At 34.6% G+C, this 60,500-nt stretch overlaps 3 protein-coding genes across 3 annotated transcripts; 2 read left to right on the top strand and 1 right to left on the bottom strand.

The window, feature by feature from the left end:
- Nucleotides 1–36,812: 36,812 nt before the first annotated feature.
- Nucleotides 36,813–38,074, top strand: LOC132719574 (zinc finger protein 862-like). The gene is made up of 2 exons (XM_060703355.1): nt 36,813–37,946; nt 38,054–38,074. Exons 1-2 carry the CDS (start codon nt 36,813–36,815, stop codon nt 38,072–38,074), a joined length of 1,155 nt encoding a protein of 384 aa, XP_060559338.1.
- LOC132719575 (uncharacterized) lies at nt 37,912–40,096 on the top strand. Its single transcript, XM_060703356.1, has 5 exons — nt 37,912–38,210; nt 38,418–38,626; nt 38,918–39,044; nt 39,278–39,537; nt 39,920–40,096. Exons 1-5 carry the CDS (start codon nt 38,097–38,099, stop codon nt 40,044–40,046), a joined length of 837 nt encoding a protein of 278 aa, XP_060559339.1. The 5' UTR covers nt 37,912–38,096; the 3' UTR covers nt 40,047–40,096.
- Nucleotides 40,097–57,745: 17,649 nt separating this feature from the next.
- On the bottom strand, nt 57,746–58,580 carry LOC132719573 (membrane protein BRI3-like; the record flags this gene model as incomplete). The annotated part of the gene is given in 2 exon segments (XM_060703353.1): nt 57,746–58,237; nt 58,419–58,580. Coding segments are annotated over 2 exon segments (291 nt in total), but the record flags the coding sequence as incomplete, so codon positions are not given.
- Between the last annotated feature and the right edge of the window lie 1,920 nt (nt 58,581–60,500).

Here is a 60,500-nt window from a genome sequence, read left to right as displayed (position 1 = left end):
AAAGGCAGAAACGTTCCCCCGGGAAACCCCCGGGCCCCGGGACACACCCAAAGCGGGAAACACCCAAAAAAGACACCAAACAATTTACCTAAAGATTTTTGTTTTTGTTGAAAAAGGGGAATTTGGTGAAAAATCGGTTTTTGTAGTAACAATAGGTTAAAGTATGTTTTTTTCTGGAATAAATCGGGTTGAATAGTATTAGAAGAAAAAATCCCGGGAAATTATAAAAAAAAAGGGGAAAATTTGGTTTAAAAATTTTTAAAATTTTTAAATGGGGTAAATACGAACCAAACCTGACACTCCCCTTAGAAAAATCTCAAATTGACCATTTTAAACCCGCATTTTTTTTTTAAACCCCGGGGTTTAATAAACCTCTACTGATGACTTTATTACCCCGGAAACCCACGGGGAAAACCAGGGGTTTCCCCCCATGATTCATTTTCCCCTTGAGGGGGGGCCCCTTTGACCAACTCAAAATAAAACACAGGGGGAAAGGGTGGGGGGGAAAACCGGCAGTGTAGGTGGGTTTCGTTTTTTAACTCAAAAAATTTTTAATTTGAAACCCAAAATTTTTCCATTTTTTTTTTCGTAAAATACTTCCCCCTACCTGACCTGCCTTAGATAATATAAGTTTTCCCAACAGAAAGTACAAATGGGTGGGGGGGATCTTTTTAAATTTTCTTAAGGGGAAAATTTAATTATTTTTTTTTCCCACTCACCTAAAAATGTGTTCCAAAATTAAATTGGGACTGAAACTTAAATAAAAATGGGGTTTTCCCCAAAAAATTCACTTCAAAATTTTTATGTCCCCGACCCAACCTGTACCACAGTGGTAACATTTTGTTTTAAAACCAATTTAAAATTGCCCCCTTTTAATTTTAAAATTGTTTAAAATAAACTCCTATTTTGAAAACCCCGCTAAAAGGAGAAAACTTTTATCTGTGTTTTCTTCCCACATAAAAGTACCCCAAAGTACCCATAGTCTTAAAAAAATAATTTTTTTAAAAATTTGGGGGTCCCCCTTTCCCCAATCGGCTGCCCCCATAATGCCCTTTGGGAAGATGTTCCTTTAAAATCTTTGCAAAAGAAGGTCCATAAAAATTGGGGTTTGAGGGACCATGCACCCTCCCAAAGGGTTCTTCTTACCAATTTTGTAAAAAAATTTAAACCCAGTATTAGTTAACCACTAAAATGGTCTGACAGGGAAAAACGGGTTTTAAATGAGGTTTTATTGACCCCCCCCAAAAAATATTTTTTGAAAAACCCTTTTTCCAGCCCCCAAATTTTTTTAAAATTTTTTTCTGTTTTTCCTAATTAATAGGGTCAATCCCTCTCTTCGGGCCCCAAACAACTTATTTTTTTGGAAAAAAAAGGCACAAAAATTTTTACTACTATGTGACCAGGCCCTTGTTTTTTAGCTAATCCAGTTCAAAATGAAAGAAATCCCCTTTTTTCCCTGTTCCCATTAAAAAGATTCATCCCCAAAAAGTTTGAATTTGTTTTGTATGCCCATGCCCCTACAAATTTTGAAAGTTATGGCAATCAAAAAAAAAGTTTTTCCAATTTTAGGTTTTTTAAAGCAGCACCCTTAAAGGGGCTAAAAGGGGAAAACCCATCTTCAAAGAACCTAAAAACGTTTCAAACATCCCATTCGGGAAAACAAGTTTTTTTAAATGGGGGGTTTTTCCCATTAAAAACAGCCCCTTAAAATTTCCCTTTACCCATGCATGGATGTGCCCCAATTCCCCATAATAACCCCCCTTAGGTAAAATTAAAAGAAACCCTTTAACCTATACCCATTAATTGTTTTTGTAAGACAAACCCTTTTTCAAAAAAAAAGGTTATAAAATAAAATGAAAATTTTTTAAAAAATGGTTCATATGGTTTTAATTTTGTTGTAAAAGCACACCAAAAAAGGGAAATTTTGGTTTTAAATTTTTGGAAAAACTATAGTTTTTTCTTGTTCCCCAAATACGCCAATTTTAAAATTTTGGGGAACTTTCTAGTTTTTTTTAAAAAATCCCTTTGTCAAACCACTTTTCGGTCGACAACACCCATGCACCCAATTTTAAAGTTTTTTTCGGGTTTTGGGGTGGAAAAATTTTTTCCCCTTGACATTGAGAAAACCCAGATCTGGCCCCTCCCAGGGAAAAGTTGTAGGGGGAATTTCAAAAACCCTAAAAATCCCCTGAGGGGTGGGGGGAAACCCATTTTTTAAAACCGAGGCCAAAAGGGTCCCCTATCAGAATAAACTTTTGCCCCTTGTACTTTTTTTCATTGAAAAAAAGTACTTTGGGGAAATAAGTTGTTTTTGGGGGAAAGCATACGCAAACATGTTTTCCCAAAGCAACCGACGGGGCCCTTTCCGTCGCAAAATGCATACTGGGGAGGGAATCCAAGTGCAAAACAACATTTTTCTTTTTGTTTTTTTTCCTTTGCGAAAAAAGATCCATTAATGGATGCCCCCACAAAATTAAAATTTTTTGAAAAAAAAAAAATTTTTCAGAAAACCATTCTGAATCCCTTATCTCCTTCCGAAAAAAAAAAAAGGTTTCCGCAAGCCCAATTTTGTTTCCCCTTTTGAATGTGCTGCTCGAAGAAAATATTTTTGTTCCCCAAAAACCCCCAGTTCCCCCAAAACCCCCAAAAAAATCTTCCCAAAAAATTTTGGGGACTTGGTCCCCCCCTGTTTTTTTTATTTTTATTGAAAATTCCCCTGTCGAAATTGTGGGTTTCGAATCAGAACTTTCTGAGTTTTCCAAAAAAAAAAAAAAAAAATTGGTAGGAAATGAGACACAGTTTAAAATTTATTTGTTTTTCCATTTCCAGAAAATTTTTATGTGCATAATTTTTCCCGACTCGCAGCCCAACGGCCTGCACTGTAAAACCCCTTTATATGTGCTCCCCAGCCGTATAAATCGCATCGGTGGTAATTATATAGGGGTTTATGACCTTGTTTGAAAATAAAAAACCCCTTCCCAAATGTTCTGACCCCTGAAAACCACCATTTAAAAATTTTAAAAAAGGGCTTGGGTAATGGAATTTTTTTTTTGAAAAATTCATGCTAAACGGGAAACCCCCCAATTTGCTTAGAAAAAAAATAACTAAATGGGGCGCATGAACAGTCGGCATTTTGGTATGAGAAACCCAGACAAGAAGCAATTTTGGCCCAAAAAAGAACAAAAAAAAATGTTTTCCCTGTTGGTTGAACCGATAGCAAATGGGTTTCACGGGACGTTTTTAAAAATTTTTTTCCCCTTTGGGGTTTCCGTCGGAAACACAGGGGAACCTTTTTTTTTAAATGAAACAAAACCGCCTATGTAATTTTAAATTTTTGACTTGGGAAAAAAATTTAAACCTTTTTTTGTTTACTAAAATCCAAAGCCCCCAAAAAAAGGAGATTTAAGATTAAAATTTTTTTTTAAAGAAGAAAATTTGTTTCGGGTTTTTGATTTTAAAACTAGCCAATCGTTAAATTTTAAGATGCTAGACGTATATTTTTAAACGAGTAAATTTTGGCTGTTACTTTTAGCTTTTTGTAAAAACCCTTGGACCCCACTTTTGGGGGCCGAAAAAAGAGCTCAAAAAATTTGTTTAAATTTAAATTTTGGAAAAAAAAAACGAAAAAAATTTTTGCGATTCCCTTGTAAATTTTTTATTTTGAAAATAAGCGTCTTTTAAGTCTAATTTTTAGACCCCAGTCCCCTTTTTTTGAACTAGGTTCAGGATTTTTTGCTTAACGTGCCCTTTTTAAATTTTTGAAGTTTCCTTAAAAAAAACTTGTTTAAAAGGCTTTTAGATTTATACCGGTTTTTTCCCTTTTCCCCATTTTTTTTTTTGGTACTAGGAATAAAGTTTTCCCGTAAAAAAAAAGGCCCTTTTGCAAAAAGTTTTTTCTACTTTTTCGATAGTTTCTTTTTTAAAAAAAATTTTCCCATTTCTAAAAACTATAAGATTTGTTTGGGAAAAAATGGAAACTCGAGTTTCCTTTATTCCCTTGAAAATGGAATCTTCAAAAAATTTTAAAACTTGTAAACCGTGTTTAATTATTTCTAGTACCCCCTTTTTTCTGTTTTTTATATTTTTCCATTCTTTGGGAAAAAAAAGAGGAAAAAAACGGCCCCCGACAGGTATTTTTTGGAAACTTCGCAATAACACTTACCTTGTTTAATTTTTTTAAATGTGTCCTCCCAGTCGTTTTTTCCCTTTACCCCCTTTTAACGTGGTAAAATCTGGTTTTCCTCCAGTAGAAAAAAAAGTCTTTTTCCCCCCCCCTTTTATACTGAGATTTTTTTTCCCCCCCTTTTAAAAGCGTGGAATGGGGAAAATCCCCCCCAGAGAAGTTTTTTAACCCGGGGTTCTAAACCCGTAGTCAAAGCTAGAAAACCCGTAGCAAAGGCTTAGAAACTCTTCAAGTTTTTGGGAAGACTCCCCTTGACTGCCTTACGGTTTTTTTTATTTTTAAAACCCAACTCCCGGGGAAAAAATTCCTTTTTTAGCTTTTCCCCTTTTTTCTTTTTTTTATTTTCCCCAAAATTTGAATTAAGTTGTTTAAAAAAAAACACCCCCCTCACTTCCCAAGTGGCAATTTAAAAAAAATAGTGGGCCCTATCCCTTTAAATTTAAAACAATTTTGTGTCTTTCCCCTTGCTAATTGCCTTTTTTGGGCCTATTTTTGGTGGAAAAACACCTGTTCTGCCCCCAAATTTTTTTTAAAACCCTTTTTTTTGATATACAAAAAAAGTCCCCGAAAATTTTGGGGTTGTTTCAAATTTTTCTTTTTTTTTTTAAAGGGGGTCCCTCTTTAAAAACCACCCTTTTAAAATTTTCCAAGACACTGGGGCGTGTATAACTGCATAGTTAAAACGCCCTATTTTGGCCCGCTTGTTGACCTTTTTTTTAAAAAAAATATGTTCCCCCCCATTTTAAAATGGGTGGGTTGAAATTTAAAAAAGTCTTTTTTTTGATGGGGAACGCGGCCTTTTTTAGCCATAATTTTCCAAAAAAGGAGATTTCCCCAACCATATCAAACAAGAGATGGGACTTTTTAAAATTTTTTTTAGTTTTTTTTGCGTCTACAGGAAATAACTCCTCATTAAATTTTCCCCCCTAGCTGGTTAAAAATGAAAGGGGGGTCACAATGCCAAATATTTTTTAAGAAATTTCTTTTTTGGGAATTTTTCAATAGAAAAAGCCCCTTTTAAAAAAAACATCCTTTTTTAAAAATTTTGGCCCTCAAACACCAAAAAAATTTTGAAAAAAGTTTTTAAACAATTTTTTTTATTGAGAATCTTGTAAAACTTTTTGTTTTTACTTAAAAACTTTTTAGTCTCTAAATTTCTCACAGAACTTTGGAAATAGGGCTATGTTAAAAAGGGGTCCTAGATGGGGGAACGTATTTAAAAAAATGAGTTTTAAATTTCCTTCATCCCATTTTAAAAACCCGGGAGATCTGTCATAAAAAAGGGCAAAATTTGGGTTTTATTTACTAGGGGCTACTATTTTTGAAAAAAAAATGTGGGAAACGAAAAAAACCTTTACTTTTAAGGTGAACCCGGCCCCAGAAAAGGGGTACCCTTTCTCCTTTTTTTGGGGGAAACACCTTTTTCAAGGGCTTTTCCTTTTTTTGGGGAACATTCAGAGGGTGCCTTTCTCTTTTTTTTGAAGTAAAAAACCCAAAAAGACATTCAAACCCACTGCTTAAAATTTCCAAAAACAAATTTTTGAGCTAAGTCCATTGAATTTTTGATTTACCCCTTTTTCTTCCATTTGGGGCATAACGCGATTTCTCTTCCTTTTAACCCCCACTTTGGGTCCCCGGGACTTTTTTCGGAAACCCTTTTTAGTGTTTGTGTTCCCCAAAAAAAGGGTAAAAAATATCTTTATCCGGAAAAAGGGAAAATTTTTCCCCTTTCCCCCTAAACGCTACTAACCCCCTTTCCTTACCCCCGGGAAATTTCCCCCATTAAAACAAAAAAAATTAAAAAATCCAACAAAAAATAAAAATTTTTACGCGAAATGGCACACTTTTCCCTGTGCTCAATGGCCGTCAAGAGAAAAAATGAATCATGGGGGAGCGTGTTCCCCGTGGTTCCGGATAATACGTTTATCAGTAGAGGTTTTAAATTTTCCCCGGGCCCTTTAAAAAAAATATGCCGGGGGTTTTTATGGGTTTAGATAGAGGGTTTTCTTTAAGGGGTGTTTAGGAGGGGGAAAAAAAAGTTTTTCCCCAAAAAAAAATAAAATGTTTTTAAAAAAATTATTAAAAATTTAAATGTGAAACCCCGGTTTGGGGTTGTTTCCCCTCCATTAAAATGGGTTTTAAATTTGGTCATGGTTGACTACCTTTGCAGGTGGGCCGAGGGTTGTCCCTTTTTATTTTTTAAAAAGGGGAGTCACCAAACACTTGACACCTTTTAAAACAATTCCATCCCAAAAAACATCATCGGATTATTTGAAAGAGGGTAAAATCAAGGGGGCCGTTTTGGCGCCCTAAAAAGTTACCCCGTACTTCAAATTTTTTAAATGTTATATTTTTTTGGTCCTTCCCGGGTCCCCTTTTATGCCAAAAAACCCATAAAAAATGTTGAGAATTTTAAATAACCCCTAAGGGCCCGGTTTCCCAGGGGGGGTGAGGGATGTTGCACCCTTATTCATTTTCCCTCATTTTACAGACTCAATTTAAAACCCAAATCTGCCAAATTTTTAAAGTTATTTTGTTGTGATTAATGCTTCCGAGGGATCACTTTGTTTCCAGAATTTTGTATTCAAAGATTTAATTGGCTCCTTTTTTTTTTCTTTTTATTTACAACGTTTTACATAATAGTTTAAAAAATAGATAAATACAGAACGTTACATTTAATAAATTTCATAAAAAACTAAATAGCGACATTTCATTAATTAATTGATTAATATTTTATATGACTCCGGGTCTTTTTGGTGTCCAAAAAACCCAAAAATGTTTTTTTATTAGCAAAAAAAAGGTACCCTTCATTGTACGAAATGGGAAATAAAAAATTTTTTTTTCCCATGAAAAAAACCCCCCTTTGGGAAATCATCCTTTAATAAAATATTAAATCAAAAAAATAAACTATAAGGGGCAGTCCAAAATATAAGGGTTTATTTTTTTCCCGAATGAAAACGGATTTTTTTCATACTAAAAAAACTTTTTACAAAGATTATTACTTTTACTAAACCCCAATTTTTTATTTGGCCCCGGGTGAAGTTTTAAAGGGGTTAAAGTGGGGTTTGCACAAAAAAAAATATCACATTTGCTGGGGTTTTGGTAGCAATTTATAAAACTGTGACGAAAGGGGCAACACGAGTTTCATTATAGTTTTAAATTTGCATTTTTAAAAAAATTCGTATACAATTTTAAGGGGTTTCCCCCCCCGGGGTTTTCCGTTTAAAACCTAATTTATAAACAATTTTTTGATAGTTTTACAAAAATTTAATTAAACAGGTTAATGAAACTGTAGAATGTTTGATTTTTAGGCCGACGGCAAAATATTTTTACATATTTATTTAATGTAACTTAACATAGATAAATACAGAATCCCTAAAGAAAGCCCAACACGGCAAAATTGAAAATGTTGCAGGCTCGGTTTGATTGACCTTAAACCTATTTTAGCATTCGGCACGATATGGCCATTTATGTGTTGACGTGCCGTAAAATCCAAACAAACAAACAATTGCCTCTGTAATTTTGGACTTTTACCTTTTGTACGTCTGGGATCATGGTACCAGACTATATCACCTTTTTCATATGGGGTGATAATAAGTAATTCTGTTTCATATGTTTTTCTTTGAAAAATTGAGATATCAAGCCTTGACCGTGCATAATTGTGTATTTCGGATAACTTGTTTTTCTAATTCATAAAACATAGTCTATAGTTTGTTCTCTTTTATTCTCTACAGGTTGCCCATTACAAGGTCTAAATGGGGAGATTAACTTGTTGGCCAAACATCATGGCACAAGGGGAAACACCTGTACTTTCATGAACACTTGATCTGTATGCTAACATCAGAAAGGTAAGTGTGAACACCAGTGAATTTGATCTCACTAACATAAGCGGCTAGCATATTTTTTATGGGGTGCGGTGCGATTTGCGCGTTCTATCATGCCATCTGATATAGGTCGAGCGGCAGTTTTCGTGTCTTGTGTAACCTAAGATTTTACATGTTTCTTGAAAAATCTTGGATTCAAATGTGGTCCTTGTCACTAATGTAACTCTAAGGTACGCCCAATATTGAAATAAAAATTTGTTTACTAAACTTTGAAGCTATGTATTCTGATTTAATATTTTTGAGGGGTATGGATCTTCCCATTTGGTAAAATAGTCTCCTACTATAAGGATATATTTGAATCCACGTTTAGATTTTGGGTAAAGGTCCTTGAATATCAATTGCGATTTTTCCATAGGCATTCCTACATTATATTTTTTCATTGGGGCATGTCTAGGCGGATGTTTAGTCTTTGCACGCTGGTCACAAATCTTACACCACAGTATTCTATGTTTTGTTTTTAATTTAAAAACCAGTAAAATCTTTGGAGTATTTTCTGGGTAGTTTTTCTAACACCTAAATGACCAGCAGTGCATGCTGTGTAACTGATGAAATAATGAGCTTTTTAAGTTTGGGGGTATTCTAAAAGTATCGTTAGCTTTTAGGTTTTTCTGTGATGCACAGTTCACTGTCAACAAAGTTTAGTCTGTCAAATATTTGCCAATAATACTTTATCTCCTGGTCATAATGAATATATTTCTTGCCCAAGTGGGATTTTGTGGATTTTTATCCATTGTTTTACCACTGATAATTTAGGGTCACTGTCTTGCAATTGCTGAAATGTTTTGTAGGCTATTTTAGTAATTTCATCAGTACTGCAACTGGTAAACGGTTTTTTTCACTGGCAGACATTCCAGTTTTAAACTAGTGGTTGTTTTTACATTGCTTTTATAGTTTGTTTCTAAACTAGTGGTCATAACATTTCACAACTATCTAAGTAAATTTCTTCTGCACGTGTACAATATTTACATGGGTCGTCAGTACATGGTCTACGGCTTAGAGCATCACTATTTAGTAAAAACTCTGCCTGGTCTGTAATGAAATCGTGAAGTCATATTGCCCCTAAGATCTCAAACCATCTGGCAAGTTGACCTTCACAGTTTTTGTGAAATTCATATGCCATTTAAGAGGCTTCCATGGTCTGTTATAACATCAAAATGTGTACCAAAAACAAAATGGTGGGAATGTTTAATAGAAAAACAACACTAAGTAATTCTCTTCTAGTGACACAATATTTCTCTCTGTTTTGGTAAGACACCTATAAAAATAAGACTATAACTTTTAATTTTCCATCTTGTATTTGGTTCAAAACCGAGCCTATTGAAAATTTACTCGCGTCACACTCTATATTATATGGTTGTCCCTGTATTCGGATAAGCTTAAAACTGGAGCACTACTCAGGAGTTCTTTTTCATTTTTGAAAAGAATTTTGGTATTCATTTTCCAATAAAATTGTCTACTTTTCTCTGTAAGTCTATGAAGTGGTTTAGCTTCTTCAGCAAAAACCATGGATCATTTTTTCTATAAAATGAAGCTAAACCTACAATAGAACGAACTTGTTTTGTGTTAAATGGCACAGGCCACTCAGTCACTGCTTTTACTTTCTCAGGGCATAGTTCAATACCTTCTTCAGTCAATCCGGTGACCTAAAAAAATGATACAGATTTCTGGAAGAAATTGCATTTACGAATGGACTAAGCTTTAGGTTAGCACTTCTTATTCGCTGAAACATCTCGTCTAGGTGTTTTAAATGATCATCAAGGTCTTGCTGTAACTAAGTAAATCATCAGATAAATAAGACATATATTGTATGCTAGGCCAGCTAATACTTTTTCCATGAGTCTCTCAAATACAGCTGGACAAGTACTTAAACCAAAAGGCATTCTTTTATACATATATGTATTTAAACCAAACGAAAGGGCGGTTTTTGTTGGTTTGTTTGGATTTTACGGCACGTCAACACATAAATGGCCATATCGTGCCGAATGCTAAAATAGGCTTAAACTGTTATGTAAAACGTTTGTAAATAAAAAATAAAAAAGAGCCAATCAGATCTTTGAATACAAGTTTATCTCTTTCAAATAATCGATGATGTTTTTTTGATGGGAACTGTATTAAAGAAATTCTTTGAGTGAGTTTACATTATAAAATCTGTTACGGGCCTGTGAAAAATCATGACATTCCAGAAGAAAAATGCTTGACAGTAAAATTTTCATTACAGCCTACACAGAAAGGGCATTGTCATTCGTGAGGAGATAAGAATGGGTAACTTTAGTGTGTCCAATTCGGCATCGAAGAAGAACTGTTTGATCATGGCGGTTTGACAAAGACAGAGATGGTGACACATCAAGAGATGGGTTTATATCATGAAGTTTATTAAAAACGGCATTGTCCCAATTTGCTTTTCTTTGCGATTTCATGATATACTTAAAATAAAATCTGTTAAATTATATTGTTTGTTTGTTTGTTTGGATTTTTTACGGCACGTCAACACATAACTGGCCATATCGTGCCGAATGCTATAATAGGCTTCAAATATCATGTAAAACATTGTAAATGACAATAAAAAATGAGCCAATTAGATCCTAGAATACAAGTTTATCTCTTTTAAATAATCAATTATGTTTTTTGATGGAATTGTATTAAAAAGTTCTTTGAGTGAATTTACAGAATTAAAATCTATTACGGGCCTGTGAAAAATCATGACATTCAAGAAAAAGTGCTTGACAGTAAAATTTTCATTACAACCTACACAGAAAGGGGGCATTGTTCATTTGTGAGGAGATAAGAGTGGGTAACTTTAGTGTGTCTAATTCGGCATCGAAGAAGAACTGTTTGATCACGGCGGTTTGACAGAGATAGAGATGGTGACATATCAAGAGATGGGTTTATATCGTGAAGTTTTATTAAAACGGCATTGTCCCAATTTGCTTTCCATTCAGATGATACGAGTTTATTTATAGCCGGTCCAAAATCACAAGCAGGTAACAATAAGTCAGTTTTTTGAAAATTTAAATAATTGTTTAGCTAAAGCATCTACTTTTTCATTTCCTCGTATTCCTACATGGCTTGGAATCCAATATAATTTAACATATTTTGTTTTTAGTATATCATGAAATCGTAAAAGAAGTTTCTTTACCATGATATTGTCAGATTTTTTATTTTTAATGGATATTAAAACAGAAAGCGAGTCAGAAAAATATCACAAATTTATCGTGGGGTATGCTGTGCTATGTATGACAATGCTAAATCGATAGCTTTTGCTTCAGCAGTAAAAATTGATGCATTATCTGGTAACCTCATACTAGATGTAAAATTATTTTCAAACACAGCCGCACCTACTTTGCAACCTTCTTTGGAACCGTCCGTATAAATATGTATAAAAATCTCATGTTCTTCCTTAATTGCCAGAAACTTCTCTTTGAAATATTCAGGTGAATTTTTGATGCCTTTTTATATTGAAAGGTTAATATTTATTTCGGGGAATTATAAAGTCCAAGGTGGAACATCCTCATCGTCATTTTGAAGGATACTGTCTGGATTAATTTTAAGTTTATCTAAATCATCTTTTAGACGAAGGCCTAATTGTTTAATTTCCTTTGGTTTGTTAAAAAATTTTTCGATATAACTTGGTTTTGAAAATAATTTTTTAGCTGGATTTTTCCTATTAGATGAAATTCTAGTTGCATATTGAAGTGATAGCTTTTTACGACCCCAAGATAAAGCGATGGTTCCCCAGCTCCGCATATAGACTTAACTTATAGACTTAACACTATAAAGTGTTGAGAATTGAGTACCGCTCAAGCCGGTGCTAGGGGGCGTGAGGATGTTGCATACATTTCATTATCCCTCATGTACAGACTCAATCAAACCGAGTCTGAAAATTCTTATGTTTTTTGTTGTGATTGATGCTTCCGAGGGATCACTTTTGTCACCAGAATTTTCTACAGGTGAAGTGCGAAAAGCACCTAAAGCTAACGTAAACCCCTGGTGATGTATGGTATCTAGCATTTGAAGATATGATTTTCTTGGCAGACCCCATATACTACAGAACCATAATCTAATTTTGATCGGATAAGACTTCTGTATAATTTCAGTAATGTGGAAGAATTTGATCCCAATTTGTACTTGATAAAACCTTAAGTAAAATTTAAAGCTTTTAGGCATTTAGATTTCAAATGTTTAATATGTGGTATAAAAGAAAGTTTTTTATCAAATATAATTCCTAGAAACTAAGCTTCATCAACTACTGGAATTTTAGAACCAGATATGTAAAGTTCAGGGTCATTTGTGTTTTTCGCAATCGGGCAGAAATGAACACAATTGAGTTTTTGACTTTGAAAATTTAAACCCATTTTCTATTGCCCACTTCTGAATTTTATCTAAATTTTGTTGAAGTTGCCGTTCAATTGTTCTCATACTTTTCGATCGATAGCAGATAAGAAAATCGTCTACATATAGAGAACAATCTATGCCTGGTGTAAGAGCGCTAGCAATATTGTTTTTTTTAAGGCCAAAAAGTGTAAACAGAAAGTATGCTTCCTTGAGGAACACCTTGTTCTTGTGGTGGTCTTGAGAAAAGTTGAACCAAGTCTTACTTTAAAGTGCCTATCGTTTAAAAAACCAGAAATGAAAAGAGGAAGTCTGCCATTAAGTCCAGCATCCTTTAGATCTTTTAGGATACCATATTTTCCAAGTAGTGTCATAAGCCTTCTCAAGATCAAAGAAAATTGATACCAGGTGTTGTTTATTTACAAAATAGATAAATACAGAAGGCTCCTCTAATAAAAGTCTCAAGTCGTACAAGATGATCGTTTGTACTTCGCTGTTTACGAAAACCTGACTGAAAATTAGTGATAATTCCATTATTTTCTAGATACCAAACTAACCGATTATTTATCATTCTCTCGAATGTTTTGCAGAGGCAACTTGTAAATGAAATTGGACGATAATTTGTAGGGTCAGTTAAATCTTTTCCAGGTTTAGGGATAGGAATAATCAACGCATTCTTCCAAGTGTTTGGGAAATTCACCAGATACCCAAATTTTGTTAAAAATTTCAAGAAGCAAGTCTAAGGATTGGGGTGGTAAATGTTTAAGAAACTGGTAGTAAATTTCGTCCGGGCCTGCAGCACTATCTTTTGCAGTTTTGATTGAATAAATTAAGTCATCAATAGAGAAAAGGGAATTATAGTCTTCGTCGTTTGTTGAAGTAAAATTAATATACTCTTTTTCAGCTTTACATTTATGTTGTTGAAATGTATTTGGAATAATTGCTCGAAGAAGAGTTCTTTTCAAACGTTTCAGCCAAAGTTTCTGCAATATCTGTTTTTGTTTTGGCATTTAGGCCATCACCAGTTTTTAAGTGAACAGTTGGACTCTTTTTATACTTACCACTTATTTTTCGTACTGCAACCCAGACTTTCCTAATAGGAGTATTTGAATTAATATTTGAAACATAAGATTGCCATGATTGGCGTTTAGATTGACGCACTGATCTAGCTTTGCTCTAAATATTCTATAATTTTCAAGGTTTTCTGTTGTAGGGCTATGTTCAAACTTTTTGAGTGAAAGCTTTCCGTATACGAACGGCTTTTTTTACATTCATCGTTAAACCATGGTTTTTTTGATTTTGTTACTTATTATTATTTTTTAATGGAATAACTTTGCAAGCAATCGTATATATATGCTGAAGAGAAAGTTTCAGCTATATCATCAGAGGTGAAATCAAATTCATTTTTTTGTTAGACCAATAGAACAGAGCCTAGTAAATGTTTCCCAATCTGCTTTCTTAAATTTAAAAATTTGACGTCCTTCATCTGGTATAGAGTCATTTGATGTAAGTAACAATGGATAATGATCACTGCCGTACTGGTCATCTAAAACTTTCCAATCGAAGTCCAAGTATATAGCAGAGTGGACAATTTTTCGTACTGCAACCCAGACTTTCCTAATAGGAGTATTTGAATTAATATTTGAAACATAAGATTGCCATGATTGGCGTTTAGATTGACGCACTGATCTTCTAGCTTTGGCTCTAAATATTCTATAAATTTTCAAGGTTTTCTGTTGTAGGGCTATGTTCAAAACTTTTTGAGTGAAGCTTTCCCGTATACGAACGGTTTTTTTACATTTCATCGTTAAACCATGGTTTTTGATTTTGTTACTTTTATTATTATTTTTTAATGGAATAACTTTGCAAGCAATCGTATATAATGCTGAAGAGAAAGTTTCAGCTATATCATCAGAGGTGAAATCAAATTCATTTTTTGTTAGACCAATAGAAACAGAGCCTAGTAATGTTTCCCAATCTGCTTTCTTAAATTTAAAAAATTTGACGTCCTTCATCTGGCTATAGAGTCATTTGATGTAAGTAACAATGGATAATGATCACTGCCGTACTGGTCATCTAAAACTTTCAATCGAAGTCCAAGTATATAGCAGAGTGGATTATATTGGATTCCAAGTCATGTAGGTATACGAGGAAATTGAAATGAGATGAGGAAACTCATTAAGGTCATCATGTTCATCAAAGGTAGGTGGTTTAACTTTTACAATATTATTATTGTACTACTGTGTAAAGCCGTACATTATTATCACCAATGGTCTATACGTCTGTCTGTAAGTTCTACTGAAATTTGTATTTCTGTTTTCAAAAATGGTTTGTCTTGTTTCAATTATATTTAATCTCTGTTCTACAGTTTACCCCATCTCTTGATGTGTCACCATCTCTGTCTTTGTCAAACCGCCACATGATCAAACAGTTTTACTTCGATGCCGAATTGGACACACTAAAGTTACCCCATTCTTATCTCCTCACGAATGACAATGCCTTTCTGTGTAGGCTGTAATGAAAATTTTACTGTCAAAACATTTTTTCTTCTGGAATGTCATAATTATTCACAGGCCCGTAACAGATTTTATAATGTAAACTCACTCAAAGAACTCTCTAATACAATTCTATCAAAAAACATCATCGATTATTGAAAGAGATAAAACTTGTATTCAAAAGATCTTGATTTGCTCTTTTTTTTTTTATTTTTTTACACGTTTTTACATAATAGTTTAAGCCTTATTTTAGCATTCGGCACGATGTGGCCATTTATGTGTTGACGTGCCGTAAAATCCAAACAAACAAACAAAATTCACCCATAAAAACAATAGCTTCTTTTCATTTGTTCTACTATTCTTAACATTCTAGTTTCTGTATAAGAAATATCAACAGGAGAACTAGGTCTTGAATGGTCTGTACATTGTGAACCCTGGGCGTCCACCTCTATCTAATTTTTCTGCCATTGGTAATATTAAAGATAATGGTTTCTACACTATTATGTATACAGTGATAAATGAAAATCAACAATAATTAAACAAGGGAAATGTACAATGTTCTCTTCTTTCTGCTTTCAGGTTGACTGTGTCCGGAATGCAGGCAGCAAAAGTCACTGGAAATAAGGCTATAATAAAATCCAATCAACAAGGGCACTTATTTGATTGAATGGTCAGCACCTGGACAGATAATAAAAATCAGCGGAAACTCAGTGTTGTATTATAAAATATAAATTATATTTTTTAAAAAATAAAAAAATTTTGGGCTCTGGGGCTGGTTTTTTCAGTTCTGGAATTGGTAACTTTAATAATTTTAATTTTTTAAATCAACCCACCCCAATGAAAGCAGTCGGGGTCTGTTAAAACGCTTTTGGCGTGGGTTTTTTGAAAGCCGTGGATATTTAAAAATTTAAAAAAAAAAACAAACAAAAAACCTGAAATAAAAAATCCAAAAATTTTTAAAATTTTACAAAAAAATTAAAATTTTAAAATTTCTTTAAAAAACCCCTTCAAGGCGACGCGAAGGGTTTTTTTTTAGTTCCCCCTTTTTTTTCCTTTCGGCAAAAGCTTTTTATTACTTTGGGGCCATACGCCGTTTTGGAATAAGGAAGGTTTCCATTGAAGGCCATGATAACCGCCGTATGAACACCATCTTCGGATGTTTCTAAATTCAAAATTTTACTATTTCATGTTTAAATGTTGAATTCTGTGTTAAGCCGGTGCTAGGGGGCGTGGACGGTAACTTGCACTTTCCAGTACCGTCCATGAACAGGCTCAATCAAACCGAGCCTGCAACATTTTCAATTTTGTCATGTTGGGCTTTCTTAAGGGATTCTGTATTTATCTATTTTGTGATAATTCAAGTCTATAGGCTGTGAACTATACCAAAGAATAGCTATATCAATGTAGAGTAGCTAAATATGACATCCAAGTTATGACATCCAAGTTATATGTGGACCTATATGGTTTATAATAAACTTTCCATATTTATATTGGTTCTATAAATACATCTACATTAAAAAGGATGATTATACTAGTAGTTCCATGGTAGCTGGAATCTATGATAAAATACCATGGAAGCTGGTATTTATAGGTATTTCTCTATTATGTCACATCAAACAATACACTCATTGGGTAAAATAAACTGTCAGGAAAATATAATATCTGAGGTAAATAATTCAGGCACTATAAAACTGTCATAAATAATTATATATACCTTGGAATAAGGAGTTGCTGGCATTTTCTAGGTTGTAATCGCTTTTTTTTTTTTTTTTTTTTTTTTTTTTTTTTTTTTTTTTATTGATTACTATTCTAAGTTCTATCCAGGCACTGACAGCCGGATTGCATGTGCCAGAGTATTTATAGTATCAGGGGTCTGGCATCTACGTCATTAGCCGATGACGTCAGTGCCAGAATTTAGCCCAAGCCGGCTCTGTCTCGGACAAACGTGAACGGTTAAGTCCGATAGATTCGGAATGGCTGCAGCCCGGAAACTAATTGATAATTAAACGTGTTTCTTACGTATTTTATGGATATATAAAATGAAATTGGACTAAAATAACGCACTGGGTATATTTAGATAAGTAAGGGAAAATGGAAAGACTCAGTTCTCTCCTCAACACGAAAATATTGTGCAAGTTTCATAGCGCCTTTTGAAATTAACACATAATCTACAACACTGCGTCATTGTGATGAAATAAATGTATAATTGCCAATATTCTTGTCATCACCGATTCTTCCGTTGATGATATAAAAAGCATACGTCTTGCAGAAGTCGATCATTTGTCTACCTTGAGAATTTATAAATTTGTCACAAGACCATCGATTTTCGTCTATCAGGCATTCAAAAATATCACTATATTGTTCTAGTACGGGTATATCAATTTCAGTTTCTATATTCATGTAAATCACCACAACGTGCATTCATATCACCCATTATAATTGAATTTGTTACATTATATTTAGTACCCAACCTAAGTATTACCTCTTCTAACAAAAAATACCTTTTAATTCTTTATCAGCATCAAATGGTGAATCGGTCGGTGGCAAATATACAAATAATAAATACAAATGTTCATTCAATTTTACCAAAGATTTATCTATTTGTAATATGATTCCAATGCAACATTATTCCTCAACTAATTCATTTCTACAATAAACTGACATGCGTGTCACACATGGCCCGTCCATGTTTCAACAAGTAAGAGAGTTTAAAACATGCTTTGTATTTTCATTATGTTCTTCCCAAGTTTCGTTCAAACCAATGATATCAGAAGTTGTCAAATAATTACGAAAATCCTCAAATTCAAGTTTTTTTAATAGACCTTCAATATTCAAAACACCTATTTTAAGGTATTAGGACCCTAATGGACACTATCAGGAACTAAAGAATTGACATCATAGGTCAGAAGTATACCTTAAAGTACACCTGTATGCAAAATTTAAACAAAGTTTACCGTACGGAAATCAAATTATGGCCACTTTTCTAAACTCAAGCTAGGATGTTATGAGGGCCCTTTTTTAGAAAGTAGGAACCTTTAAATAATCTGCAAAACATTCTAATGAAAAATGTTTTCCCATGAATTTTTGGTAAGAAACAAATAGTACCATTCAGCTAACAATCCACATAAGCAAAATTATGGTTTATACTTAAAATTTATGAAATCTGTATAAAAATGTTACCCTACCCCACTTTTTTACCACATGTCTGACCATTTTTCTACTTAGGGAGCCTAATTCAAAAAATTCTTAAAATTTACCCAAATGAGTGCCTGTTTTCAAAGTTTCCCTAAATTTTTAAAAAAGTATATTGGTTGATCTTGTAAAATATGAAATACTTTTACCGTCTAGTTTGATTATATTACACTTTGAAAATATCAGGTATCATATTTATTACTAGATTTAGCATAATTTAGCCAATAAATACCTATATAAATTAAAAATTCAAATTTAAACACTTTTTTCTTTCCATATGGGACATGAGAGATACATAAATAATGTTAAAAGATAAAAAGAAAGAAAAAAAAAGTTGACCCTCTGGGGATTGAACCCATGGCCCTCATTTTCAACGTAGTTAAGAGTAATTCTAGCCTATTTGAATACTCTTCAAAGCGGAGGTAATGCATTAGGGTGCTAATACCTTAAGAGTATTCACTTTTGGGCCTTGACCAGATCGCTATACCATATTTATAACTTCATTGCAAACATATCTTCTATACTTATTTCGTCATCAAAATGGTCTACCATGTTTTGTGTAGCTAGAACATATCCAGTCTTGCCCTGCGCTTTTAACCCCTTCAAGGTTACTCTTTGTTTAATGGTAAATTCATCCGAAATACTTTTTTTCCCTCAACGAGGTCCTTCCAGTAAACAATTTGTGTTTATCACTTACTGATGCAAATTTTGCGATAACAATTCGATTATTCTCAGCACCAGGCCTTTCGATCCGATAGGCCTCCAAAATTAATTCGCTACTCCAAGATCCCCAGGGACATGCAACCATACAAACATTTTCAATTGGCATTGATTTCAGCATTGATTCAGTTTCGTTTTAAACATTTACATTTAAACATTTTACAACATTTTCAATTTTGCCGTGTTGGGCTTTCTTTAGGGATTCTGTATTTATCTATTTTAAAGTTCTTGTAAGCAAAATAATCGTAAATAAGTGAATTCGTAAAATAGCACGGTTTAATTGGCGTTCAATTTTGTCTTGTGCTTCTACAAATATATCAAACTTTTCGAATTGTTCTTCATATTTTTCGTTTGAAGAGTCGACGTCATGTTGAATCATATCTTTATCATGGTGATATCAACTAAAATAATATCTGCAATGGTGGACTCTTAATAGAGGTATAGCGGAAACAACAAGCTGACATTATTCTGAAATGTACCAGCTTTTTAACATTGATGCAAATGCCACACAACACCAGTCTCTTAACTCCAGCAAGGGCGTTATCAAATGTTCTGACCTTGCAGGAATGATAGAGACAGATATTGCTGAAGTGTTAAATCACTGCAGGTGTCAAATGTCAAGCGCATTCATTCTACAAGAGATGGTAATCGAGTACCAACGAATAACCTTATTGTTACATTCCACGCCCATTCTCCGATCATCGATTCGAGTAGGTTACCTTCACGTTCGCGTTACGGTTTATATTCCAAACACAATGCAATGTTACAAATGCTTCAATGCGCCCCTCTGTGTTCCTCAGATGTATGTCTATGTTGTTTCATGCTGTTTTGGTGACACCTTTTCTTGTGTCCCTTGTTTCTTGTCCCTACGGTAAGTATCTTCCCCTTTGCCCCTAGTTTTTATTTCTTTGATTACCCCCTCCCCCGGTCTCCTGGGACTCCTTCCCTTTGCCCTACTTTGGGGGCCTACTATTCAATCAGTTACTTGTTTTCTGAGAATTCCTTATCAGTCCTTATCAGTTACAAATAAGTTATCAGTTTAGTGATTTAAGTGTCCGTGCCCTGTCCTGTTTTTGTTTGGGGTCCACCTGAGCTCCTTGCCACTGGTTCTTGTCGTAGGGGGTTCTGCCACTGGTTCTAGGTCGTATGGGGGTTGCGTTCATTGAACGCCGCCTTTCCTTGTTGATCATGTTTATCATATTTCATCAACTACTGGAATTTTAGAACAGAAACAGATATGTAAAGTCCAGGGTCATTATGGTGTTTTCGCAATCGACAAAAATGAACACACTTGCGTTCATTGAACGCCGCCCTTCCTTGTTGATCATATTGTATATACCGTTTTTTATACTTCACAACTGCAGGTGTCAAGTTTTTGTTTGTTTGTTTGGATTTTTACGGCACGTCAACACATAACTGGCCATATCGTGCCGAATGCTATTAAAGGCTTAAAATGTTATGTAAAACTTTGTTATGACAATAGAAATGAACCAATTAGATCCTAGAATACAAGTTTATCTCTTTCAAATAATCAATTATGTTTTTTGATGGAATTGTATTAAAAAATTCTTTGCGTGAATTTACAGAATAAAATCTATTACGGGTCTGTGAAAGTGCTATATGGCAGCTATAAAAAGTTGCCCCGTACTTCAGTGTTATTTGTGGGTTAAAATTGCCTAAAATTGCCATTGATAATGTGTAAATTGCATTCATTTGGTAACTCCACAATATTATACTTTTAAATACATTTTCAAATTTTCATGAAAATTAGTATCAATCTGGAGGCGTGCTGCTATAAAGATATTACAAGGTGTTAAATTGAACATATATTTCAGACTGATGGTGAAGAGTTACCTTCATTGACTTCGTTGAATGTACACAGGGAATCACAGTTATTAATATCAAGTAATTATACCTTTTATTTTGTTTATACTGGAGAATTAGTTACTGATTGAGAACATGCTGGTGAAATACAAACACTTACTACTAGGGATATATTCTCTTTCTGATTTGATATAGACATAAAGTGTTATCTCTAAATTTCATAAAGACAAATGTTTTGCTCAAAATTCGGACATTGTGTTGATGACATATTTAGATCACAAGAATTGAAAATAAAATCTTTCTGTGGGAAAAATAAAAACTGATAATATTACCATTGCTAAAACAATTCCGAAAGTTACAAGGAAGTTTCATAAGTATAAATGCTTATATTGCAAAATACCATAGAGTTCTGACCATGGTAAGAAAAGAGGCACAATAAGAGATTTATTTAGAAATTAGTGTTTACTGTTCCTGTCAGTTTACATAGTGGAAATAGTACCACAAAACCAGCTACGTCTATTCACGAAGAAGAACATGTAATAAGTAAACAATATGGACCAGTAAAGTGATATCACAACTAAAAGAGGAGAAAAACAATTAAAGAGAAAATAAGATAGAAGAGACAAAAAGCTACAATAGTAGAAAGACTCAGGGTAAGAAAATTAGAATAGAGACTGAAGTTAAAATTAACAAAAAAAAGTTTGAAAATATGGAAATAGATAAATACAGAATCCCTAAAGAAGACTTGTTCAATCTCAAATTTAAAACCATAGGTCAGATGTTAGAAAAAATTTAGGAAATGTCATAAGCATGACGTGAAACGAGAACTGAAAATAGCAAATATCAGTAATGAGGGTCTAAGAAAGACAGTTGTTAATCTTGAAAAGGGCATTCTTGACTTATCGCAAAGTGTTGATACATTAAACAAGAGGGCCATCAGGCCCTGAGGTCGCTCACCTGTATATAGGTCCCCGAAGCGGGGCCAGTTTAAACCCCAGGGCTTTGATTTGAACAAACTTGGAATAAAGACACCCATTAGAAGATGTTTCATGATGTCAAGTTTTTGCTATACACATATAAGGAAAAACAATGACCTTCCCCCCCCCCCCGGCAGTTATTTTTAACCCAATGACTTTTATTTGAACAAACTTGGTAGACACCCATAAGAAGAAGCTCTAGCTCATTGGGTTTTTTTAAAAGAAGATTTTTTAAGTTTTTACGATACACATATAGTTAAAAACAATGACACCCCTGGGGCGGGGCCAATTTTGACCCAAGGGCTTTAATTTGAACAAACTTTGTAGACACTCACTAGAAGATGTTTCATGCTTAATATCTAAACTCTAGCTATTTGGGATTTTTTCAAAGAAGGTTTTTTAGGTTATTGCTATACACATATAAGGAAAATCAATGACCCCCGGGGCGGGGCCAATTTTGACCCCAGGGCTTTTATTTGAACAAACTTAGTAGACACCCATTAGAACATGTTTCATGCTAAATATCTTAGCTCTAGCTTTTTGAGTTCAAAATTAGATTATGGTTCTGTAGTATATGGGTCTGCAAGAAAATCATATCTTCAAATGCTAGATACCGTACATCACCAGGGTTTACGTTTAGCTTTAGGTGCTTTTCGCACTTCACCTGTAGAAAGTCTATATGCGGAAGCTAGGGAACCGATGATACGAGTTTATTTATAGCCGGTCTAAAATCACAAGCAGGTAACAATAAGTCAGTTTTTTGAAAGTTTAATGATTGTTTAGCTAAAGCATCTACTTTTTCATTTTCTCGTATTCCTACATGACTTGGAATCCAATATAATTTAACATATTTTGTTTTTAGTATATCATGAAATCGTAAAAGAAGTTTCTTTACCATGATATTGTCAGATTTTTTATTTTTAATGGATATTAAAACAGAAAGCGAGTCAGAAAATATCACAAATTTATCGTGGGTATGCTGTGCTATGTATGACAATGATAAATCGATAGCTTTTGCTTCAGCAGTAAAAATTGATGCATTATCTGGTAACCTCATACTATATGTAAAATTATTTTCATACACAGCCGAACCTACTTTGCAACCTTCTTTTGAACCGTCCGTATAAACATGTATAAAATTTTCATGTTCTTCCTTAATTGCTAGAAACTTCTCTTTGAAATGTTCATGTGAATTTGATGACTTTTTTTATATTTGAAAGGTTAATATTTATTTCAGGGGAATCACAAGTCCAAGGTGGAACATCCTCATCGTCATTTTGAAGGATACTGACAGGATTAATTCCAAGTTCATCCAAATCATCCCTTAAACGAAGGCCTAATGGCTCAATCTCCTTTGGTTTGTTAACAAATCCCTCAATATAACTTGGTTTGAAAATAATATTTTTGGCTGGATTTTCGCTATTTGATGAAAGTCCAGTTGCACATTGAAGTGACAGCTTCTTTCGACGAAGTTGAAGCGATGTAAATTCACTCAATGAACTTTTTAATACAATTCCATCAAAAAACATAATTGATTATTTGAAAGAGATAAACTTGTATTCTAGGATCGAATTGGTTCATTTCTATCGTCATTAACAAAGTTTTACATAACATTTTAAGCCTTTAATAGCATTCGGCACGATATGACCAGTTATGTGTTGACGTGCCGTAAAAATCCAAACAATCAAACAAACTTTCTTTAAAAGAAGGTTTGTTTTAAGTTTTGACTATATGCATATAGGGAAAATCAATGACCACCCTGGTGCGGGGCCAATTTTGACCCCAGAGCTTTTATTTGAACAAACTTGGTAGACTCTCACTAGAAAATGTTTCATGCCAAATATCTTAGCTCTAGCTCTTTGGGTTCTTTAAAAGAAGATTTTTAAGTTTTTACTATATGCTTATAGGGAAAATCAATGACCCCCTGGGGCGAGGTCAATTTTGACGCTAGGGCTTTTATTTGAACAAACTTGGTAGACACTCATTTGAAAATGTTTCATGCAAAATATCTAAGCTCTAGCTCTTTGGGTTCTTTAAAAGAAGATATTTAAAAAAAATTCTTTCGGTTGCCATGGCAACCAGAGTTCTGCATGGAATTAAATTCTTTGAACAATTTTTAAAGGTGACCGCCTGTGAAAAATATGATAAACAAGATCAACAAGGAAAGGTGGCGTTCAATGAACGCAACCCCCATATGACCCAGCAACAAGAACCAATGGCAAGGAGCCCAGGCGGACCCCAAACATAAACAGGACAGGGCAAAGACAGAGCACGGACAGGTTAATCATTAAATGATAAATAATTTGTAACTGATTAGGAATTCAAAGAAAATAATAATAGGCCCACAAAGGGGAAGGGGACAGGAGACCGGGGGAAGGGGGGGGTTAATCAAAGAAATAAAAACTAGAGGCAATGGGGAAGATACTTACCGTAGACGAGAAAACAACAAGGGACACAAGCAAAAGTGTCACCAAAACAGTATGAAACAACATAGACATACATCTGAGGAACAAGTTTGGATGAATTTGGCTTAGTGGTTTATGAGGAGATGTCATCTGAAGTAAAAGTTTACGGACGCACGGACGACGGACGAAAAGCGATCACAAAAGCTCACCCTGTCACTTTGTGACAGGTGAGCTAAAAAGGATAACGTGGAACAAGTGTTAATTATCTGGAAGATTTGATTCAGGACATGGAAGAATATGTTGTTTTTGACAAGGACAAAACTGTTATACAAATGAGCTAGTAGAGTGCGCAATGCATTTAATTTACTTAAAGTCGCAACACATAATTATGGCCCGTCATACAAGAAATGGGGAAGTTGTTTGGTAAAAAAAATGAACAGTGTGTCATCAAATATGATAAACAAGATCAACAAGGAAAGGTGGCGTTCAATGAACGCAACCCCCAGAAGTGGTAAATAAATTTATTAGAAAAAATTGCGATTGCCCAAAAGTAGATTGGAAGTGTACTAACAGGTAAAAATGATAATACCATTTACACGGATGAAACAAGGAAATATGGACATATATATCAATCATAGGACATATATATCAATCATACATTTTATCAGATTCTAATAACTCATTCTTGCTTGGATTAAGAGAAATGAAAAATACGAGTGGAGCATGTCTAAACACTTTTAAAGTATTACTTGAAGACATATCAACATACAGCTGCTCTGATGGTTGCCAAATCAACCCCCCCCCCCCCCCCTGGCCGATGCTCTGGGATCATTTTGAGAAGCATTTGTCTTAAAGCCACGAAACATTGGGCACACTATTTCATCTGTATTTTTCACAGGGTTGTATCAGTTTCTTATAAAATAGAAAAATACAGAATCCCTAAAGAAAGCCCAACACGGCAAAATTGAAAATGTTGCAGGCTCGGTTTGATTGAGCCTGTTCATGTACGGTACTGGAAAGTGCAAGTTACCGTCCACGCCCCCTAACACCGGCTTAAGCAGAACCCAACACCCAAACAAGAAATAGTAAAATTTTGAAATCAGAAACATCCGCAGATGTGTTCATACGGCGGTTATCATGAAACCTACAATGTGACACAGTAGTGCCATTCCACGAAAAGCGGCGCATGGTCCCCATTTAAAAAAATACGTGTGCCCTAAACGAGAAAAACAATGGGCGAAACTAAATAAAATGGAATTTTGAAAGGGGATCAGAGGTTATGCAGCCTGCGTATCACAGATAAGACGTCAAAAGACAAATTTAAAAAGCAGGCAACATATCCTAAGGGTGATTCAACATTATTCAAGTAGGAATATTGGAACCACCCAACTAGAAAATGCCGAAAACACTAAAATGATCATGTTTTGTTAGTGTCATTTTACGCCTTTTTCCAACAGTATTTCAGTCATATAGGCGGGTAGTTTCCTAACCATCGTTCCTGGAGAGTTACACCAGTACTTGACTACCTTCCTCCGCGCTAATCTACCAAAGCATGTAGAAACATATAAAAGTAAACCCAATGACCATAACAAAAGTACTCAATGTCCTAAAGGAAGACAGAGCAACAAGAAAATCACCTACAAGGGCCCGACGAAGCAAGGCAGAAGACGAACATTAAGACAATTCAGTCCCAAGGGGCTTTAAGAACTGTCCATCATAGAATAACAAGAATAAAGATCAACAAGGCAAAGGCAACGTTCACAGGACGCCGCCTCCGGACACACCCAAGCAGGACACCCAGAAGGCACCAAACAAGTACCTGGAGTGGACACAAGGGCGAAAGGAGCGGGACGTGTAATGTGAAATAATATAAACAAAAACAGGCCCATAAGGGAATTAAAGGGAAAAGGGCTGTATGGGTGAATAGGTGGGGGGGGGGGGGAATTAAAAACCACGGAAGAATTGTGTATAGGTTAGTATTTAATTTAGTAAATGCTTACTAATAAACACTTACCAATATAGTGTTTGACATTATTTTTTTTATAAACTGTTGATTTAATAAATCGATTAAATTGAGTTTATTTACCAAAGTAAATGTAGTATGATTTGAGAAACAACAATTCTATTGGACAAAAAATAATTCCAAACACTTAAAATGATTGGCGATAAAAATATACTAGAATGTAGAGGTATTTTGGGGCACGAATTGTAACTTAAATATCGGCAAGCATTGTTTCAGCGAACTACAGGTCATAGGTAATAATATTTCATACTCAATGATATATTGATACATATTGATGTTTTAAGCACATATTTATTGACTTTAAATATTTTTTGTGTACACATATTTGTATTATATAGAGGATATTAAATGAGTGTATTTTCAATACTAAATTCATTGAAGTAGTTGTGGCGAGCATAATAAGTATTTATTCAATGAGATCAATTTATTTAATATTGACTACACAAATATAACCGAATATAGTTTTCCTTTTTTTACATATCCAAAATAAGCACGACTTACAAATAGCCCGCCTGTAGTGTAACGCTGCCTACATGCTATGTTTGTATATAGTACTAGTTATAAATATTTTTGACAGGTTCCATGGCCCTATATAAACGGTTGTTTGGAAAAATAACCCGAGCCGGTTATATTGCAAACAACCGTTTATATACGGTCATATAACCTGTCAGGAATATTAATAACGAATTTATAATACAGCAAACTTCCTTTTTTGAGAAAAATGTGAGATTTCTTAGAAAATTGACAGAAGAAGTGTATATAAAACTATATACACGTCACGATTATCCAATGAAAAGTAACGTTACAAACGTGCAGTATTATAAAACGCAAGTGACGTCACGTCAAAAATTTTATTACACTAGTGTAATGAAGTTTTTATTTAATTGCTTAATTACACTCCTGTGCCGTGGTATATGTGATAAACCAATTTATGATATTTATTCGAGGGAGAAACTGGACAATTCAAACAATATTTTTTTATATAAATTGTAATTCATATATACAAGTATGTCCTTTTAATGTAATGAAGTATTTTTACTGTACGATTGCGTTTGGAATATATTAATGATTTTTAAATATCCTTAATACCAGTGTCAAAAAGAAGTGCGGTATGGACAGTCAACACGCGCAACACCTGACTGACAAATATCAAGAAGAGCCTATCGACAAAATGGACAAAGGAAGTTTAAATCGTCTTCGTTCCCTGTCCTGTTTTTGTTTTGGGTCCTCCTGGGCTCCTTGCCACTGGCTCTTGTTACTGGGTCGGGTAGGGGCTGCGTTCATTGAACGCAGCCTTTCCTTGTTGATCTTGTTTATCATATTTCACTGTACAATTCCCATTGTTCCGCTAAGTTTATTCCTACACAGCTTCCATGCACCTAGTCATCGCATTGTATCCAATTACTTGAGTCGTGATATTTTTCAAAACATACTGGACATTTATTTAAATTGTGTTCAGTAGTTTTAGTTTTCTTATAATTTCTTTTAGTTGCCATTTGTCTTTTTATTTCTGTTCTTTGCCTTTTTTAAGTTCATTTGACTTTGATTCATAGGTATTATTGATTGTTTGGTCGGTTTGGTCATCATTTGTAAGTTATTTGTAATATCAAAAACGGACGGAAGGAGTTAAAATGGTGTCGCAATTTTGTCTTGCAATAACTAGATGATCATTCATATATATTTTAGTATGGTTGCTTAATAACTTGAGCATAATAACTGTAACTGTTTCTTCGTATAAAACCTATTATTAAAACAATCGGGATCCGATAACACGGCAACTTTAAGTTTAAATGGGAAACAACTTTTCCTGAACACATCATTTATAATGTCATCTTTAGACAAAAGCGTTATTTTGGAATATCCTCAAATATACCGTACTTTCCCTTTTCCTTTTTCATATTTTTCTGTTGGAATAATTTTTCTGCAATTTCTGAATGAGAAACAGTTTCAGAGAAATTTTCTAATATAGCTTTTTGAATATGAAATGCTGCTGATGTAAATAATGCTAAACCTATTGCCGGATGATATTTATCTGTCTTAGATATAACTTTTTGGCAGAAATTGAAATATTCATCACTTTGTAAATAGCAATTAAGCTTTGTACAAAATTGTCGAACGTGTTTTTGTTAAAATTTTTCGTTTTCGTAAAATGAATCGTTGAAAATTTTGTTTAAGTGCAAAAAGAATTCTGAAACCCAATATTAAAAGTCATTTTTTTCAAATTTTAATATAGTCTATAGTTTGTGAAACTTGATCTTGTAGCGGAATGTTTGAATAATTTTATTTTATTTCATCCAGAATTTTATTAACACAGATATAATCAGATATTGAAGATGCTGATTGCATTATACCAGCTGTATTATAATCGCCTGCTGTAGTATTGCATAATTCATAATTGTAATTATTTTATTTTCGGTTTCAATTTCAGATATGAGTCCAAGAAAATGATCATCATACTCAAAATTTACATCATCATCATTAATTTTATCATGATCATCATCATTATAATAATGATCATCATTTTCATTATTGAAATTAATATCCCAATCGATTGGAATGAATAGTTCAGATAACGTTTCTGAAGGAAAAAACTCACTTTTACAGCAAGTATTGGACGGTAAAAAAGTTAGGAGTTTGACGGATAAAAACTATATACATTAGGCGGGTGTTTTGTGTTTTTTTTTTTCACTAAATGAGGCCTGAAATTGTTTACCTGCAAATTGTTGGCTGTAACTGCACGACCAAGAGCAACACCAAGTTGACCAGGTAGATTGGCATCTTCACAGTCAACAACAAGTGACATATCCTGTGACTTATGCATAGTTATTCCAAAAGCAAGAATTATTGGCAACTAATCTTTTAGCTAAGTTTTTCGTGATACTGGGTCTACTTTAGAAAATGCATGGTATGTCAAAGTCACTGTAAGATTACTTTTTTCAAAATGTGCTACAACTTTGTCGTCTAATAACTGTTTCAACATGCCTGTTGATCCATTAACGAGCGTGTCGCTTAAATTGACAACAAGCATCACAGGGCATCCCACTTTGAAGGTGCTTGAATTTTTTGTAAATAAAATGTGTCCCCCTCATCCGTTGAAGTATATACTTGAAATTATTGCACTGAAAACAATGTTTGCCAGTTTCCCCATACAATTCATCTGGGACTGGTGGAAGCTAAAAAAATCACCGGAAAAGATAACTTTTATGCCCCCAAAATACTTCTCATTTTGTCTTATTGACCGACATATTAATTCAACAGCCTCAAATATTCTCTGGCTTATCATAGAACTCATGTTCTTTTAGAATTTGGCAAGATATTATATGCTGCCTTGCCTCAGCATATTGTTCGTCACTACAAATTATCTTCTTTGGTTCACTCGTTTTTATACCACCATCTCCTAAACCACACCACCTATGAAGTTACTGTGCATTACGGTAATGTGTTGCAGCGATTCCAGTATTGAAAGTGACATAAATACTTTTACACTTTTGTAACATATTTTCATAAAACTGAAAAAATATATAGGATTTCCCAGTTCCACCCTGATAAGTTAAAACAATATTATGCCCGTCACATGCGAAATCATAAAAAGTTGCTGTTCAGCATAATTCAAGCAAAAATGACATTTAAACACCTAATGTAAAAACAGTTACATAAACAGAAACAAAATTGATATATATAGTTTATTGTTTACCTTTTTTCGCTCGCGAAAATATAGGTCATGCACACGTGGGTGAGACAAAAACAACTTAAATTTTCATTCATTAAAGTTTTATACAAAATTTCTTTTTTCGCTGTAAGTTACGGGAAACATTCAAGTCGTCGTGAATTCGTTAACCGGCATGTGACACGGTTAGTGAAATTTTATGAAATGTGCAAAGCTTGGAATAAAGGTACGATCGGATAAGAACATGTATTTATTTATTAAAAGAATATATGCATCGACTGATTTACACCAAAAAGTAATTGCATGCGATAACATAAATACTTGAAATTCATGTAGGTCAGTTGTGTTTTGACATTTCGGATCTTGGTATCTTCAGGAAATTAAAGCGTTGGTAAACAATTTACTTTTTTCTATGTTATGAAATTCTGTTCAAACTTATTCACGTTCACTGAACCGTCTCATACTAATATAAGCAAAAATTTAAAAATTATTCTTGTAATAAATTATACTTTTATTTTTTATATTCAGGGCGGAGAAGGGCGGGGTCTATTCTCCAGGTGTATGTGGAGTGAGACAGGCAAACTTTTCATGTCTTCTTTTTTAATTTATTTCATTCATTATTCTGTAAATGTCCTAAAATGAGTCAAAGAAACAAATCTTTTCTCATTTTAAAGTAAATGATGGTTTAGGGGGGCGTGGACGGTAACTTGCATTTTCCATTACCGTCCATGAACAGGCTCAATCAAACCGAGCCTGCAACATTTTCAATTTTGTTGTGTTGGACTTCCTTTTTTTACTCTATTTTACTAACATTACCCGTTTAAATGTTATATACAAATGTATACATAAGTTTAGTTAGCTAATGTGCCATTATTCTATTTATTCGATTGTTGCTGTTTTTCGATCAATATAGCTTATACACGTCAAAAATTAAAAATTGGATTTTATCATGTGAGGTTTTTGCTTCATTTCCCATTTATTACATTATACCATTTGTATTCTACTAGGGTAATCTTATCGTTTGTCTACGTAAAACACGTTTTGATTAACACTTCTGGGATTTGAATTGGCTGCTCTACAAATTGAATTTCAGTATTCAATATAGGCATTCTGTATTTAAGATTAGACAATCATGAAAGCAAATACAACTTCTACAAGAAGAATTATTACATACAACTGCTAAATGTCCAATTGAAAAATTGTTGCTTCGTCCATATCACACAAAAAGGAAATATATATCCTAGGTTTTTAAAATCAGTTATAAATATTATAATTCATGTGTTGTACAAGTATAATGATAACAATAATTATATATATTCAGGTAAAATGTAAACACCAGTCCGAATATATATATACCACCTGCTGCTTGGTTAATAAGTGTGTTTTCGCTCGACGCCCCCACCATTTTAACTTGTTAATTTTCGACTTTTCGCTTGGCGGGGTCGTCTGGCGAAATCACTAATGGCACAAATCAGCCACCATAGTAAACAGATCTGCCAGAAAATGCAGTAAGATAGAAGTAAAATAGAAAATTATGGACTCTTTTAAAAAATGTTGCGAGCTGTAAAGATGTTCATTGAATCTGGTTAAGTTATCTTATATATTAAATTTTATCATTACGTGTACACCAGTCAACTGTATTCAACAACCCTTTCTCCTGAGAAATTGCTAAAACACAAGGTAAAGGCCCAGCTCTATCTCAGCTAAATGCACACCCTATGGAAGATGAACATATTGCGACGCGAGCACGTCGCTGTTCGTATGTTAGCTAGATTCTACTTCTTACTTGGTTTGATGACTTTATAATATTTTTAGGGGTTTTTATGCCACCGCAGCATCTGCGATGCGATGGCATATAGCGATTCACCTGTGTGTTTGTGTGTGTGTGTTCTATAGATTATATAGTGAACTTAAAAAATCTTCTTGTGAAAAAAACACTAATCCAATTTCAATCAAACTTGGCAGGATTGATCCTTGGGTGAAGGGCTTCAAAAGTTGTTCAAAGAATTTCATTCCATGTAGAAATCTGGTTGTAAAGACCCAAAAGGCCTAGAGCTTAGATATTACGCGTAAGGCATTGTCTGGTAGACCTCTACCAAGATTGTTCAAATTAAAGCCCTGGGGTCCAAATCGGCCCCATCCCGGGGGTCATTGATTTTCACTATATGTACATAAAGTAAAACTTAAAATACCTTCTTGTCTGAAGGTACAAGGCTTAGAGATTTGATATTTTGTATGTGTTATTATCTATAGGTACTCTACCAAAGTTGTTCAAATCTTGCCTTTAGTGTCAAAATCAGCCCCACCCCGGGGGTCATAGGTTTTCCTTATATGTATATAGTAAAAACTTAAAAAATCTTCTTAATTCACAAAGGCTAGAGGTTAGATATTTTGCATGAAACATTGTATAGTAAACCTTTAGCAAGATTGTACAAATTATAGCCCTGGGGTAAAAATTGGCCCCGCCCCGGGCGTCATTGATTTTCAATATGTACATGTAGTGAAAAATCAAAAAAATCTTATTGTCTGAAGGTACAAGGCTTAGAGCTTTGATATTTGTAATATGATATCATCTAGAGGTACTCTACCAAAGTTGTTCAAATTTTGCCTCTAGTGTCAATTTAGCCCCGCCCCGGGGGTCATAGGTTTTCCTATTATGTATATATAGTAAAAACTTAAAAAATCAACTTCTCTAAATTGACAAAGGCTAGAGGTTAGATATTTTGCATGAAACATTGTGAAGTGTACCTCTAGCAAGATTATACAAATAATAGTTCTGGGGTCAAAATTGGCCCCACCCCCTGGGGTCATTGATTTTCACTATGTACATATAGTAAAATATTTAAAATGTCTAAAGGTACAAGGCTTTAATCATCTATAGGTACTCTACCAAAGTTTTTCAAATTTTGCCTCTAGTGTCAAAACTAGCCCCGCCCCGGGGTCATAGGTTTTCCTTACATGTATATAGTAATAACTTTGGAAAATCATCTTCTCTAATTGACAAAGGCTGGAGGTTAGACATTTTGCATTAAACATTTTGTTGTGAACCTCTAGCAAGATTATTCAAATTAAAGCCCTAGGGTCAAAATTGGCCCCGCCCCTGGGGATCATTGATTTTCAGTCACTATGTCATAAAGTAAGAAATTAAAAATCTTATTGTCTGAAGGTACTAATCTGATAATAACAGATAGGTAAGTGATCTATGCATTATGGCAATCTGTATAGAAACAAAAAAATGTGTTCCTACATTACTATTTAGTGTTGTATTTATGCGATGACATGGCATTTTTTACAAATGCAATCTTGTTGTTTATTTGAATTTCAATGTTGTACTTGCGTTGGCCGTCACTAGACGGTCTCTGCGTTGGCCGTCTCTAGACCGTTGGCCGTCACTAGACGGCAAATGGGCGGGAAAAAATCTCTCTAAATGGTAGCGGACTTATTTTAATCAAGGCTGATGTTTTATGTTGTTCTCTTTGTTGTTCTATGATCTCGAGTGATGATTGCTGATGTTGAAATTCAGACGAAGACACAAAGTCTTGTCTTTCTATGGTTGATGACGGTGAATAACAATAAATGTCACCGGCTGAGGAGTCGTAGTTTACACTATCGATAAACAGTTAAAATAATTTATTCAATTAACAATTATATTAAGAATTTTAAGGTGCAACAATTTATCAATAATATTAAAAATTTGACTACCACGCGGACTGTCAGACCTCGAAATAAAAACAAGAGTTAAGAAGTTGAATATTTTGGAATAAATGTTCTAAAAACCTGGACATAAAAATTTACGTAAAGATCTAAACTATTGAAATGTGGTATAATTTGATTACATTTACCTGAAATTCAGAATTTTAATTATTAAAGACAATTTTCTAAGAGAAATGAGACAATGCTTGTGCTCAGAAGAAAATGTAGAAGACGACTGCTCGGAGCTAACTTAAGGCGTTCCGAGCCGATAGCGCGCATGTGCAGTCACCGTGTCCGAGCCGGTGCTCATGCGCAGTATATGTAGAGGAGCCGGAGATGAGCCGATATACATGTACAATGCATGTTAGGGAGCCGGGACAGAGCTGATGCACATAAACGCATGCGCAAACAAAACAAAGACAAAAATGATAGTTAAATGTTGTCAACAGACATGAAATCAGCAAAATACATCCATTCAACGCGATGACAGTCATCAGCAGCAGTGTTTAATAAAAAGTTTCAATGAATACTTACTATAGATAATATTAATTCCCATGTTGAACGTTTCATGTATACAAAAATAGATCGAAAATAATTCCATAAAAATAACCGTAATTGATGTCGTAGAAATTGTATAATTAAAGTATTGCATAGAAACATGAACCCTCAGATGTCACACTGCTCCCCCCACAAAATAATTAGTTCGTCCGCGAACTAGCCGTAAAAAGTTGCCCCGTACTTCACTTCAGTGTTGTTATATTTTCTGGTCCTTCGGGATCATTGATGCCAACACTATAAAATGTTGAGAATTGAGTACCGCTCAAGCCGGTGCTAGGGGGCGTGAGGGATGTTGCACTTATTCATTATCCCTCATGTACAGACTCAATCAAACCGAGTCTGCAATTCTTATGTTATTTTGTTGTGATTAATGCTTCCGAGGGATCACTTTGTTTCCAGAATTTTGAACTAGTAGTCAATAACATTATACAATTTTACAAGATATTCATACAAGTTATACAATAGACATTTAATAAAATAAGCACCTTTTTCCATATGTTTAACAAATATCATATAAGAATATTAACTTTTGATTTTAAACTTTAGAATTGTGAAACAATTAAAATCTTAACAATACGTAACAATTATTTAACTCTTTAACTTTACATAAAATAATATTTTCATTTATGCACTGATCACTTTTTAACTGTTCATTCAGTTTACTATCAATTCAGTGAAGTCATTATTATCCATAGCAGAAAAAAAAGAATATCATTTGATAAAAAAACACTATCACTGTTTTATAGTTCATAAATAATCCCACACTATCACTGTTCATAGTTAATGAATAATCACACACTTTCACTGTTCATAGTTTATAAATAATCAAACACTTTTACTGTTCATAGTATATAAATAATCCCATACTATCACTGTTCATGAATGTTTAATAATGTTCTTTCTGTTCATGTTTTTTTTTACTTAAGTTCTTCTAAAGGTTCAATAATATTCTTTCTGTTATTAATTAATGAAATAGTCATGTTTATCCGTTTCTTCTTCAAATGGGTATCTGCCACAGTGCTCACAGACAACATTGCAGGTTTGCGTTGATTTTGGTTGCAAGTAGTATTACATAGGTTTCGGTGTGATAAATGTTTCTAGCATATATTGATCTCCTGATTCTAGTATTACGGATTCTTTCTTTATTACGGTGCTCCCTTTGTATGTGTAATTTATTGTTCCTTTATCTACGGCAAATTGTAATGCATTTATTCTGTGATTTCATATTAATTGAGCATTTGGTGTGTTGATATACGCTGAGGGAGCACCTTTAAGGTAAGTTCTTGACTCATGCATGATGGTATCTGTTTGAAGTTTAAGCGGTATGTCTTTCATTCTTATAAGGCGGTTATCATGTGTTGTCATTCCTGTTGTTGTTTCTATTGTTGTTTCTGTGGTTGTTTCTGTTGTTTTTATTGTTTCTGCTGTTTGTTGTTTTCTTTCAATTCAATCCTTAAGTTGTTGTTGTTTCAATCGTTGTTTTTCTTTTTGTTTTTCTTTCAATATTTTTTCTTCTTGGCATTTCAATTGTTTTCACCCTTCTTTAAATTCAATGTGTCTCTTGAGTATGTCTTGTGTTTCTTGTTCAGTTTCTTGTTCTTTAATTTTCTTTTCCTGTAGGTTTAGTTTTTTCCATTTGTTGCTTTTGAAATTCACTAATGTCCTTTAAATTTTCTTCTAGTTCATTATGTACATTTCATCTGTTACCGTATATTCATTTATTTCATCATTTTCTGTGTTGTTGTTGTTGTTTAATGTTGTAGTTGTATTGATAGCTAGCGGATTCTCAAATGGTTTAATACTATTGATTGAAGTGCTGTATGTTGGCATGTTTGTTTCACTGTGATCAAATGGTTTGTCTGCATCTTCTTTAAGTAAGATACCAAAATCTGGTGGTGACAGTAAGTCCTGTTCGAAATGATTATTAGATTTCTGTGTTTGTTGACATAAAGATGTTGTTGATATATTGCTTACTTTGTTTTGCTGGATGTGAGGTGTGGAAACAGGATGTATCTTTATTCTTTTCTTGAACTGATGTGACGTTTTGATTTTGATTTATTTTTAATACTTTGTTGTGGATTTGTTGTTGATACATTTGTGGTAAGGAGTCATTCTATTCTTTGTTCTTCCCCTTTTTTCTTTATTTTGAATCTTCTGTTTTCTTTCGCCTCTTTTGCATGTTTCTTCGTGTCGTTTCAAATAACTCGGCCTACAGACAGGGAATGTCACACCACACTTATACCTACACATGACAAAAGTCTCATGCCTATCCTCTCTATGTATTTTGTATTGGTCTTCTCTGTCATATCCGATGCAGCACTCTCTACACACATATGCACACAGAAGGTATTCCTTTAATGGCAATTTGTTATTTGATTGAGGAGCTGAAGATAACATCCTACAGAGATTAGGATAAGGGTGCGCAGTGCGTAATATTCCCATTAAAACTGAAAACTGCGCATAAAATTTTGAGCAAATGCGCTGTAGGTACGCATACGAAATAAATCGTCGCTCGGTAAACAAATAATAACATTCGGTCATTAAGAGTTACTTCCCCTGTTGACTGGTTAATTTTATACGTAAACACGAGGGCTGATATTAAACAATATCATGTGTACCAGTCTTCAGCGTAGGGATCAATATGTGTAGTTGATTTCTTTTTATGATTTATCATAACTCTGTTTCTTAATAAAAATAAATGTTAACAAATTTAAATGTCTTGATAATTTTTGACATCGATTTTAGTACGAAACGGATAAAATGCGTCTCCGTAATAATATTTTTTTTAAAGTGACTATTCTCGGCTGATCCCTTTGCACTTCTTTCGGCTTCTTTCGGCTGCTAACCTACTTGTTTATCAATATGCCGCCGAAGAAAATATTTAGATTCGAGAAAAATCAGTTGAATTTGTTTCATTTCGTAAGTAAGACTGACGGTAACAACAATCCAGTTGACCCAAAAGATATTCTTGTGGCCACACCATTAAAATCCACAGAAAGTCATAAAGACGATCTAGTTTCGGATGATCAAAATTCGGGCACAGTAATCACTGACAAAAAATGTTGGGATCGTTGGGTCAAAAGCTATCCATGGTTATATCAAGAAGATGGCAAAATGTTTTGCAAGTATTGTAAAATTAATGGGAAAAACAACTCTCTGACTAAAGGATGCACACATTTCCGCACAAGTACACTGTACCGACATGAAGTAATTGATGACCATATTCAGTCAGTAGCAACCCCATCACTTGCAGAAAACTTTCAATTAGCAGTAAGTAAAGCCTTTTCGAAGGAAGATGAGGCAATGGTAAAAATGATTAAAACTGTTGTTTGGCTGGCAAAGGAAAACTTGCCATTGTCAAAGTTTGAGAGTCTTGTAAACTTTTTAAACTCTGTTGATGTACCTGGTCTTGAAGCACTTGAATGTTCAGAAAAGGTGAATTACAAGAGCTATTATACTGCAAATGAGATTCTATCAGCAATCGGAGACCATCTAGACTGTATAATTAATCAAAAGTTGCATCAGTCGCCATGTGTGGCGGTTCTTGCAGACGAAAGTACTGATATAGCAAATAAGAAAAGAATGACCATTAATGCTGTGGTAATTGATCCTGAAACTTCTTGTCCCAATACTATCTATTTAAGAAATGTGGAATATGAAGATGGCACTGGTGTGGGCCTTGCAAGTGTAATTGTGGATGAATTTTACAGACGGAACATTTCATTTGACAAGATACTAGGTTTTGGCTCGGACGGTGCCAGTGTAATGACAGGGTCTGACAGGGGAGTCAAAGGCATACTTCTACGAAAGCAACCGCACATGATTCACATACACTGCATGGCTCATCGCCTTGCTCTGTGCACAAGTCAGGCTGCTGAATCTGTGCCCAACATCTGCGAGTATCAACGTTTCTTGACAAACCTGTTCTACTATTTCAAGGCTTCTCCATCCCGTGAACAGGAACTTCATCAAGTACAGGCTATTCTCAACCATCCGGTATTGAAATACAAAGAAATACATGCAGTCAGATGGCTTTCTTGCTATGAGGCGGTCGAAGCGCTATACAGAACTATTGATCCATTGTTGTCATATCTGCATCAGAGGGTTGCTGCCAAAGATCCTAAATCAAAGGGGCTTCTTAAAAAAATGGCTTCCACACAATTTGTGTACATAACATACTTAATGATGGATGTCTTACCTATAGTCATGAAGCTGTGTTTGAAATACCAGGAAAAGAGCCTAGACATTGGACAGGCAAAGGTTTGTTAGTTAACTTATATACCTGTATCATTCATAGTAATACTGTAATTTCAGGTACTGGTAGTTTGCTAAAAAGTCAATTGCTTAAGTGTACATGTACCAGTCTTCCAGTATCATTAATAATTTGTCATAAATCATATTTACATTTAAAGAACAATTGACATTGCTTTGATTTATAATCATACTAATTTGTGCACACTCTTTCAGGTTGCCTTGAATGGTTGTGTAGGAGACTTAACAGCTTTGATGGAAGGCAGGCAGTTGTACAGCACTCACATAGAGAAGTACTCCAGTGATGTAGTCCAGGTTGATGGGCGCTTTGAATACAAGGGACATTTGTTGACCAATTCTACATTAAACCTAGATGGCATAAAAAAGAAATTTCTGGACTCTCTTCTGAATAATATTAATAAAAGGTATGGGAAAAAATTAAATAGCACCAAAAAGTTTTCTTCTAAAAAAATAAATGTAAATTTTGTATTTAAAGTATACAGTAACAGTACTTGTAGTATTTCAAGGCAACCTGAAAGAGTGTGCACAAATTAGTATGATTATAAATCAAAGCAATGTGTAGTGTGCACATGCAGTTTTTTTGTTTATTCACAGTGAATCACTGGTCTGAAGTGAAAGGTTTTAAAAACATTGGTTCAGTATCTATGGTATCAGTTACTTACAGTAAATTACAGTACTAACACTTTCTACTGCAGGTTTCCACAAAAGCAACTACTTGATGCCTTCTTTGTGTTGTGTTTGAGAACTATTAATGTTGACAGTGATCCCAACTTTGGAGACTCTGAGATTGAACTTTTATTAAATCATTTTGGTGAAGAAAAGGTAAATTATTCTATATTAAGAATTTTGTTTTGTTTTTTCAAAATGATTGATAAAATAGTACACAAATTTTCTTTCAATTATTTTAATGTCAGGAACAGTTTCTTTGCAGTATGAAAATTAAGACTGGTCAATTAAAAAATACAACTTCATGTAACAGTATGTATCAGTAAATTAAAGGAGGAAAGGCTGCAGAAATCACTGATAAGGTTCTTATAAATACAATCTGTTTTTAGACTTATGGTGATGTGACATCTCCAGCACTTCTTAACAAAGATATAGTTCGAAAGGAATGGCGTCTGGTGAAGGAAATTGTGCGGTCCCTTAAGTATCCTGTTGATAGTTTCAAGGTTCTTTGGCGTCTCCTGACAGAAAGTCATGCTAAAGAAGTACCTAACATGATTAAGCTGGCTCAGTTTGCAGCTGTTCTTCCTCTACATACAGCTGACTGTGAGAGAGTCTTTTCACAGCAGAACAAAATCATAACTAAACACAGGTAAGTTTAATTTCTACAATGGACTTGTCTTTCAATTAGACCTACCAGGTCTTAAATTGGCCTGGACTAAAATTCTACTGACTGAATATCATACAGTGCAGACTATAACCAGACTGCTCAGATATGCAGGTTGCCTGGTCTGTATTGGCTGCCAAACCCAAAGAAATTTTCCAACAGCAGACTAAAAGTTAAAGAAATGCATTTTATTTTTTAATATATTTTATTGTATATTTTACATTATAATAAAGAACACAAAATTATATAAATTAATGTTTATTGGTACAACTGCTGAGTTTTTCTTTTACAGCCCTCAGCTCTGCTTAAAAGTGTTTGTTTAGTGGCCACAATGACAGAAAAGTATTACAATTTTGTATTTTTGCAGATGCAAGCTGTCTGCTGACAACCTGGATAAACTTCTGAAAATCCGCCTTGCTACTGAAGAATTAAACTTCCAGGAAGTCTTACGGCTGTGGAAACAGAACAAAAACAGGCGCATATTCAAAAAGTGAAAGTCAAATCTAATCAGTTGAGAGAAAATACAACAGATACATATATAAAAAGTGACATTCAGATAATACCTAAGGCTAACTCTTTCAACAAAAACAGATGTTAAATAAAAATTGAATTTAGATCAGACATAATGTTTGTATGTGATTATTTGTGAAGGGTTTAAGACATTAAAAATCTAAAACAAGTTACAAAAAATTCCCATTTGTTTTGCTCAAGTGCCCATTAAAACTGTGCCCATTACATTTTGCACCCATCGGGTAATAGTTCCATTAAAAAAAAATCTGTCCCAATCTCTGATCCTATAATATAAATATAAACAAATTTATTACATTTTGGTAACAACTGGTTTCAGACGATTATGGTGTACAATCTGAGTTTTATTTTTCAATTTAATTTTATAGTTGAGGTCTGACAGTTTTTCGATTATGACATATGGGCCTAGCCATCAATGTTCTTATTTCGGGGTTCTACCTTTAACTTGCGTTTTATTGGTCAACCATACACTATCGCCTATGTTGTATGTACTCGTATGAACACGATGATCGTAATGTTTTTTTTGGATGCGAGCGCTAAATGACGGCGAGCAATTTCATGTATATTGTACATAATTGTTTTTTGGGGGCTTCACATAATGACTTGGTGATTTATAATGTTCTATCGGTATACATATACCAAAAACTGGGTCAGTAGGTAATATAGGTTCATGATAAAGTAACATTCGGCTAGGTGAATACCCTGTTGATTCTTGTACAGCACTTCTATATGCTAAAAGGAGAAAAGGTATATGAGCCGTGTCATGACAAAACCAACATAGTGTGTTTGCGACCAGCATGGATCCAGACAAGCCTGCGCATCCGCGCAGTCTGATCAGGATCCATGTTGTTCGCTTACAAACCCTATTACAAGTAGAGAAACATGATAGCGAACAGCATGGATCCTGATCAGACTGCGCGGATGCGCAGGCTAGTCTGGATCTAAGCTGGACGCAAACCCACTATGTTGGTTTTGTAATGACACGGCTCATATGAGTATCCCAATCACGCTGATTGTTTTTTACTATCTTTGCTAACATATCGGCTAATGTTTTAAAAACTCTTTCACACAAGCCATTGGTTTGGGATGAAATGGTGAACAGCCTGTCATATCTATACCTAATTTGTTGCAGAGTTCCTGAAATAAATGACATTCAATTTGTCTCCTTGATCGGTTACTATCTGTCTTCGGAACACCTAAACGACTAATAAACTCTGACATAAAAATATCAGTACAAGTAGTGGCTAACATGTTTGGCATTGGATACAATTATACCAATTTTGTAAGAAAGTCAACGACTCCAAGGATGAATCTGCTATTATTATCTGACGTAGGTAATGTACCAAAAATATCTAAGCCGACTCTTTCTAGTGGGCGACCTGCTTGATATTATTTCATGCTAAAAGCCTTGTTTTTGCACGCACGAGTTTGTAGAAGTTTTCGGGACTGACATGTTTCACATGAATTGCACAAAAGTTCTACATCATTGCTACAATTAACCCAATAAAATAATCTTTGAATTTTTGACTTTGTGATGCCAAGATAGGCTGCTGTTTTGTGGTTATGTATTAAATATAATACATTATTTCTGGAGTTTTAATGTACTATAAACTGCCAGTAATGTGTACCAAATATTACTCAATTTTCCATATAGTAGTCTGTTATGAAGTACAATACGATCCCATTGTGACCAGTATCTCTTAACGTCTGAATTAAAGTGTGAAATTTCAGCCCATGCAGGTCTTTTATTTTCTATTTTCCACTGTAGCATAAGTTTCAGCTCTAGATCATTGTTGACTTCTTGTTGTAACTATTCTATCTGTATCGGTTTTGTCCAGCTATCTGTTAGTTCAACTGAAGTCATAATGTTTAATGCTTCATTCTTCTGCAGCTCTCTTTCTTGGTCTCTTCTCTTGATGATTGCTCACGTCTTTCACAGTAGTTACAGGGTCACAGGGTCATCACAATTACCATGTTTCGCTCGACTTCGATGAGAAATTTCAAAATCATATGAACCTAATTTTTCTAGCAATCTGGCTAATTGACCGCTTGATAACTCCATATTCATGAGCCAGGTTATAGCTGCATGGGCTGTTCTTATCTTAAAAGACACACCATACACATAGTGATGAAAATATTTAACAGCTTTTACAACTGCAAGCAGTTCTCTTCTAGTTATACAATATTTGACCTCATGTTTGTTCAGTGTTTTACTAAAATAGCCTATTACGTACTTTATCTACATTGTTCTGTATTTGTGAGCATACTGCTCCAATCGCAGTTGAGCTTGCGTCGGAATCTATAATGTCCTTGCCTTTAGTATTTGGATAACCTAGAATGGGAGCTGTTGTTATAGCCTCTTTTAATTTAAGAAATGCTCGCATGCTTTCATCCGTCCAAATTAAAGGAGCATCTTTGCCAGTCAATTTGTGTAAAATGCGTGCAATTTGAGCAAAGGATTTGATAAATGAACGATAATATCCAGCTGTTCCTAGAAAAGCTCTTGTTCTGTCACAGTTTTCGTTACTGGCCATTTTGTTATTGCCTCTATCTTGTTTGGTTATGTTTTAACTCCTTCTGATACAGTGTGACCTAAGAAATTTACTTTTATCTGAAATAAGAAACATTTGTTTGCTTCTTTAAGTTTTTAAAGTGTCAATTCTAACCTATACAAGTGCCTCCTCTTTTGGGTACCTCTACGTGGTGAGGAGGAGTAACATATGTCCGTTATGGGGGTGCGCTGCTGTGCACCTGTATGACGGACATATGGCCAACACCCAGACTGCCTGTTTGCCGTGGGCAGCGTCCCGTAACCTAGAAAAGAGGGTCCTGGTAGTTGAAGGATACCCAGGGATCTCCAGTACTCCTAACACACTGCTTTGGCCTCTGCTTTAGGGTAGACGGGTGACCAAGTGAGCCCGGCTTTGGCCAATCGGCTGGTCATGCCTTGCCCTTGGATATATATTTTCTTAAATACTTGAAAATTTCATTGAACTTACACGGTCCCGAAATTAATACAATTCAATGCACACAAATTATTTAAAATAAAAAAAATCTGAGTTTAAATTTTTATTCCTATTTGTGTTTCTAGTATACCTTTAATTCCTACTGAACTGCCATGATGGGTGCCGTTATGTTAAAACAATATTTCATATATGCATTATAAATACAGTATAACATATCCAAGAAGGCGGTGGCTAATGGGCTAATTGTGTAGGTTGTAAATATTTGCAATTTATGCGAGTATATCTCTCTGGTATCCTTGATGTGCGGAGACTGGATATCCGTCTCCATCGCACATCCCCATGTTGGAGTCCGAGGTGGCTGGGAAACCCGGAAGACGAATTTTGATATTTTCATTATGGATATACAAACAGAAAAACGAAAATCGCAAGAGGATTCAAATTGTAACATTTCATGGATTTTTTCCCCGTTCTCTGATTATCAAATCAAACGGCTCCAAATCACTTACTGAACTTAGCCCCTTCATTATAGAAAAACAACTTTCGGCTTTAATTGGAACACCTAAATCTGTCAAGAAACTCCGCAATGGAGGACTCTTGATAGAGGTAGAGCGGAAACAACAATCAGACATTATTCTGAAAATGTACAGCTTTTTAACATTGACACAACTGCCACACCACACCAGTCTCTAAACTCCAGCAAGGGCGTCATTCAGATGTTCTGACCTTGCTGGAATGCTAGAAGCAGATATTGCTGAAGAGTTAAAATCACAGCAGGTGTCAAATGTCAAGCGCATTCAGTCTACAAGAGATGGTAAACGACTGCCAACGAATAGCCTTATTCTAACATTCTCCACACCCATTCTCCCATCATCGATACGAGTAGGTTACCTTAACGTTCGCGTTGCGGTTTACATTCCAAACCCAATGCAATGTTACAAATGCTTCAAATTTGGTCATCATGAATCAAATTGCGTTAGGCAGACTATTTGCCGCAGATGTAGCTCAAACCATGACAAAAATGAGACTTGTAACGTTCCTGTTAAATGTGCAAATTGTGGAGGAGAGCATTACGCCACCTCCCGGTCATGCCCCTTGTGGTTAAAGGAAAAAGAAATTCTTCGTCAGAAGTATACGCAAAATATTTCCTTTCAAGATGCACGAAAGCTTGTTGAATCACAAGGACCAAAACGACACCCAATTGATGGAGGATGAGGATCTATACCTCTCCCCTCCTCCAACTCCGAATAGCAGAAGTCCAATAAAGTTTCCTAAATGATATAAATATTCTTTAAAATGGATAATAGAAGTCATTCTATCCTACAATGGAATTGCCGAGGTCTTAAGTCAAATTATAATGATCTACTTTTACTATTATCAAAATTCTCTCCAAATGTATTATGTCTTCAGGAGACTATGTTATCTCCTAAAGATAATATCTCTATAAAAGATTATACACTTTATAATTATATATGCACTAGTAACGCCAGAACATCAGGTGGTACAAGCATTGCTATCGCAAATTGCATTCCTCAAAAAGAATTAAAACTAAACACAAGATTACAAGCTTTAGCTGTGCAGGTGACCTTACATCGACCACTAACAATTTGTTCTTTATACCTTCCTTCAAATTTAACGGTAACAAGTGATGAACTTGAAAGTATTGTTCGGCAATTACCATCACCTTTCCTTTTGTTAGGCGACTTTAATGCTCACAATCCTATGTGGGGCAGTACATCTACAAATAATAAGGGTAATATAACTGAAAAATTGATAGATAACTTTCAGCTTTGTTTATTAAACAATCGGTCACCTACATATTTACATCCAGCTACAGGTACGTTTTCTTGCATCGACCTCTCGATTGTCCACTCTGCTATATACTTGGACTTCGATTGGAAAGTTTTAGATGACCAGTACGGCAGTGATCATTGTCCATTGTTACTTACATCAAATGACTCTATACCAGATGAAGGACGTCAAATTTTTAAATTTAAGAAAGCAGATTGGGACACATTTACTAGGCTCTTTTTCTATTGATCTAACAAAAAATGAATTTGATTTCACCTCTGATGATATAGCTGAAACTTTCTCTTCAGCATTACATACGATTGCTTGCAAAGTTATTCCATTAAAAAATAATAATAAAAGTAACAAAATCAAAAAACCATGGTTTAACGATGAATGTAAAAAAGCCGTTCGTATACGGAAAGCTTCACTCAAAAAGTTTGAACATAGCCCTACAACAGAAAACCTTGAAAATAATAGAATATTTAGAGCCAAAGCTAGAAGATCAGTGCGTCAATCTAAACGCCAATCATGGCAATCTTATGTTTAAAATATTAATTCAAATACTCCTATTAGGAAAGTCTGGGATGCAGTACGAAAAATAAGTGGTAAGTATAAAAAGAGTCCAACTGTTCACTTAAAAACTGGTGATGGCCAATATGCCAAAACAAAAACAGATATTGCAGATACTTTGGCTAAAACGTTTGAAAAGAACTCTTCTTCGAGCAATTATTCAAATACATTTCAACAACAAAAATGTAAAGCTGAGAAAGAGTATATTAATTTTACTTCAACAAACGACGAAGACTATAATTCCCTTTTCTCTATTGATGACTTAATTTATTCAATCAAAACTGCAAAAGATAGTGCTGCAGGCCCGGACGAAATTTACTACCAGTTTCTTAAACATTTACCGTCCCAATCCTTAGACTTGCTTCTTGACATTTTTAACAAAATTTGGGTATCTGGTGAATTTCCCAACACTTGGAAGAATGCGTTGATTATTCCTATCCCTAAACCTGGAAAAGATTCAACTGACCCTACAAATTATCGTCCAATTTCACTTACAAGTTGCCTCTGCAAAACATTCGAGAGAATGATAAATAATCGGTTAGTTTGGTATCTAGAAAATAATGGAATTATCACTAATTTTCAGTCAGGTTTTCGTAAACAGCGAAGTACAAACGATCATCTTGTACGACTTGAGACTTTTATTAGAGAAGCCTTTGTAAATAAACAACACCTGGTATCAATTTTCTTTGATCTTGAGAAGGCTTACGACACTACTTGGAAATATGGTATCCTAAAAGATCTAAAGAATGCTGGACTTAATGGCAGACTTCCTCTTTTCATTTCTGGATTTTTAAATGATAGGCACTTTAAAGTAAGACTTGGTTCAACTTTTTCTCAAGACCACCAACAAGAACAAGGTGTTCCTCAAGGGAGCATACTTTCTGTTACACTTTTTGGCCTTAAAATAAACAATATTGCTAGCGCTCTTACACCAGGCATAGATTGTTCTCTATATGTAGACGATTTTCTTATCTGCTATCGATCGAAAAGTATGAGAACAATTGAACGGCAACTTCAACAAAATTTAGATAAAATTCAGAAGTGGGCAATAGAAAATGGGTTTAAATTTTCAAAGTCAAAAACTCAATGTGTTCATTTCTGCCGATTGCGAAAACAACATAATGACCCTGAACTTTACATATCTGGTTCTAAAATTCCAGTAGTTGATGAAGCTAAGTTTCTAGGAATTATATTTGATAAAAAACTTTCTTTTATACCACATATTAAACATTTGAAAACTAAATGCCTAAAAGCTTTAAATTTACTTAAGGTTTTATCAAGTACAAATTGGGGATCAAATTCTTCCACATTACTGAAATTATACAGAAGTCTTATCCGATCAAAATTAGATTATGGTTCTGTAGTATATGGGTCTGCAAGAAAATCATATCTTCAAATGCTAGATACCATACATCACCAGGGTTTACGTTTAGCTTTAGGTGCTTTTCGCACTTCACCTGTAGAAAGTCTATATGCGGAAGCTGGGGAACCATCGCATATTATTTTCAAACCAAGTTATACTGAAAAATTTGTTAACAAACCAAAGGAAATTAAACCATTAGGCCTTCGTCTAAAAGATGATTTAGATAAACTTAAAATTAATCCAGACAGTATCCTTCAAAATGACGATGAGGATGTTCCACCATGGACTTATATATCCCCGGAAATAAATATTAACCTTTCAAATATAAAAAAGGCATCAAATTCACCTGAATATTTCAAAGAGAAGTTTCTAGCAATTAAGGAAGAACATGAAGATTTTATACATATTTATACGGACGGTTCAAAAGAAGGTTGCAAAGTAGGTGCGGCTGTGTTTGAAAATAATTTTACATCTAGTATGAGGTTACCAGATAATGCATCAATTTTTACTGCTGAAGCAAAAGCTATCGATTTAGCATTGTCATACATAGCACAGCATACCCACGATAAATTTGTGATATTTTCTGACTCGCTTTCTGTTTTAATATCCATTAAAAATAAAAAATCTGACAATATCATAGTAAAGAAACTTCTTTTACGATTTCATGATATACTGAAAACAAAATATGTTAAATTATATTGGATTCCAAGTCATGTAGGAATACGAGGAAATGAAAAAGTAGATGCTTTAGCTAAACAATCATTAAATTTTCAAAAAACTGACTTATTGTTACCTGCTTGTGATTTTAGACCGGCTATAAATAAACTCGTATCATCTGAATGGAAAGCAAATTGGGACAATGCCGTTTTTAATAAACTTCACGATATAAACCCATCTCTTGATATGTCACCATCTCTATCTCTGTCAAACCGCCGTGATCAAACAGTTCTTCTTCGATGCCGAATTCGACACACTAAAGTTACCCACTCTTATCTCCTAACAAATGACAATGCCCCTTTCTGTGTAGGTTGTAATGAAAATTTTACTGTCAAGCATTTTCTTCTTGAATGTCATGATTTTTCACAGGCCCGTAATAGATTTTATTCTGTAAATTCACTCAAAGAACTTTTTAATACAATTCCATCAAAAAAACATAATTGATTATTTAAAAGAGATAAACTTGTATTCTAGGATCTAATTGGCTCATTTCTATTGTCATTTACAATGTTTTACATAATATTTTAAGCCTATTATAGCATTCGGCACGATATGGCCAGTTATGTGTTGACGTGCCGTAAAAATCCAAACAAACAAACAAACTATACAAGTGATCAACAAATGTTTGTGCATATACAATCAAATCATCTAAGTAGATTAGAAGGATTTCATATTGTAAGCCAGACATTATTAACTCCATAAGGCGTTGGTAGGTACTAGCACTGTTGCACATTCCCATAGGCATTACTTTGAAGGCAAACTGTCCTTTGTGACACACAAAAGAAAATTCTGGAAACAAAGTGATCCCTCGGAAGCATTAATCACAACAAAATAACATAAGAATTGCAGACTCGGTTTGATTGAGTCTGTACATGAGGGATAATGAATAAGTGCAACATCCCTCACGCCCCCTAGCACCGGCTTGAGCGGTACTCAATTCTCAGCACTTTATAGTGTTGGCATCAATGATCCCGAAGGACCAGAAAATATAACAACACTGAAGTCTTCTATTAAAATTCCATTTTAGTTAAGTCCACCCATTGTTTTCTCGTTTAGGGCACACACATTTTTTTTATTTGGGGACCATATGCCGCTTTTCATGGAATGGCTCTAACGTGTCACATTGAAGGTTCTATGATAACCGCCATATGCCGATGTTTCAAAATTCTAAATTTTACCAGTTCATTTTTAATGTTAAATTCTACTTAAGCCGTTGCTAGGGGGCGTGGACGGTAGTTTGCACTTGACAGTACCGTCCATGAACAGGAGCTTGCAACATTTTCAATTTTGCCGTGTTGGGTTTTCTTTAGGGATTCTTATTTCTCTCTATTTTGTCTTTATCGTCTGGGTGAATCTTGATTATAGCAAGATGTGCAATCTAAAGTAGAAATCCATTTTGCTCCTTGTAAAGAGTCTAAACAATCACGAGTTCGTGGTAATGGGTAAGAATCTTTTAAAGTTACAGCATTTATTTTTCTGAAATCAACGCATAGTCTTAACCTCTCCTGATTTATTTTTCACAGGTACTATTGGACGTAAACTTGCATTTGACACTACCGTCCATGAACAGGAGCTTGCAACATTTTCAATTTTTGCCGTGTTGGGCTTTCTTTAGGGATTCTTATTTCTCTCTATTATGTCTTTATCGTCTGGGTGCATCTTGATAATAGCAAGATGTGCAATCTAAAGTAGAAATCCATTTTGCTCCTTGTAAAGAGTCTAAACAATCACGAGTTCGTGGTAATGGGTAAGAATCTTTTAAAGTTACAGCATTTATTTTTTCTGAAATCAACGCATAGTCTTAACCTCTCCTGATTTCTTTTTCACATGTACTATTGGGACTACTCCAAGGACCAGAACTAGGCTCTATTAACTCAGCATCAATCATACGCTGAATTTCTTTTTTGTACACCTTCACCGCATGCTTATAGGAACTCTTGTAGGTTGTTGCTTTATTGGCGGTGCTTGCCCAGTGTTCACTCTATGCTGTTTTTCTATCTTTTAATCAAGATCAGTTTTTGACCTGGAAAAGACATCTTGATATTTTATCAATAACCTTTTAACTTCTATAAATTGGTCTTTTGTAAGATTTGGCTTACAAACTTCATATACTGTTTTCTCTCTTGCATGATAGATGATTCACCTATATTGAAAATACTGTAACAGGATTCTTTGATTCCATCTGGTTGTATTCCCTCAACAGGTTCAATTTGACAAGCTTTTGTACTTTTATACAATTTTATTGGTTGATCAGTAATGTTCAGTACTCTGACTGGTATAAAATCATCATGAAGGTTAACTAAGGTTTTTCTAATTAAAACACCTAACTTTTGCCACACATTATTTAATGCTTGTATCATACCTATGTTGAAATCAATAGGTTGATTTTCTTACATACATTTAACAATTAACTCACTATCAGGAGGTACCATTGTATCTTTTGCTATCTGTATTTTATATACTAATGGTGCTTTTTTCTTTAATTTGCAGATAACTTTTTCTAGATGGACCTATAATGTCCAATTGAGCTTTTATTTTCATGTAGAAAATCTAATCCAATTACCATAGGTACTTCAACATCTGCAATAACAGTCTTTTGTCTATATTTGTTTTGTCCTATTAAAATATCTAGGTCAATTATACCATCGGTTTGAATAGGTTTACCATCTGCTGACTTTAAGTTGGAATGACCACCTCTTTTTTATGACAAATTTTATTTTGGGCCAATTTTGAATATAAACTTGACTGTATATAATAGTGCAAGTGGAACCAGTATCAATTAGTGCATCTAATATTTTGTCTTAAATTTTCACAGTCATATACATTTCATTATAATTTGTGGGTCGTTTGAAACTTAGTGCGGTTTCTCAGTTACAGCCTGTTGATGTTTTCCTGATACTTTATTTGTTTTGGCATTGAGTTGTTATAGCTTTGGCTAAATGTTGATCTGTTCTGATTATGTATGAAGTGGGATATCTATTATAAGGTAAATCTGCTCTCTTGTCTCGACTATCACAGTCTTTGTGCATATGTCCATTTTTACCACAATGAAATCAGGTAATGTGACTCTTATTTTTAGCTGACTTGTTTGGTTGTTGTGTGCTATGTTCTATTTTTGCTAGTCTATCTTCTATATTGTCAATACTAAAGTGCTGAAATGCCTGATTGTAGTCATCATTTCTACGACTGAAGCTCATCCTTTTTCTTCTTTCTTGTAGAAATAACTGACTTTCTAATGTCATCAATACGGCTTACTGTGGAATTTCTTGTCTAGATTGTTGTATATAAAATCTCAATTCCCTTTCTTCTAAAATTTGCAAGAAGTATGTGTTAGCTTCTTGTTCTACAATTAAATGTGTAGCTCCTGGGAATGAATTTCTGGTTAATTCTTTAATGCTTGATGCAAGATCTTGGATTGTTTCATTCTTCCTCTGTCTTCTGCTTCGTAACTGTGCTTTGTAGAGACTACTTTGGTTGTTGGGTTCAAAAACTTTTCTCGTAAGATTTCTTTTACTCGATCATAGTCATTTTGTTCATCTAACGAAATATCACTTAAGGAACCAAGATCCTTTCCTCTCAAACTAATCAATAGATTCATGGCTTTATCAATGTTGGGCCATCTATTCATTCTGACCACTAGTTCAAACTGTCTCAAATAATTTTCAAATGAAGTGGTACCATCATATGTAGCTGGTACCATTGGACGTATCAAAGGTTGGGCATTACCATAATGTCCTACATTCAAATTTCTAGGCGCCATAGAAACTTGAGAATTATAGCTGTTATCTGTCTCAGGATACGCTTGTCTGTTATCTAAATAAAAACCTAGGGTTGTTAAAATTATAATCATTAATTCTACTTCTATGTGCAACGGACACATCTGTAGTATCTCTTGATCTATGAGCTGGACTATCAGTAAAAATTATCTATTCTTTTTTCCCCAAGGTCTATGCTTGAAGCCTGTCGTACCCTAGGTGTCATTGCCACCTGCTCGTGGTTGCAAAAACTTGCCCGTCAGACCTGTGTAAATCTCATGCGACCAACCTTGACCCTCAAGACTTGCTTGACTGTGACTAAAAATTGGTCGGGACTTTTCATGGAACAAAGGATTTACTAGGTAGAAATTTAATGCAATCTGGACTCTATTTATCATATTACCTTAGCCAAGGGCTTTCTATTAAAACAGGGTCCTTTATTAGGGCGCCCTCAGCCCACAACTTATAATTTCTTCATTCCTCGAACATCTGTACCTATCACGAACAGGTTCGACATTTTTATCCTTACTGTAATTTATGGTCTGATACTGCCAAAGACACAGGTGGTTCTATATAGGCTCTTTTATTAGTGTTAATCTTTTGTCTTGGCAGTCTAAATGTAACTTCTCCACATGGAGTTGCTAAAATTTTCCTCATTCAAACTATCTTCTTCCCTAGGAGTGAGAAGCGTTCTAGATTAATTTTTCTAATGAGGTTGATTGAGGTTGAAATTGTTCATCTGTATCTGAGTCATATATTCTAGTTGGAGATTGGGCCTTACTCATTATGTTATATGTAGTAGTTGTATGCTTAGGACAAATAAGAAATAAGGAAATATTCAAAATATAGCAAATCTACAAGATATCTATTGTTGAGGTTGCACTGTATTGAAGTATGGTCTATGAGACTGGTCTAACTGTACCTACTGATTTTTTGTTTGTTTGTTTTGGGTTTTACGTCACATCGACACAGTATAGGTCATATCGCGACGTTCCAGCTTTACTGGTGGAGGAAGACCTCAGGTGCCCTTCCGTGCATTATTTCAGGCACGAACGACCTACTGATCTAAAATAAATATAAATCTTTATGTATATAAGCAAACATATGTGGAATCTCTCTAGGTGTCTGTTACTCAAGGTTGTACAGTATTCAGAACATCTGTTAAAAGTTTTACTCTGTATGTATGTGTTCTTGGTTTTACTGTACTAAACAAAAATATAAAAATCAATTATCTCAATGTCTGCTCTCTATCAGATTGTAATGATGAATATATCACAAATCTCTATGTTGTGATAAATGTTGCACTATAGGCCTGCAATATTTTCTACCAATTCTGTAAATTAAAAAAATATACTGTTAATAACAAATTATTCTAGATTTTTTTTTAAATTGCCAAGTTTTCACTAGTCAAGCAAAACAGTCAAGGAAAGGAAACTGTGTTGATTAAATACAACGGTCTTAGTACGAGTAGTTTCCCTTGGTTTACATAAATGGGCCGAGTTAACCTTCACGGATGTTGATGTTTATCGAGTTATAAAGTGTAACGTTTCCAATATGGTTGACTGAATATTTGTTTGTGATGATCTTCAGAAATGTAGGTTCATATCCCTGCCTAACTGCCACCAGTGCGACGCGAGCACGGTGCTATTCGTATGATAGTGAGATTCTACTTCTTACTTGGATTGTTGACTTTATAATATTTTTAGGGGGTTTTCTTTATCTAAATTTCAATGTTGTACTCGCGTCGGCCGTAACTAGACTGCCTATCAAAATGGGCGGGAAAAATCTCTCTAAATGGTAGTGGACTTATTAAAATCAAGGCTGATGTTTTATGTTGTTCTCTGTGTTGTTCTATGATCTCGAGTGATGATTGTTGATGTTGAAATTCAGACGAAGACACAAAATAGATAAATACAGAATCCCTAAAGAAAGCCCAACACGGCAAAATTGAAAATGTTGCAGGCTCGGTTTGATTGAGCCTGTTCATGGACGGTACTGGAAAGTGCAAGTTACCGTCCACGCCCCCTAGCACCGGCTTAAGCAGAATTCAACATTTAAACGTGAAATAGTAAAATTTTGAATTTACAAACGTCCGCAGATGTGTTCATACGGCGGTTATCATGGAACCTTCAATGTGACACTTCCGTGCCATTCCATGAAAAGCGGCGTATGGTCCCCAAGTAATAAAAAGCGTGTGCCCTAAACGAGAAAACAATGGGCGGAACTAAAAAAAATGGAATTTTGAAAGGGGATCAGAGGTTATGAAGCCTGCGTATCACAGATAAGACGTCAAAAGACAAATTTAAAAAGCAGGCAACATATCCTAAGGGTGATTCAACATTATTCAAGTAGGAATATTGGAACCACCCAACTAGAAAATGCCGAAAAGTTGAAACTAAAAATACCACAAGCACAACAAAAATGTCGTGCTGAACGATCTTCAAGGATCGAAAATATAACATCATTGATTAAATGTACGGGGAGACTTTTTACAGCCGCCACACGGCACAAATAACACGGATGTGATCATAAAATAGATAAATACAGAATCCCTAAAGAAAGCCCAACACGGCAAAATTGAAAATGTTGCAGGCTCGGTTTGATTGAGCCTGTTCATGGACGGTACTGGAAAGTGCAAGTTACCGTCCACGCCCCCTAGCACCGGTTAAGCAGAATTTCAACATTTAAACGTGAAATAGTAAAATTTTGAATTTACAAACATCCGCAGATGTGTTCATACGGCGGTTATCATGGAACCTTCAATGTGACACTTCCGTGCCATTCCATGAAAAGCGGCGTATGGTCCCCAAGTAATAAAAAGCGTGTGCCCTAAACGAGAAAACAATGGGCGGAACTAAAAAAAATGGAATTTTGAAAGGGGATCAGAGGTTATGAAGCCTGCGTATCACAGATAAGACGTCAAAAGACAAATTTAAAAAGCAGGCAACATATCCTAAGGGTGATTCAACATTATTCAAGTAGGAATATTGGAACCACCCAACTAGAAAATGCCAAAAAGTTGAAACTAAAAATACCACAAGCACAACAAAAATGTCGTGCTGAACGATCTTCAAAGATCGAAAATATAACATCATTGATTAAATGTACGGGGAGACTTTTTACAGCCGCCACACGGCACAAATAACACGGATGTGATCATAAAATAGATAAATACAGAATCCCTAAAGAAAGCCCAACACGGCAAAATTGAAAATGTTGCAGGCTCGGTTTGATTGAGCCTGTTCATGGACGGTACTGGAAAGTGCAAGTTACCGTCCACGCCCCCTAGCACCGGTTTAAGCAGAATTCAACATTTAAACGTGAAATAGTAAAATTTTGAATTTACAAACATCCGCAGATGTGTTCATACGGCGGTTATCATGGAACCTTCAATGTGACACTTCCGTGCCATTCCATGAAAAGCGGCGTATGGTCCCCAAGTAATAAAAAGCGTGTGCCCTAAACGAGAAAACAATGGGCGGAACTAAAAAAAATGGAATTTTGAAAGGGGATCAGAGGTTATGAAGCCTGCGTATCACAGATAAGACGTCAAAAGACAAATTTAAAAAGCAGGCAACATATCCTAAGGGTGATTCAACATTATTCAAGTAGGAATATTGGAACCACCCAACTAGAAAATGCCGAAAAGTTGAAACTAAAAATACCACAAGCACAACAAAAATGTCGTGCTGAACGATCTTCAAGGATCGAAAATATAACATCATTGATTAAATGTACGGGGAGACTTTTTACAGCCGCCACACGGCACAAATAACACGGATGTGATCATAAAATAGATAAATACAGAATTCCTAAAGAAAGCCCAACACGGCAAAATTGAAAATGTTGCAGGCTCGGTTTGATTGAGCCTGTTCATGGACGGTACTGGAAAGTGCAAGTTACCGTCCACGCCCCCTAGCACCGGCTTAAGCAGAATTCAACATTTAAACGTGAAATAGTAAAATTTTGAATTTACAAACATCCGCAGATGTGTTCATACGGCGGTTATCATGGAACCTTCAATGTGACACTTCCGTGCCATTCCATGAAAAGCGGCGTATGGTCCCCAAGTAATAAAAAGCGTGTGCCCTAAACGAGAAAACAATGGGCGGAACTAAATAAAATGGAATTTTGAAAGGGGATCAGAGGTTATGAAGCCTGCGTATCACAGATAAGACGTCAAAAGACAAATTTAAAAAGCAGGCAACATATCCTAAGGGTGATTCAACATTATTCAAGTAGGAATATTGGAACCACCCAACTAGAAAATGCCGAAAAGTTGAAACTAAAAATACCACAAGCACAACAAAAATGTCGTGCTGAACGATCTTGTCTTGTCTTTCTATGGTTGATGACGGTGACTTACAATAAATGTCACCGGCTGGGGAGTCGTAGTTTAACACAATAATTACACTATCGATAAACAGTTAAAATAATTTATTTAAGTGAACAATTATATTAAGAATTATTAGCTGCAACAATTTATCAACAATATTTAAAGTTTGACCACTACGCGGACTGTCAGACCTCGAAATAAAAACAGAGTTCAGAAGTTGAATATTTTGGAATAAATGTCCCAAAAAGCTGGACATACAAATTTATGTAAAGATCTAAACTATTTTAAATGTGATATAATTTGATTAACTTTACCTCAAATTCAGAAATTCAATTATTTAAGACATTTTTCTAAGAGAAATGAAACAATGCTTGTGCTCAGAAGAAAATGTAGAAGACGACTGCTCGGAGCTGACTTTGGGCGAACCGATAGCGCGCATGTGTAGTCACCGTATCCGAGCTGGTGCTCATGCGCTGTACATGTAAAGGAGCCGTAGATGAGCCTATATACATGCACAATGCATGTTAGGGAGCCGGGACAGAGCTGATGCACATGCGCAGTGTAATTGATAGAGCTTAATCCTATTTTACCAGCTTCCTTCTATTGTTATACGACACTTGAGGTTTGACAAATGCCTAAGATATACAGAAATTAAAAAAAAAAATTTTAATGTGTTAAATGTACATATTTATTTAAAGATACACAAAAGTCACCTTCAAAACGGTAATCAGGTTGACTTTCTCACGAATGATCTAAACAAGTAAACGTATTCCTGTAAAAATATTATGCTGGTAAAAGTATAATTTCATAGCAGCCGTACGCTTATATTTCTTTAAAATATGATAAACAAGATCAACAAGGAAAGGCGGCGTTCAATGAACGCAACCCCCACATGACCCAGCAACAAGAACCAATGGCAAGGAGCCCAGGGGGACCCCAAACAAAAACAGGACAGGGCAAAGACAGAGCACGGACAGGTGCTAAGTTTAACGGACAGGTTAAGTTTAAACTTAACTTTGATAAGATAGTTTGGTCTGTTTACTTACTGTGTTATTCGTTTTGGCAATAGCGTTGCACAGATTCGGCGTTACTTTTACGATAATTGCACATTCTGCGTTACTGGATATGCACGGTAAAATTTCATTTTCAATTTCGTGGTAGCTATAACTTTGTAACAATAGATGTAAGCACTTGTATAGATCATGTTTTACTTTTAAAATCAATACTAGTAAGTCGGATATGAATCTGAGAAGACCATTTCAGCTCATGTCTTCGTAAAGAAGTAAATCACCGGAAATTCCAACAGCTGACAGTTTAGTAATACGTCATTTGTGCCATACCCGATCAAAAGCTTTGTTGATGTCACGAAATACGATTCTAATTTCCTTTCCATTATCTGTTGCTTCACAGAAAGAATTATAAATGATTGACAGTCGATTTAAAGTTGAGTAACCTTGACTGATATTCTGATAGAATTTTGATGCTAACCGAAGTCCGACTTTTTAAGCTTATTAGCCTGTTTGAAACATTTACGAATTAGTTGTTAAATTTCACCTGATATCCACTTTGATTCTGTTGCTCCCCTAAAATTTGTTTTATATCAATATTACAAATGTCTCATTTAATTTTAAATAATAACCATATGTTTCTAACCTCACAAAATCCAGATAACTCGCAAACAAACTTCTGTGATGAAAGCCTAGATATCATTTCACATGAAGCGAAATTAGTTAGTGTCTTTAAAGTAAAATTTTCAAGTATTAAAAGTGGCATTTTGTTTATTCAATAATTATAAGTAGTGAACATAACATCAAGGCGAAAGTACATAAAAAGAATCTCTTAATAATCAATAACAAATAATTGAAAAGTTCGTGTTTATGAAATGATGGCATGACCTAGAATAAGCGGATTCTGCAATTAATATGATCGATTAAGCGTACCGATACAGCACAGATAAGTTTCACGGAAAATATATTTATTTGTTCTGATTCATTGTCCCATTCGACCGTTGTCCCATTCGACCGTTCTATTGATTTTAACATCAGTTGTTTACCAATCGATAACTGTGCTTTGTAACTGTCAATGAAATACGCTGGTATTAATATCGATTACAAAAATCTTTAAGTCTCTACAAAACCATTTTTACGGGTTAAGATACAAATACAAACTGTTAATTTGGAAACAATCTTTATTATGTTTTGGAGAGACGGATTTAAACAAGTTTAAGCGTAAATGCACAATTTTGGACATACGTTTAAGTAACAAGTCATTATTATTGTTATAGTAAATTTTACATCATGATTCTTTATAAAATATCATCGGTTGCTGACACGAATAAGTTATTGTTAATATATGCTTGATTATATGTAGATTTTGTCTATAACAATAACATGTTAGTAGTTGTGTGCAATCCAGCTAGTATCAGTAATAATATTAAAAGGTTGAGCTTTAATTGTTCTAATTAAGGCACTGCAATTTATCAAAAAGGTAACAAGATATCACAGACAACGAAATAGCATGCAGGACAACAAGTCTATATTTTAGCTCGACAGTGAGTGCATCGACGCTCCGTCATCATCAAACAGCAGATTACACCAAGAGGGAAAAACAGTATAGCGATCAGTATACCAATTGTAGAGTAGTCGGACCTTGCAAACCCAAGCTGCAAAACATACATTCATAAAATTATTCCAATATTTCAAACAAAAAAAATCAATAAAATATATAAATTCAAGAATTGTTTAAAAAATGGCATGATTAAACTCAAATCTATTGCTCAAATATTTAAAGAAATGTGTCTTATTATCAGAAATTAATTATATATAAGGACAGCAAAAACATACACCGCAGTATGGACATGTTCCTCTGACCCCCTGTACACCAGGCTGTGAGACAACTACAACATTACTTTGACCGTGAACTGGTACGGGATGACCCTGCTGGTACGGAGCATAGCCAGGCTGTGTATATGAAGGCGGCTGCTGACTGTTATACGTTGCGAAACCGGTGCCTCCCTCTATGAAAAATTAGAAAATGTATTTTTATTTATTCCAAAAAGTATCTCAGACAGTTCTTGTAAATTATAAACTATTCATTTCAATTTTGAACAAATGCGTAAAAAATCCGTACCGAATAATATCAATCGTAACACATTGTGGATTTTCAAAAATCAACATGGAAACAACAAAGATTGAAAGTAGTTCTACTACGTGAAATTTGATGTGAATATTCAGTATTGTGCTATAAGCATTATAAGAATTACAGGTATTTACTGGACATCAAGCGGGAAATAAAGTGTAATTCGATAATATTATTGATAAAGAAAATGACCGGCAATCAGAAACATTGTGAAAATACCACTGACAATTTGAAAACTGTATTGTTCTTCCGGATGATAAAAACACAACCAGTATAAACGTAATGTTGGCATTTAGTTTTATATACATTTGCATTAATACCATAAAAGTCAACTTTAACACGATATGATTAAATAGAATGTACACGTTTAATTCCTTTTTAGCTCGACTTTTCTATGAAAAGGGGAGCTATCCTACTCGCCCCGGCGTCGGCGTCGGCGTTAGCGTTGGCGTCACACCTTGGTTAAGTTTTTCGTACCACCCCACTTTATTTCAGAAGTATTACAAGTATGGCTTTGAAACTTACCATACTTGTTCACCATCATAACCTCCATCTACAGACAAGAGTACATAACTCTGTCAAGGTTTTTGACAGAATTATGGCCCTTTTTTGACTTAGAAAGTGTATTGAGCTTGGTTAAGTTTTTTGTACCACCTCACTTTATTTCAAAACCATTGGAGGTATTGCTTTGAAACTGACCATACTTGTTTACCATCACGACCTTCATCAACAGACAAGAGGACATAACTCTGTCAAGGTTTTTGACAGAATTATGCCCCTTTTTGACTTAGAAAATACATTGAATATGGGTAAAATCCACTTATTGCCTTAACCCTTTGAGATATTGCTTTTGAAAACTTTTAATGCTATTTCACATCATTACCCCATCTGTACGCAAGAGAAGGTAACTCTGTCAAGGATTTGTTTTAAAAATTAAGGCCTTTTATCGACTTAGAATCTTGGTTAAGTTTTTAGTACCAGTCCACTTTTTGACTGAACTGTTTGAGATATTAATTTGAAAGTTGGAATACTTGTTTACAATCATGATTCCCAAACATGTCCAGGAGAAGGTAATTCTGTCAAAGATTTTATTTGAATTATGGCCCTTAACTGTCAATGTTTTGTATTATAGGCAAGCACTAAAAAAGTCGAGCGCGCTGTCTTACGGACAGCTCTTGTTGTGGGGTACATTAAATCGAAATATCACATTCGCGCTGTTAATGTATTATATTAGAATATTACAGCACCAAATGCAAAATAGTAATTACACTTGTTGTATGGGAAATTAATTTAAGTATTCTTATTTTGATATTGTATTTCTTTTTCGACAAGAGTATTTATTCCACATCGTACATAAAATATAACCAATAACGTATCAGCATTTTACATCACGTGCTTCAATAGAAATAATTTGTCGAAACAATTTTATCAATTCAGTCTCGTTTTCGGTTCCAGTGTCTAAATATCTATATCAAATGCATATTGTACAAAATATAGTCTCATTTTTATTTTTCAGAGTTTGAAATATATCTCTATTAAATGCATTGGTACCCCATTTTGTACCACGTGTTTATTCTCGGGAGTCCAAAAATCCTTCTCATATCCTTATTGTACTTGAAGTCATGCAGTTATGTCAAAATTTCAAAAATGGTAGTGTGAAATAATGAGATCATTTTTTAAAGCAATACTGACTCTATTGTACTCGTACAAGGTTGCAAAACCTGTGTCTAACTCGACAAGCCCTCATCCAATATAGTTTTGTTAGATTATGTATTGATCTAGAAAAA

Source organism: Ruditapes philippinarum, unplaced genomic scaffold, assembly GCF_026571515.1.
Source record: "Ruditapes philippinarum isolate M1 unplaced genomic scaffold, ASM2657151v2 ctg5465_1_1_1_1, whole genome shotgun sequence".
Lineage (NCBI taxonomy): Eukaryota > Metazoa > Mollusca > Bivalvia > Venerida > Veneridae > Ruditapes > Ruditapes philippinarum.
Note: the sequence above shows the minus strand (reverse complement) of the source record. Positions and strands in the feature narration are given on the sequence as shown.

Excerpts from the sequence above, each read along its gene's own strand:
- LOC132719575 (XM_060703356.1), top strand. The coding sequence starts at position 38,097 with ATGGCTTCCACACAATTTGTGTACATAACATACTTAATGATGGATGTC. Across the intron at positions 39,045-39,277 it reads ATCATTTTGGTGAAGAAAAG|ACTTATGGTGATGTGACATC; the intron begins GTAAATTATTCT and ends ATCTGTTTTTAG. Across the intron at positions 39,538-39,919 it reads AAAATCATAACTAAACACAG|ATGCAAGCTGTCTGCTGACA; the intron begins GTAAGTTTAATT and ends GTATTTTTGCAG.
- LOC132719574 (XM_060703355.1), top strand. The coding sequence starts at position 36,813 with ATGCCGCCGAAGAAAATATTTAGATTCGAGAAAAATCAGTTGAATTTG. Across the intron at positions 37,947-38,053 it reads AGGCTATTCTCAACCATCCG|GGTTGCTGCCAAAGATCCTA; the intron begins GTATTGAAATAC and ends TCTGCATCAGAG.